Here is a 68,819-nt window from a genome sequence, read left to right as displayed (position 1 = left end):
TTGCCCCCCCCAACAGGAAAACACCCTGGAAAATCTCTCAAAGGCAGACCAGTGGGAACTGCCTCCTTTTTTCTGTCTCGTTTCCATAAAAATCCAGCAGGACGGGGAAATTTCCTGTCCAAAGATAAACTTTTCACACACCCAGACAGAGATTCTAGATAAAAACCCCCAGAATGAGCACTGTGTCCATTACCTATGCCCATTCCAAGAGCTGAGGAGCTCTCTCCCGTGATTTCTTCCCCTGGATATGAGGCATTCCTCCCTTTAAAACACTCAGCTGTACTTTATCTAGGAGCAAACCTCACCTTGAGCTGCGAATAGGACCAAAGCCAGCACCACAAGGAGGGAGAACTTCATCTTCTCCCGGTCGTCTCCGCAGCCCAGGAAAAACACCCTCACCTGGGGACAGGATATAAATCTTCCCTGCCTTTGGACCGAGTGATGAGGAAGCCAACAATTTGGAAAGAGTGGGCAGGGATCACGGATTAGATGAGAGGCCAAGAATGCAGGTGGGTTGTTTTCTCACCTCAGCATTGCCTTCAGGCTGGGCTGGTGATTCCAAGGAGCAGTGAAAGCACTCTGGGAATTCACACCATTTATTTGGATTAATCCTTTAATTCCTCTCTGGTCAGCAGTGCTGCTGGTGTTTGGGTGGGGGTTTTGTTCTGATCATCGCATCTGTGGCCAGGTTATTTCCTTTTCTCCAAGGAAAATGGGAACAAGTGGCATAAATTAATGGAATTGTCTGGGTGGGTTATGACAAGTCCATTTGAAGGGTTAGGAGAACTCCCAACATTTGCAGTCAGGGTAAGCCAAGCTGGATATTCACGGGGACAGGAAATGCATAACTTGGTTACCTACAAAGTCTGAAATCATAAAATCATCGGATGGTTTGGACTGGAATGGACCTTAAAGACAATCTCATTCCCACCCCCTGCCCGGGACAGGGACACCTTGCAGGTGCCTCCATGCCCCATCCAACCTGGCTTTGAACAATTCCAGCAAGGGTTAAAAATATCTTTGTCCCCTTTTCCACGGAGCATCCGCTTTCTAGTCCTGCTCAATACCAGTCAGAGAAAAATGTTCTCAGCCTTTACAATTTCTCTGCATGAAAGGGGTGGAGATGGAGCTGATAACTTCAGCTTCCACCTGACTGCCTGTCCCACTTGTGCTTCCAAGGAAAGAGCTATCAGGATGTTTAGTGCTGGAACATCAGCAGACATCTCCATGAATCACCAAGCCACCAAGGAGCAGAGAGGGTGAAGCAGGAGGAGCCCCTTGGAGTGAAGCCGCTTGGGCAATCAGGTGTCTGCTCATCCCTTCCTTCTCCATCCTGTGGGAAAAGAGAGTGGAGACTGACACAGCCTGGGACCTAGGAGATGGAAAAGCAGAAGGGGCAGAGCCTCCAAAAACATGTGGAAGATGGATGTGGGTTAAAATGATTGAGGGTCAGCATGATTTTCTTGGCAAGAGCCAAGTGAGATGAGCAAAATTCCCTGGAACAGAGGAGATGCTCATCCAAGACATTCAGAGTGTCCAGGGGGATCAATCACTGACCACAGTGAAGGCCCTGTTAACACTTGGAAGTCTGCCAGGATCACTCAGCCAGAGGATGTTCAAAGAAACACCAAAACCCGCCACATCTTCCTTTTCAAGGAAACAAAAGCTGGGAGAAATCTCACAAAGAGCTTTTTTTTCTATAATCCACAGATATTTTGGAGGTTTCTGACACCACAGACTCTGCTGACGTAAAACTGGATCAACAGGATGGGGAAGTCAGCCCTGACAACCCCAGGAGCAGCAGCCATTCCTCTGCCATGGATCTACACCTGGGTGTGGAGAGTATAAACCACATCTCTTGCCCAAGAGATGAAACCGTGCCAGGCTTGGGGACTGCGTGCCCCGGGAATGCTGGAGGAGGTGTGTCAGTGCTGCCAGGTGTCACAAGGCAGTGACCAAAGGGCAGGACCTGTTCCAGGGAATAAGGATTGGCCAGCCTGATTCATCATGGCATCAGGGGTGACTCTTTGGGGGAGTCTGGAAGCCTGGGAAGCCAAGGCTCAGCATCCTGAAGCAGTGGAGCACACTGGAAAAGCTCTGTCCTCCAGTTTTCACTGGTTTTCACTGTTTGTTTGTTTTTTTTAAGATAAAAAAAATGGAAAAATATTTGTGTCACTCTTCACTATGATCGGGATTGTGGACTCCCCACCCCTAGAAATGTTCAAAGCCAGGTGGGATGGGGCTTGGAGCAACCCAGGATAGTGGAAAGTGTCACTGCCCATGGCAGGGGGTTGAAACAAGAGGGTCTTTGAGGTCCCTTTTAACCCAAACCATTCCATGATTAACATCTATTCCCTCAGTTCCAAGGACTGATGACACAAATATCTCCTGCCTGACATAGATCCAGAGAGAAATCACCAAGTCCAAGGATTCAAATCTGCTCCTCGCTGTCAGCCAGAAGATGATCTCCAAGGCCATGGGAAGTGGTCCACCACAGCTCCACTGGCAGGAGCGGTTTGAGGGACAAGTGGGATGATGGACAAAAGTACACGATGGGTCAATTCCCATTTTGGGGCTTGCTGGTGGCCCACTGAGCCAGATTATAGGGAAGTTACCATCCCAGCCTCGGATGATGTGTGAGGTGTGGCACTGCCATGGCTGGAATTTCCTCGGGAGCCTCAGGATGGTGGTGCCACCCTGGCTGGCCAACACATGGGAGCACGGAAGGCTTGGCTGGGTCAGGGCAAAGATCTGGAATAAAGGTGTCCCAGTATCCATGGGCTACAGCTGTGGCAGAAAATTCAGCTTTTCCAGGACCATCTCCAGCACAGAGGCCAAGAGATGGATATCAGCCTCTTGGGAATAATCCTTTGTGCCACCTCTCTGTTTTATTCCAGGTATCCCATGGAGTAATGATGGTTGATCCATCCCAGAACTTTTGCCAGGGAATGTGCCAACAATTAAACCCATTCATTAAATGTTGTGGGTGCTGTTCCAGACCAGGGATGTTCCTAGCAACTGTTTATTTCCCTATCTCAGGTTCATCCTTGGAGATCAGGCCCTTGCAGACATTTGAATCACATCCTTCAGGATGAGAACTCGATCCTGGATTTTACTCTTGGCTCTGGAACACTGCACTGCACGCCTGTGTTGGAGCCACGGGAATGTGGCTTTGTTGGCCTGGCCTCTGGAATGTTCTGTCTGTTGAGTGTTCCTGGATGTAGAACAGAGACCGGAAGTCAAGGAAGAGGGATCTGCTCATTTTTTGGGAGCCTTATACTGGGCTCTTCTCAAAATTGGCCTCGGAAAAGTATCAACACAAACCCAGTGATGGGGAAGGACAGAAACATCCTAGATTGGCCTCATGGGGTCTATCCCTGTTATATGTCCTGAAGTTTTTACCCACTCAGCTTCCCTGTGGTCAGAGGGTGACACACCTGATCCCTTCTCAGGTGGCATCTCAGAAAATTCCCAGATAATTCCATCTATCCCTCTGTTCTGCCATTCCCCACCCAGTCCTAGTGCATCAGAGATTACAAGATGGAATTGGTTCTCAGCTCCAGGGATATTCCAGCCCTAAATAAAACCCACTAAAGCAATTGCAGAGTCTTGCTCCCCACCCTCCATTTTTTGGTAGAGTTTTTGAGGGAGAAAGAGGCAAAATATTCCAAAAATTCCATTTACCAGGAATGACTTTGAAGGACACATGGCCCTGGGAGAAGAGGAACTGTGTGTGTTGAGCACCTCCTGGGTGAGTGACAGCTCCAGCTCTTCCCTTCCTCGACTCAATGACAATGAAAAGTGATTTTCCCTCCCTCCTTTTTCCATCCCTTCTCCACAGGGATTTCTCTGTGCTAATCCTGCAAGGCTCATTCTTTGCACCCTGCCTGGTTGTGACCTGGTAAAAATCAGGACACCAAGGTGAGCTGTCACCACCATGCCCCCGACATAGACCCATCCTCACCTCAGACCCTCACAGGCGCTCAGATTCCAGGGAAAACAAGAGGAGCTTGGAATTCATCCCACACAGGTTTTGCATATCAAATCATGGAAGGACTTGATCCTTGTGGCTGCTCTGACCAATCTCCCACACTTTTCCCCATTCCTGGGTGCTTCCACGGGGAAGAGACACTCAGGATCAGGAACCAAGCATGGGTAACCCAGGGCTGGGATACACCAAGGTGCTGAAATCCTGAGAATTTTCCCTTTGGCTTCCTCTCTTCTAAGCAGGGCAGGGAAATGGTGCCCCAGGGCCATCCCAAATCCCTGGTTATGGATATTACCTGATTTTATGGTGTCTCTGGGGCTCCTGTATTGCCCAAATCCCAGCTGGATCTGGATGAAGTCACAGAAAGGATTACACCTGTAACTGGGGGCATTAATGGGGGGATCCAACAGCCCTTGGAGCTTCCCTGGGGCTGGAATCACTGCAGAAGAGCTGCCATGGAATCTATACCAATAATAGATGGAAAATCCATGCACAATTCCAAGGGCTATGGAACAGCTGTCCACACTTTTTAATTGTTAATGTGTTCCTCAGCCTGGCTGTGACCTGACCAAGTAGGACCATCCCTGAAAATCTCATATCCAAAATCCCAGACCTTCTCCAGAGAGGACACTGGAACAATACCACTGGAGCTGTAAATCCATCATTTTTAAAATACTTTTTTTCCCATAAACCTTCTGAAATTTCCATCTGGCTGAGACACGCAGAGAGCTGGGGCTGTGCTGATACGGATTGGATCTTCCTCCTACTCACTTCCATTTGTTTTATTCCCTGTGTAATTCCATGAACAACCTGTTCCCAACCAACGGCCCTGCTGTGAGTCAGTTGTCTATAAAAAGAGAATAAACAGTAAACATATTGGAATTGCTTTTTTTTTTTTTTAAATGGTAGATGCAGATGGAATGTTTATATGAGCTATTGGGAAAAAAATTCTTCCCTGTGAGGATGGTGAGGCCCTGGAACAGGTTGTCCACATAAGTTAGAATCCCTGGAAGCGTCCATCCAGATTGGATGTAGCTTGGAGAAACTCTGGATAAGTGTGCCCATGCACAGAGGATGAAACAAGATGAGCTTTAAGGTCTTTTCCAACCCCAAACCATTCCATGATTCTGAGGAATCAAGCTGGGACAAGAAGCTTACAAAGGCATTTCAAATACGCAGGCCAGATTTTTTTGGGAGCTGTGATAGCAGGAAGGAGAAGGAAAACCAAACTCCAGCCCAGCTCTCAATAATATATCCTTCTCTACTGACTTCCTAAATACCCCAGGATGAGGATTCCTGGATTTCTGTGGTGCTGCATCCCACCAGGAGAAACCACTCTGTGAAAACTGGGACCCCAATTCCGATTGTCCACATGGGGTAAATCCTGGAGCCTTGGGAAGAGCTTGTTCCCAAAATCCACAGAAATCCATGTGGATTTCTCTCCTGTGACTCCATAGAATATCCTAAAGTGGTAATGTGTTCCGAGGATCATCCGAGTCCTGCCTGCTTCAGGAAAATAAAGACTAATCCTGTGCAGAACAACAGGGGGAAATCTGGATAGAGGCTTTTCTGTGAATCTTAATTCCTGCTTTGAAGACAACTCATAGAATCATAGAATGGTTTATGTTGGACGGGACTTTGAAGATCATCTCAATCCAATCCCCTGCCATGGACAAGGACATTTTCCACTATCCCAGATCATTGTTCAGACTGGCCTTGGACACTTCCAGGGATCCAGGGGCAGCCACAGCTTCTCTGGGCAACCTGTGCCAGGGCCTCACCCCATCCAATCATTCCATACCTGCCCTTCTCTCCCATTCCACATTTCCCCTCCTCAAGACCTCCAAGCCAGAATTTCCCTGTTCTGTGTCCTTGGATCAGAGGCACAAATCCTTCATCCTGTGCTGAATTATGGCTTAGTACCGCTATTTATACAAATCTACAGCTGCTCCGTACAAAGCTAAACAAAAGCAGAGCTAATTAGCCAGAGCCACTTGGTCAATTAGGAAAATTGCTTTTCCCACTCAGACAAGATTAAAAAAAAACCCCAAAAGCCACAGGCAAGACAAGGTTGTGACAGGTCAAGACAAACTCAGTCTGACCAAATCTAAGAAGCCTCAATCATGGAAAAATTTGTGTTGGAGAAGGCCTTAAATCCAGTTTCACCCCTGCCATGGATACATGGGAACACTATGTTCCAAGCCCTGGCCAACCTGGCCTTGGACACTTCAGGGGATCCAGGGGCAGCCACAGCTCCTCTAGGAATTCCATTCCAGGGCCTCATCACCATCACAGACAAGAATTTCTTCCCAATATCCCATCTATCCCTGCCCTCTGGCAGTTGGAAGCCATTCCCTGTGTCCTGTCCCTCCATCCCTTGTCCCAAGTCCCTCTCCAGCTCTCCTGGAGCCCCTTCAGGCACTGGAAGGGGCTCTGAGGTTTCCCTGGATTCTTCCCTTCTCCAGGCTGGACACTCCCAGCTCTCCCAGCCTGGCTCCAGAGCAGAGAGGCTCCAACCCTTGGACCATCTCCATGGCCTCCTTTGGACTTGCTCCACACCCTTCTGATTCCAGATCTGGACACAGTGCTCCAGGTGGGTCTCACCTGAGTGGGTCAGAGGAGTATCCATAGAAAATACCAAATTAAAGGGATAATGAACAAACCTGCCTTGGATTCAAAGAGGAAGACCTGGACTGAACGATTCTCTTGTCTATTTCTGGAATTTTATCTCCTGCTTTTGTCATTTTTTGTGGTATTATTTTATTTTTTCCCCAGCACACAGGAGGGCCCTGTGAGGGTGACCCAGCACAGCCCCTTGGAGGAGCTCTGTCAAATATGAGAACACAGAGGAAACTCAAACAAATAAATAAAAAATAAATATAACTTTTTTTTTATCACAAAATGGAGCCAGGGTTTATGCAGCCTCAGTTCAGCCAGGTTTTTGCTGAAAGGGCCACACTCCAAAGCCTGCCCAAATGGCTGGAGAAAAAAGAAATTAAATTATGGCTATAGCCATCCAGTAGAGGGTCCCACAGGCAAAGGAAGAGAAGCCAAATTTAAAAAAAAAAAAAAGGGATTGTGCCGAGTTCCTGAGCTTGGAAGGGCAGCCAGACCTTCTGGGTCCAGTTTATTTCCCCTCACCATCTTCCACTCCCAGCCCCAGCAGAATTTGGGTTTGAGGACATTTGAGTTCATTCTATGCCTGTTTCTGTCAGAAATCCAGTGTTGGATCCAGGGATGCACAGGAGAGGGGCAGAGGTGGAGATTTAAGCCCTCCAGGTGTTCCCTCCAATTGCAGTGCTGCTTCCTGCACCAGGAATGAGCTCTGGGAAAGTCAGAATCTGTTTCTGCCTGGGGGACAGCCCAGAGTGGAACTGGAGCCCCAGTTAAAGCTGTTGAGTTAATTGCCACCCCATTCTCCTCCACTTTGGGAAATCCAGCCTTCAGGAGCAGAAAATCCCAAAGAACCTGGAGAAAGAGATGGAAGAGATTCCACAGAATGAGCTCATTGAACTCGAAGTGACCCGGGGAGGGGGATTGGAGACTTCCTTGTTGTCCCATCCTGCCAGGAAAATTGTCTGCCCTGTTTCCAAGAGGAGGGGCAGCCTGAACGCCACCCACTCACCTGGAAACGTGGCATTTTTTGGGAAGGAATCAGCTGTCTGCCTCCTGCAACACAGGGCAATCCCAAGGAACCTCTGGAAGTTCCTACAGTCTGGAGAGATGGCACATCACTTGGAAGAGGTATTTTGTTTTGCAACGACAGTGGGGAATGGCTTCCCACTCCCAAAGGGCAGGGGTGGATAGGATATTGGAAAAGAATTCTTCCCCGTGAAGGTGGTGAGGCCCTGGAATGGAATTCCCAGAGAAGCTGTGGCTGCCACATCCCTGGAAGTGTCCAAGGCCAGGTTGGATGGGGCTTGGAACAAGCCCCTCCACAGCAGGGGGATGGAATTCCATGATCTTGAAGGTCCTTTCCAACACAAACCAATCCAGGATTCCATGATCCCTCTTCCTTCCAGGCTCACAGCAGCAGAAGGAATTTAGGAGCCTCCCTGCAGCTGGGAGAGCCTTTATCCCAAGGCTTTATTCCTGAGCCAAGCCAATCAAATCATAATTACAACTTAATCCCAACTTGGATTAAGAACATTAATGAAATAATTTATTGGGATTTCTCCTACCCCAGCCTGCAATGGCTCAGGAAAAAAAAGTCTGGAGAAGCCAATCTCAGAGCTTGGGACAACTCAGCTGAGCTTTTCCTGATTCTTTATTTTGTTCTGAGTAACAGAGGTGTCCACTGGCAAAAAATAGGGATAGGACGAGTCAGGCTGGATGTTACCCACTCATTCCTTGTGGGAGATCCAGGATTTGCAGCCATCCTCACCCCAGAGCCAGCATCAGCTCTCCTTCAACGGGTACAAACCTGAGATCCTGGAGTTTTATCCTTCCTTGGAATCCTTTCCACTGCCCCTTATTAACCAGTTCTTCAGTTTTATCCCAAGGATCCAATTTCTCCCAGGTTGCTTTCCTTAGCATCAACACTTCCAACCACGTGGCTCTGGAGTTCAGGCTGATTTTCCATCCATCTGAGCCTGGCTGAGTGTGAAGGGACAGAAATCCAGGGAGCTCTTCTAGCACATGTTTTATTTATGCCAAACCACAGCCACGCTCTTGTCTCCCACTAAAAAAGGTTGGAAGAGGAAACACCTCCATTCATGGAGTTCAGAGACAGCAGCCACAGCCTCAAATATCCTTCCCCTTTCCTCTCAAGCTAACAAAACATTCCCTTGAAAGTTTCTGTTCTGTATTTCCCTTTTTTTTTCTCCTCATTTTTGCAACATCAGACCTCACAAGGAGAAGGGCAGGGAGGAAAATCCCTCTAGAAATCCTTCACCTTTTTCTTCCTCAAAACTCCACAGGGGTTTTCCACCGCTGCCAGGCCACAGGTGGGTGGTTTTCCCTTCATCCCATCACTCCAGGGACTGGATGCAAGGGAGAAGCAGCAGCAAATGCTCCATCACCTCCCCTTCCCTCTCAGCACCAATTAAGATAAGGAGAGATGGAATTTTGGCTGATTTGAGTTTGAAGCAGATGAGAGAGCAGCCAAGCAGAGCTGATGAGTTCCCTTCCCCAGAGTGGCTGAGTCACCATTCCTGGAGGGATGTAAAAGACATGGAAATGTGGCACTTGGGGACATTGTCTTGTGGTGAATGCAGCAATTAACAGTTGCACTTGATGAACTTAAAGGGCTTTTCCAACATAAAGGATTCCATGATTTAGATCATCTGGTAGGCCAGGAGGGGAGGAGCCCTGCCAACCTGAAACTACAGAATGTGGCTCTGGAAAACAGGAGGCTGATGAGGTTTTTTTTCATCCATGAGGACCAAGAATCTGTTGGACACTGAGAGAGACGTGGGAAGGCTCATGACGTGCACAGCTCTGGCCAATGGATTTTATGTTCCCAGATTTCCAGGATGCTGATACCAAAGCAAAGATGGATCCCACTGGAGCTTCCAGCTGCTCAAACAGCTCCAGGAGGAAGAGGAATAGCTTGTAGAGCCCCCAGCCATCCTCAGACAGAGGCACCAGAGGCACTGAATCTAGCTCTGGGATCATCAGCACAAGGATCTGGAGCTGCTGGAGGAGGCCACAGAGATGATCCAAAGGCTCTGCTGTAGGGCCAGGATGGGAGAGCTGGGAATGTCCAACCTGGAGAAGAAAAGGCTTCAGGGACACCTCAGGGCTCCTTCCAGCACGTGAAGGGGCTCCAGGAGAGCTGAAGAGGGACTTGGGAGAAGGGATGGAGTGACAGGACACAGGGAATGGTTTCCCACTGCCAGAGGGCAGGGATAGATGGGACATGAGGAAGGAATTCTTCCCTGTGAGGGTGGTGAAGCCCTGGCAGAGGTTACCCAGAAGAGCTGTGGCTGCCCCTGGATCCCTGGAATCGTCCAAGGCCAGGTTGGAACAACCTGGGACAGTGGAATGTGTCCCTGCCCATGGCAGGGAATTGAACTCCATGATTTCTAAGATTTTTCCAACTCAAACCATTCCATGGTTCCTTGATTTTAAGTTCCAAGTCCCAGAACTTGGGGCTAAACGAACCCATGGAACAGGACAGGCTGAGGAGAGAGTTGCTGCCTTTAACTGGGACAATTACAGAGCTGTGTCCAAGGATAATGGGGCTCTGCACAAAGGACAAGCAGCCACTTCCAAGACACACCAAGGGAAACTCCAAAAACTCCAACCAGACATAGGGAAGGAAAAGCTTTGCCAGGGCAGTGATTCACTTCCAAAACAATGACCCTGAGAGACGGCAGAGGAATCTCCCTCCACAGAAACATTGAAATTAAAACCCTGAATGACCCAGCCAGAGCCGAGTCTCTTTTGAGAGGGTTGAACTCCAGCCTTCCAGAGACCCCTCCCAACCCTGCATTTCTGGGAAGAGTCTGGGAAAGAGCAGCAGATACCAAAGCAAGACAAGAGGAACTTCTCACCCCTTTCTCCCACCCCTAAATTTATCTTCTCCAACAGCTCCTCCATCAACACTGCCCAGGGCCATCAGTGTAGGACATCCCCAGGCTGCAGAGTGGGAACAAAATTCCCAGCCCTCACATGGGTTTTTTTTGATTTTTCCATTTGTTTGGGAGTTTTTTTGTTTATTAAAGATTATTGTGTACCTAGAACACCCCTAAACTGATCCAGTACCAGCCTGAACAGTCATCTTTGTCCCTAGTAGATGTTTGGGGAGATCTCCTCCCACCCACAGCGATAAAAAAAAAGGCATTTATGAAAAGCAATTTAGGCAACCAAGAAGTCACAGGGGAAGGTGTCATTTCTGGTTTTGTCACAAACCACAAGTTCCCCTTTTTAAATAAAAAGGGGAAGTCATCACAATGGAAAAAAAGCTAAACTTTTGACTTTGAATTTCACCAAATGCTGTCATGATCTTGGGTTACCAAAGGCATCAAACACAGGTTTTGCTCTGCCTGCATCATAATAGAAAGCTGGAAAAGACCTTTAGGATCATCAAGTCCAACCACCACGTTCATCACTAAACCATATCTTCAAATGCCATTTCCAGAAGTTTCTTTAAACACTTCCAGGGATAAAGATTTCAGAAAAAACATTGGAAAAATGGAGCTGAACCCATGCCTGGAAAGGGCCAAAGTGAGGAGGGGTCATCCGAGAACATCAGCATTGCTTGGAGCCACCAAATAGCCCCAAATTATTGGGGTGGGAGAGGGATGCTCCTCTCTGGGACAGGAGTATGATCCTGCTCCACGGGGTTCTGAGCAGTAGGAAAAGCTCCTGGACATTGGGCCATGGGAAATGTCTGTGGAATATTACCAGAAACACTTGGAGTCCTGCAGGAAAAACAGGGTGAGGATGGACATGACCATCTGGGACAGCAACAACCCAGCCTTTCTGGAATTACTCCTTTATTTTAGAGGATCCCAGAGTGGTTTGGATTGAAAGGAACCTTAAAGCTCATCCATGTGCAGGGACATGTCCCGCTATCCCAGGTTGCTCCAAGCGTCCCACCCAACCTGGCCTTGGACACTTCCAGGGATGCAACACCCAGAACCACACACGGAATGAGTTTCAAAAAGCCTCCAGTCATGGATACTCAGAAAAAATAAACCACTCCCAGTTTTAATGAAATGCATTCCAAGACCTCCATTTCCAACCAAAACAGCAACAATTTCAACATGAGAATGAGTGGAAATAAATACATGGGAAGCACCAGGAGCTTTGGAATACAGAGCCCTGGACAGCAGCCCTGAGGTGCCAGAGGGTTTTCCTGCCAATGCAACAGTTTGCTCACACCTGGGATTCTCTGGGATGTGGGAATTCTGCCAGGAATGTGCTGATAACTGCCTTTTTTGGGATGTGGAAAGCAGCCAGTTCAGCAGCAAACACAACCAGTTTATGCTGTTAATCCCTGCCTGCTCCATTCCCAGAGTGGGAAGGATGATGCCAAAGGTGCCATCCCAACACAGGAGCAACTCCAGGAATACTGATCACACACCCCACGGAGCCTGGCCCAGCATTATCCCATTTCCTAGGAGATTCCCCAGTTCCTAAACCTCTGTCTGGACAGTTCAGTTCCTGCTCTGGATACAGGAGCTGAGCCAGAGCCAAGTGAAGAAAATAAGGAAATACACATGGCCTCAAGCGAGATGTCCTCTCCCAGACAAAAATTTAAACCACATGGGGCTTAAAATACACTTTGCTCATGACCAAAATTCAGGTGAATTTTAACCCCCTGCAACATGAAACTGCTTTTAAATCCAACATCTTCTCTTCTGCCTTCTCCTGAAATGACACAAATTCCCTCACACGTTTTTTCCATTTAATATCCCTGCAATTGCACAACTTTCTCCTCTCCTGGAGGTGAAAGGGCACAAAGTCCCCCAAAATGTCAAACCCTGAGATTTTTGACTTTCCCCCCAGTGTATTCCTAACCCAGTCCTGGGTTTTATATTGCAGTTCCCCGTTTTCCTGCTGACTTGTTGATCAGCACAATTAAGGCTCTTATTTAATCTCCTTCCAAGACTCCAGAGGAAGAAAGAAAAAAATCCCAAGTACTTGGCAGCTCTGTAGATGAATTAAGAGCTCCCAAAGTCCAAAATCCCAATCAGAAATACCTGTTTCAACTGCAAATCCAGGTGTTTGGTTTTCCATACAAAATACAAAAGGCACCACATTCAGACAACCCTCAGCCCCCAGCAGCAGCAAATTAAAAAAAAAAAAAAGCTTCCCAGCAGCACCAAATGAGCAGGATTTGGGATTTAATGTGGAAGGCACCAGCTCAGAATTCAAAGTCCTCGCCAGCCATGTCGATGGCCCAGGCAAACTTCTCCCTCTGGGTCTTGTTGTAGATCCTCTCGATAGGAATCCCAAATTTCTTGCACCTGCGCAAACCACAAGACACCAGTGGGGACCAGTTATCCCACAGCCTCCTTCCTACTGCACCCCTGGAAGTGTCCAAGGCCAGGTTGGATGAGGCTTGGAGCAACCTGGAACAGTGGGAGGTGTCCCTGCCCATTGCACACCACAGATTTTAAGGTCCTTTCCAGCCCCATCCCATGATTTCACACCCACGATTTACCAAGCCACGCTAATCCTGGGATCCAGGTAATTCAGCTTGGACGTGCCCAGAGCTATTTGCTTGTTCTCCTCCTTGTCCGTGGCCTGGATGTTCAGCTTGGCCAATTGCTCCTCCAGCCTCTTCAACAGCTTCTTCTTCTTCTCCACATTGCTGAGGGCAGAGAAGGAACAACACAATGTCCCAAAGCCCAGAAATTCCCTGGAACTGCAGAGTCCAAGGGGCCTTTCAGCACTAACCCATTTCTCAAGGGCTTGGATCTGGTGAGGTGCTTTTTTAATATTAAAAATTAACACTAAGAAATGGAATTTCCACCACCAGAGGTGGGCAAACAAAATCCAGCACCCTGGAATGGGTTGCCCAGAGAAGCTGTGGCTGCCCCTGGATCCCTGGAAGTGTCCAAGGCCAGGCTGGACAGAGTTTGGAGCAACCTGGGAGAGTAGGAGGTGTCCCTGAAGGGAACCATCCACAAGATCTTGATCATCTTCCAGACTTTCATGGGACAAGAAGGACCCAATCCCAAACATGGGCATTTCTGTTCTGACAGGATCCATGAGTCCTCTGGATCCTTCTTCAAGAGAGGATTCCAAGGAAAAGCCACTCACTCTTCTGCTTTGGCATCGCTTTTGTCTTTAAACTCCTCTTCAGCTTTTTTCAGTTCTTCCTGGGCTTCCTCCACTTGTTTCTTCTTGGCGTCGATCTATGAAGGTGAAAAAGTCAGACAGCACTCCCAACCTCCCTGAAAGATTCAGTTTCCTCCCTCTCTTCCTTCACACACCATTCCTCAATTTCTTGAGGAACCCTACTTCCCCATTTTCCCCTGCAGAATTTTATGGGCTCAAACGTTTTTTTTTGCATCTTCTAAAATATCATCCCAGCCCAGGTGCCACAAATGCTTGGAGCTCCTAAATCTGTTCATCTTCTGCACCTGCCTGAGACTGAGGGACTTGTGACAGCACCAGAGCCCTCAGAAAAGCCCCAGTCCCTCAATAGGGTGTGAGCAAATCCTGAGGACAATTAAAAGTGGTAATTTATGATATTTTCACCCTGCTCCTCCTACAAGAAAGACAGGAAAACCGATTTCCCTGATCTTGATCCAGCTGGGACAGAGATGCCATCACAAAAGGCCCCCAGCTTGGTTTGACAACAGAGAGCGATGAAAAATGCTCCAAATTCATAAAAATTCACCCAAATTCCGTGCCAAGCCACTTCCTCCAGCATTTGAGGTCACCACATCCCTCCCCACCCCTGGGTTCCAATCCACTATTCCCAGGACATTCCCTGATGTTCTTGATCAAGGTGATTCCTTCAGACATCACCCCAGCCCAAAAATAAAACTCAGAGGCCAGATTAGGTCTGGGATCTCTCAACTGGGTCTGTCTCACCTTTTCCTGGAGGACTTGCATGGACCTGGCAAAGGTCTTTGGTATGGACCTCTGATGGTTGCACAGGATGGCCACGGCTCGGTTGGCCCGGTTGTAGGACAGGAGTTTTCCTGCAACGTTGTCTTCAGCTGGAAAGAAATGAAAACTTCACTCTGACTCCATTCCAGGAGTCGGGAAAAGCAGGGAATACAGCAGAAGGAAAGGCAAAAAATGCCATCGCATTCTCTCTCCAGGGAGGGCAATAATGGCTGTGGGAATTGGGGAAGGATAACTGAGCATCACAATCTGATGCTGTGACTCATCTCTCACATACCCAGGGAGGCAGAAATAGCTCAACCAACCAGCATTACAAGGAAAAGAGGGGAAAATATTCCTATCCTGGCCATCAGTCAGAGCATCCCTGAGTTCACCGTTTCTCACTTACCAACATCCCTGACTTGCTGCTTCACCCCCATTTGTTACTCCAGCCCCGCTGTGTGAAGCATCACCTGCCCAGGTGGGACATGGGCAGTTTTAGGGATCCCAAGGATGGACATTCCTGAGCCCACCATGCTCTTTGGTCCCCACCATGCTCTGCCAACACCACAACTACTGGAACTCACGGTTGGTGAGGGCTTTGAGCTGCTCCTGCAGGGTGATGGAAGCGTTGTAGGTCCTGAAGACTTTGGCCGTCAAACCATCCATGAGGTGCTGAAGGTGTCTGTTCAGGAAGTTTGTCTGGAGGAGGGAAAAGAGGGAAAAGTGAGAGGGAACTCACAGCAGGAGCTCTAGTGACAGAAAAAGGAGCAATGGCTTCAAACTGACAAAGGGTTTGATAAGATATTGGGAAGGAGTTCTTCCCTGCGAGGCTGGTGAGGCCCTGGAATGGAATTCCCACAGAAGCTGTGGCTGCCTCATCCCTGGAATAGCTCAAGGTCAGGTTGGGTGGAGCTTGGAGCAACCTGGGATAGTGGAAGGTGTCCCTGCCCATGGCAAGGATTCAGAATTTGACAGTCTTTGGGGTCCCTTCCTACCCAAACCACTCTATGATTCCACAAAGGAAGAGAACAAGCAGAAACCAGGACAAATCTCTTTTTAGATAATTTTCTGCCTAAGCCACCAAAATTAGGCATTAACAAAAAATTAACTCCTGCAGCTTGTAGAGATACTTGTGGGGTCAGGTCATCATCTACCCAACAGTCGCCTAAAATTCCACCTAAATCCACCAAAAAAAACCTCTCTGGAAGTCAACAATTTCTGCCCATCCATGTCCAAGAGGACATACATAGGCACTTGGTGACATGGTTTAGTCGTGGACCTGGCAGTGCTGGGTTAATGCTTGGATTTGGTGATCTTTGATGTCTTTTCCAAACAATCATTCTTGATCTCACATCCAATATCACATCCCTGTCCTGCAGAGAACGTGGGTCTGCTCATCAAACCCACATCCCATCCCAAGGAAGGCAAAGGAGGCAGTTTTTCCAGGAAAGAAGGCAGCACATCCCTCCAGCAGCCTCTCCCACTTCTGTAGAGCCCTAATGAGGCTATAAGCATCAAAAAGTTGAGGTCTGGTACCTCCAGTAATTCCCCAAAATGTGGGCAGAACTTCCCAGGGTTCAAAAAAAGCCCAAGTGGGTGAGTTGGAGGAGGGGAGGAGCAGGAATCCAGCTGCTCCCCTGTGTGGGAATTGGGGAAGGACACAGGGAAGCAGAGACACTCCAGAGTGCAGAAAGAGGCTGGAAAACCTACAGGGTGTTCAGACAGTGACAATGGTGTCCCCCTGGAGAGCCAAGAGGTCAAATAAGGCAAAGGGATGACCAAAGGTGGCCAAGGGTGTCATGGTTTGGCTTCAGGGCCACCAGTACTGTTTGGAAAGCTTCAAGGTGACCACTCACAGAGAGCTGGTCAAAGAGGTCCTCGGTGGGGTCCTTGTTCTTCATGAACAGCTGCAGGTTCTTGAACACCTGAAGAGGAGGAAAGGACAGCCCTGGTCAGGGCCAAGGAATGAATTGCTCCCAGACATCTCCCTCATCTCTCTCTCCTCCTCCAGATGGACTCTGATTCACCCTTGTGTTGGCACATCCCACCAACCTTCTCAATTTCAAGGTGCCACTGGGTGTTTCCCCCACACACATTTCCCATCTCAAATATTCCAGTTTCTCCACAAACACCATTAAAATCTTCTTTCCCAAGGGCAAAGGAAAATCATTCAATATAAATGGAGACATCTCAAGTCCTGATGCTCACGAGATAATTGAGGATGCTCCAGCAAGAGATGGGACTTCTCCTTCGTGGTTCATAGGGTAGAACAACCTTGGAAGTTCTATCCCAAAATTTTTCCTGTTCTCCAGGGTTAAAGCACACCTTGGTAGCAGGTTTTGGATGGAAATTTGGGACTGGTAAACATTAAGAGAATCCAGATAACCAAGCACTTCCTTTATTCCTGCCCCCCTCACCTGCTTTTCCACGGACACTTTGTTGTAGTAACGGATGGAGTCTTTCCCAAGGAAGTCGAACTCCACCACATGCTCCTGCCCATCCAGCTGGGGGTGCAGCTGGATGTGCTCCACACGCAGGGAGCAGCAGCCAACTGTGTCTGCCGTCTCCCCTTCCTCCTTCTCGTTCCCAGCTCGCAGGGCCAGCTGGAAGGAAATAAGGAGTCATCTATCCCATGCCAGTCCACCTCAATCCCCCTTTTCCAGGTTGTTAAAGTGGATCAGGACTAGAGGAGATTGGACCATCTCCACCTATGGATTCATAGAAGGATTTGGAAGGGACCTTCAAGATCACTTGGTTCCAACCCCCTGCAGTGGGCAGGGACACCTCACTAGAGACAATTTTCATCTTCCACACTTCTGGAAATATTTGAATCCAGGCTGGATAGGGCTTGGAGCCACCCGGTCAAGTGGGAGGTGTCCCTGCCCATGGGAGAGGGTTGGAATGAGATGATCTTGAAGGTCCCATCCAACCAAACCATTCCAGGATTCCATAATCATCCCTAGATTCTGCATATGGAGCCACCCTGGGTGGCAGAACCAGAAAACGCCAGAAGCTGCACAGTGGGGTGGATCAGGGAAGTGAATTCCCAACTTCCACGTGGATGGGGAACTGGGGTGAGGCTGTGGATACCTTATCAATGAAGTAGAGGGCCACTGCTCTTTGCCTCTTCTTTATCTCCTTGGATTTCCAGTCTCTCCTGTACTGAGCCCGGATTGTGTGGACAACATCCTTCAGGCGCCGAGCCACCTCGTATTTCTGCCAGTCCTTCTCCCCCTGGAATGGGAAACCAGGATATTTCCTGTTCCATGCCCCATCTTTATTCCACCCCTACCTGCTCTGGTCAAATCCTGCTCTAGAAACACCTCCGGCATCTAAATCCTGCTCAAACCCCATTGTTTTCTTGGGGAAAATCCATGAAGGGAATAAACTGGAAAAGAAACAGCCCATCCAGGATTTCTGTGCCCTCTGCTGGCCGTGTTGGATCTGGATCCCGGACAAGTCAAGGTGTTCTCCACCAGCCAGAGCATGGTAAAAGACTAAATGGTCAAACCATGGCCAAAGGTGGCTCCTTGAACACCAGTGCAGACTGACAGAGCACTTGCTCACTTGTGTCCACCTGGGCAGCATTCCCACTTTCCTTGAGCCCTTGGAAATAGCCTCAAATCCCCTTTTTCTTCCCACAGAGTTCAATCCCTTCTCTTCCTACCCTCCACTTCCTGGTATAAATTAACCCAGCTCTGGTCCCTGTGGATCTTCTTAGCCCTTGTGGCTCCTTTCAGCCCCCAACTGGCTTTCAGCAGCCTTCCCTGGACACACACAAGCAACGTGGCCCCAGGATGACTCTGCCAGGAGCAACCCATTCCTTGGGATAAGTTGGATGCCTCACAATCATCTGTCCATTCCCTCTCACACCTTCATTTTGTTTATCCACTCTTAAGAGAAACGCCAGAAAAAAGAAAAATAAAATTGTTGCTATTCCACATCCTGTCTTTCCCAGATTTTTTTCACCTCACCAAGGGCACCATTCCAACCTTCAGCTTGGAGCTGGGATTCAGCATGATGTACTTCAAGGTGTTCTGGATGTTCTCTGTCCATGAAGCCAGCCAGGTGACCGTGTTGTCAAAGCGCACCTCCTTCCACCTGTGACCTTCCGGGGGCTCGGGAATCTTGGAATCCCTGTGGAGACAGCAGGATTAGAGCCCTTGGACCATGAAGAACAAAGTTTTCAGTGAGCCAAGGAAGGTCACCACATTGAGAAAACTCTAGAATTTGAGTTTTCACACATTTCACACAATCTCACACATTGAGAAAATTCTAGGTGGAATCCACCTAGAATTACTCCACAACATGGAATTTTTAAAGTTGGAAAAGTCCTCCAAGATCGAGTCCAGTCATGAACCAGCACTGCCACGAGCACCAAACCATGTCCCCAAGTGCCACATCAACACAGCTTTCACATCCCTGCAAGGCTGGTGACTCCACCACTGCCCTGAGCAGCCTCTTCTAGTGCTTGACAATACTTCCTGTGGAAAAATTTTTCCCTAATATCCAACCTAAAGCTCCTCTGGCACAACTTGAGGCCATTTCCTCTTCTACAATTTTTTTTTCCTGGAAGAAGAGACCAAGCCCTATGTGGCTCCACCCTCCTGTCAAGGAATTGTAGAAGGTCCCCCACTCCGAGCCTCCTTTTCTCCAGGCTGAGCCCCTCCAGCTCCCTCAGCTGCTCCTGGTGCTCCAGACCCTTCCCACAATCAGGAATTTATCTCTTGGATGCTGGGAACAGGAGGAAAACTTGCTGGACTGATGTGGGATGTTTTAAATCAAGGTCTTCAAATGGGTGGCTTAAGACCAGTCCTGCTCACAGAACTCAGAGGGAAAAAGACTCTCAGGATATGGAAAACAGGGATTTTAGAAGATGGAAAAACCCCAACTGTGGGCAGAGGAAGCCCCAAGAGCTCAGCGCTTTCAAGGACAGCCCACCTGCTGCAGTTGATGATGACATCTTCAGGCATGATCCTCTTCTTCAGCATCCCCATTTTGGGGTGCTCCCCACGGCCACGGAAGAGCCCTGGAGGTTCCGTTTTGAAGTTGCCAATCTTCTCCCGGTGCCCATCCATGATGCAGTATCCATATTCCTCCTGGATCTTATCCGCCTCCTCCTTCAGCTTCTGAAACCAGGACACCACAAAAAAAAACCCAGAATGGTTTGGACTGGAAAGGATCTTTAACATTCCAGCCAAGAAGTCTAAAGGGCCATCATTCCCTTGGCAAAGTCCACAACCCTCTGGACAGGGAAGGACTCCAAAACATGATCCAAGGATGACTGGCACCCTGCAAAGCCATGGAATGTGCAGGATCTGCTGATAAAATTCAGGAAGAGGGGGGCAATGGCCATGGAGACAAAGCTGGATTAAAGAAGTCCAAGCTCAGGGCACAACACCAGAAAAGACAACAACGAAGAGCCAAAATACCCAAAACTGGACCCAAAACGTGTCACAGGAACCAGCTCCTCACCTGCTTCTCCTCCTTGGGGAGTGCCTTCCGGGCCTCATTTTTGTCCACAAAATATTTGTGGATCTCCCTGAAGTCACATTTGTCCAGGTCCTTGATTATCTCTTGCTCCTCTGAGGTCATTTCCTGGGAAAGAGGAGAGGAGCTGGGAAAAGCCAGGAGGCAAAACTAATTCCACATGGAGCTGCTGCTTGTGCCTGTCCTTGGAGAAGGGAATAGAGACCCAAATTCCAGCTCTTTGAAAAAAGACAGTTCAGGGGTGGAAGAACCTAATACGGGAAAAAAAATCCCCAAACACAACTGCAGGGACAGCACCAAATGTATTTGGTAGGTGTAAACATTCCCTAGAAAGAGTTTTGTGTTGTTCTGGGATCAGAGGTCATTCCTTTGTTGTCCCAAACTGGTTTTGGAGCCGTTTGCAAGATCCGCCACCCGTACACATCACAAACTCAGAGGGAGCGCAGAAAGCAAATCCCAGCCCAAACCCACAAAAAACAAGGAAATAAACCGGCATTTAGAGCCTCATAATTATAAATAAGGAACAAATCCCCCCATTCCCTCCATCCCACACCACAGCCTGGGGCTGATGGGTTTGATGGACATCAAGGAGCCCTCCCAGGGAACGTACCTTCCTCCAGTCATGGAAGAAGTTGTTCTGGAAGACCTCCTTGGTGGTGTACTCATGATCCAACATTTTGGCATAAAATGTGGCAATTTCCTCCGTGGCCAGGCTCAGCTTGAAGGGTTTTCCTGGGAAAAGAGAGGCAGGGACACCTTCCACTATCCCAGGTTGCTCCAAGCCCTGTCCAACCTGGAACACTTCCAGGGGTGGGGCAGCCACAGCTTCTCTGGGCAGAATCTTGGATTATTGCTTAGATTTTTCTAAGGATCTTGGATCACTTCTTGGAGGCAAAGCCACCATCCCCTCCTGAGCTCTGGCTGGAGAAATACAACAAAACCAAGGAATATCTTGACTCATCCTAGGAATTACTTGGAAATAACTTATTTTTTAGGAAAAAGTCCTCTGCAGATGTCCAGGGAATGGTTGATTCCTACTTGAACCACCAGTTTTTGGGATTTCTGGACTGAAGGGAATGAAGCCTTGGAGCAGCCCCATGACAACCCCCACATACCAACTCATCCCTTTTGCTGCTTGGGGTTGTTGCCAAACTCTTTTCCATCCAAGAACGGTGACATTTTTTCAGGGAAAAAGTCAACAAAGATCCCAAAGTCACCAGCCCAGATCCACAACACCTCAAAGATCACAGAGAAGGTCTAAAGTCTGTCAAGGCTTCTCCTCATGGAGCCAAAATCCCTGAGAGCCCCATGGATGTCCCAGCAGTGCCCTCCAGTGCTGCCAGGCACCCCCTTGTCCCAAAGTGGCCTTTTTCCTACAAAAAAAATTATGGAAAATCACAGGGAACTGAGGAACACCGAGGGAATGTGATCTCTTTCCATCTCCAGCATCCCTTGGCTGACCCCCCAATGTCCTTCTTTCCCCCCTCCCTTTGATCCATCAGAAATGAGCTCAAGGATGAACTGAGAGCAGGGAATGGCGGGAAACCCAGTGGGAATGGCAGGAAAACACGGAGGCAAAATTTGGCTATTGGATCTGTCCTGCCAGTGACACCCTGAGCTGCTCTAAGGTGATGTGAGGTGACCCTGGGGACATCAGGATCTTGGAGCAACCCTGCCAAATCCTTGGATGTGTCAGTCACTGAGGCCATGGATCAGTAAAATCCCGTTTTTCCAGCTTGTGGGAAAACATGCATGAGCTGACAAAGCTCAAACCCAAAACTCAGCTTAGTGAGAAAAAACAGCCATTAGGATCAGCTCCCCCAAATCCCCGTAATTCCAGCCACCTGTAAGATCCTCCAGCTTCATCCCATGGCTTTTCCAATGGGATATTCATCTTCCCTAAGGAGAGGGCGCCAGCCCAAGCCCCAGATCCCATCAGAACCGTACCATCATAATAAAACTGCACATCCTCGGGCAGGGGCTCGTAGAGGGGCACAAAGTAGGGCCCTCGGTGCTCCAGCTGCATCCATTTGACTCCACCTTCCTTCTTCTCCTCTTCCCACCTGGAACAGACACACAGGAATCCATAAGAATATCCCAAATCTGGCGTCTCCCCCCAAGGTCACACTGGGGAAATGCTCAGTGCAGTGACAGCTGGCCCCAAATCCATGTGAAATCCTGTTTTTTCTGCTGCTGCCTCAGTTTCCCTGTTCTTTAAAGCAAGGTAAACTGGAATGGAATCCATGAAATCGAGGGGTGGTGACATGGAAGAACTCAGGGGGAGAGTGAAGGGATCCTAAAAGCCACCTCCTTCCAACCTCTTTCCATGGGCAGGGATGCCTTCCACTAATCCAGGTTGCTCCCATCCAATCCAAGGAATATTCCCAGGGATGGGGCAGCCAGGGCTTCTCTGGGAAACCTGGGCCTCATAAATATTTATAACTTTGATTTTAATGCAAATAAGATCTTAAGGAGTCTTCCCCCTGCCGGAGCAAATGGGATTTTAAAGCCACTACAAGTTTTAATTGTGAAGATTTAAAAAAAAAAAACCACCAAAAAAAACCCAAACAACAACAACAAAAAAAAGCAATAAAAATTCCAATAGAATTAAATTTAAAAATTAAAAAAATAATGTCCAAAAAATCCAACCGGAAAAGCAGGACTCTAAAAAGAGGGATAAAACCACAGGTTAGGGTCAGAGGGAAAAGCGCTGGTGACAGCACCAGCCAGGCTGGCACTGGCCCCTTAATCCCAGCATCTCCAGGAAAAATTAAAAAAAAAAATAAAAGAAAAGAAAAGCCATGGATTTCAGGGAAAACACAGCAAGATTCCATACGGAGAAAGCAAAATTCCTGTTTCTCGCTCAGCGGTGCCCCGGAAGTTATTTGATTTTTTTTTTTCCCTCCCCATGGGAAGCAGAGAGGAATAAATCCGTGGAATCCAAAAGTGCGTTTTGCTATAAAAATAGAGGAAATTAAACAGTCGAGGAAAACCTACAAAGTCCAGGAATTTGGGCTGAAAGCATCGGAGAACGGCAGCGCCAGGATCATTTCGTGATCGTCTCTCTTCCCGAAATTCTGGCATCCCAAATCCCTGCAGAGGATCCCCCGCACTCACCTTCCAGAGCCCCCCGAACCCAGCCAGAGGCCAAGGACGGCGACACACGGGAATTTCCTGATGGGAAATGTAGCCGTGGATGTTTTTTGGAATAGAATTCCTACGTACCAGCCTCTCCTCCGTGCCGGGATCCAGCCATTCCAGACATGGCATTGATTAGGGAAAAAAATATAGAAAATCCTACTTTTCACGTCACCCTGGATCCTTCAAGGGCCACCTCAAAGCTTCAGGTATCCATAGAAATCCCTGTCTGGGATAATGGCTCCTCCCAGATCAGGGTTTGCTACAAGGTCCCAAAAAGCATCCCAAAAATCCTCCCGCCCTGTCCCGGACCTTGGGGACATCTGGGAGAGAGTGACACCAAGTGGTTAAAATCGCACTGCCAGAAAATAATCCAGCAGCCACATTATTCCACGTCTTTTCCTATAAAATACCTGCCTGGATCGTCCCAGATCTGCTGGGGAAGGAAGTGGGGAAGGAATTCAGCCCCTGTACAACTCCCTGGTGCAGGTGCTGCTGTCTTGGAATTATTATTATTATTATTGTTATTATTATTACTATTATTATTTTCTTCCAATAATTATGAGCTTCTCCTTTCCCAGGACAGGCACCAGGAAAATCATTGGAGAAGAAATAAATATTAGAAATAAATGTAAAAATAATAATGATACAAATCCTGCTGTGCATTCAGGACCTTCCCTTATCTCTCACCCGTTTCCAAGAGTGCCACGTTCAAGGCTCAAGGAAATACAGGAAAATAGTCAAAAAGCAGGAATTTTTCACCATTTTGCCCCACAAAATATAATTAAAATCCCAGTTCCAGGGTTAGACCTGCCAAAGACATGCTGGAATTTACCATTTCCATTTGTTTTCCACCTCTTTTTCTTCTTTTTTCTGTTTTTTAGTCTTTTTTAGGTTCTTTTGTTCTTTTTTTTCTTCTCCTTCCTTAGATTTCTCTTTCTCAGTTTTCCCGGGGGTTTTATCCTCTTCCCTCTTTGTCTCTTTTGTCTCCCCCTTTGGCTTTTTCTTCTTGTTTTTCCTCTTTTTCTCTTTCCCTGGAACATCTCCCTTCCCTTCATCCTCCTCCTCCTTCACCTCCTGCCCCATCCCTGCGCTCCTAGTTTCTCCCAATCCTTCCTCCCCTTTCCCATCCACCTCTTCCTCCTTTATTCCTTTTCCATCTCCACTTCCCTTTCCCACCTTTCTCTCCTCTTCACCTCCCACTTCTTCCTCTCCCTCCTCATCTTTCTCCATCTTTTGCTCCTCTTCCAGCAGTTGTTCCTTCTTTATTTTCCTCTTTCCCATCCCCTTCACTTTCCTTTTCCTGGGCTTCTTTGCTTTCCCTGTCTCCTGCTTTTTTTCCCCATCATCACATCCCTGGCTGCTGCATCTCTGTCTTTTGGCTCTTCCCTGTCCCCCTTCCCAATTCCTGCCCTCGTCCCCCTCAATGCCATCCATCAAATCCTCAAATTTATCCTGCCTCCCTCTTTTCCTCTTCAATCCCTTTTCCTGCTTGTTTTCCTCCTGTTTCTTCCCTATTTTCCTCTTCAATCCCTTTTCCTGCTTGTTTTCCTCCTGCTTCTTCCCTATTTTCCTCTTCAATCCCTTTTCCTGCTTGTTTTCCTCCTGTTTCTTCCCTGTTTTCCTCTTCAATCCCTTTTCCTGCTTGTTTTCCTCCTGTTTCTTCCCTGTTTTCCTCTTCAATCCCTTTTCCTGCTTGTTTTCCTCCTGTTTCTTCCCTATTTTCCTCTTCAATCCCTTTTCCTGCTTGTTTTCCTCCTGTTTCTTCCCTATTTTCCTCTTCAATCCCTTTTCCTGCTTGTTTTCCTCCTGTTTCTTCCCTGTTTTCCTCTTCAATCCCTTTTCCTGCTTGTTTTCCTCCTGTTTCTTCCTTCTTTTCCTCTTCAATCCCTTTTCCTGCTTGTTTTCTTCCTCTTTCTTCCCTATTTTCCTCTTCAATCCCTTTTCCTGCTTGTTTTCTTCCTCTTTCTTCCCTATTTTCCTCTTCAATCCCTTTTCCTGCTTGTTTTCCTCCTGCTTCTTCCCTCTTTTCCTCTTCAATCCTTTTTCCTGCTTGTTTTCCTCCTGTTTCTTCCCTCCTTTTTGTTTCAGGGCTTGGGAATCCTCTTCCTGCTGTGGGATAGGGGGATCCAGCTCCTTCTCCTCAGTCTCCCTCACAGCTGTGAGCCCCACATCCCTCTCCAAAGGATCTCCAGAGGGGGATGCAACCCCACCAGCAACACTTGGGAGCTGTGGGAAAGCAGGAATAAGGGAAGAGATGTTGGGAGAGGACAGGGGTTACCCCAAATCCCAAGTGAAGGAGGAGGAGATGCAGGATTAGGTCTGGGATTTCCCCCCAGTTTCCCTACCCTGATTCCATTCTGGGTCTCCAAGAGCTGCTCTCCTACTGCAGGTCCTGCTCTCTGGGATTCGTCCTGGGATCTACAACGACATCACAGCCAGTTCTCACCACCAGCATTCCCCTCTTCCATCCCAAATTAGGGACTTGCTCCCTCATTTCCCTCCAACCATGGCAGCAGTGCAGATGGAGACGCCCCGAGGCAGCAGGGAATGAAACCAATGAATCCAAGCTGGATTTTATGGGATGAGAGAGCTCAAAGGAGCAGAACCACAAGGTCTCCACACAAAACAGGGGAGGTCCTAAGGAAATATTCCCAGAGAAACCCAGGAGAAAAGGTTTGGCAGCACCAACAGCACAAAGGAAGGGATCAGGTCAGTCATGGACACACAGGAAAGCAAGGCAGATGGGACACAACTCCTGGGAATGTGGGGATGATTCCAATGGGGAATGGGGAGGGAAAGAACCTCATTAATACAACAGGACAAGGAATGTCCAGATCCATGATCTCCACCATCCATATGGGTGAGGAATCCAGGAGTGTTCCCCTGCTCAGCACAGAGCTCAGGTGAATCTTTGGGAATTCTGTGGGATTTTCAGCCATTATAAAGCACCAGCCTGCCCCTATAATTTCCCCCGAGGCTTCTCCAAGCCAGGCAGGGAGATGTGAGTCTTCAAGTTGTTCATATTCCAGAAATGTCAAGCAAAATAAGAATGAGGAAAGAGCAGCACAGCCTAAACCAAGCTTATGTCTCCTTAGGCTGAGCCTAAAGGGTGGATTTCAGTGGGGTAAGAGGAAAAAAGGCCCCACGGAAAGGGTGGTCAAGCACTGGAAGAAGCTGCCCAGGAATCCCAGGAAGTGTTCCACAAACCTGTGGATGCGGTGCTTTGGGGCCTGGTTTAGAGGTGACATTGGATATTTTTCCGATCTTAAGAATTCCGTGAGTTTAATGTTGAGGTGATGGTGTCACTTTCCCACAGGGAAACCTGGGGCTTTTCCTTCTGGATCTTTGTCACCTCCCAACCAAATCCTCTGGTCTGTCCTAGAGGAAACTAGGATTTTAAACTGAAGCCATGGATCAGATCCATGCCCTGCTTTTCCCAGCTCCTCCAGCAGGAACCCTTTGGAAGCACAGCCAGCTGCCCTGATCCTTCCCCAAAAAACAAAAAAAGAGTTCAAAATCCAGTTTCCTTCTCCCAAGCAGGATAATGATCATTCTTCCTGGACTTCCAAATAGAGAATTCCTGCTTTTAGCCAAAATATGCCGAAATTTCTACAACAGGAAGTGAGAATTTTGGCCCCTCTCTATAAATTCATCTAGGCAGACAATTAATTACCAGGCTGTGGGACATCAAAGCAAGGAAAGCCTTCGAGCTGTGTTGGGATGGAAACAAGTTCCCAAAAAAAAAAAAAAAACAAACCTCAGGAGCCAGATGCTTTTTCCACACCGGAACACACGTTACTCAATCCTCATTAAATTCCTTAGCGAAAATCATCCTGCAAAACACGCTCAGCCCCCCAGTCCCATTGGCAGGGAGCAGATCCATGAGTCAGAAGGCAAAATTTTGGGATCAGCTCCTTCCTTCCAAAGGTTTTATTAGAGGCCTCTCACTGGGAATTTTTAAGAGGCAGAGAGGATTAACCAGCTTTAGGAATTCTGCTTCCTATCACGGCCAGGATCTAGAGGGAAATAACAGCCTTTTCCCAGGATTTGGGAGGGTGGTTGTTCCCACCAGGACTTTCCCAAATTTATGTAGGAATGTGCACCTGAGCAATCACAACCTGCTGACTGGGGAGGGTGGATGGGGCTGGAACTTCCCTTTCCACCCTCAAATCCCAGGATGGAGCGTGAAATTCTACTTGGGATGTTTTTTGGAAAGCTTTGAAGTCATTGAGAACACCAGGATGTGGAGGAGCTGCTCCGGGAAGGCACCAACAACCCAGGAAAAACCAGGATTGTGCAGCTCCAAAGGGAGAAGAAAAAGGACAAAATTCCAGTTCCCTGGAAGATAGTCCAATAAATGACCCAACTAACCTGGAGGAGTCTTCCAGCCCCACTGGTGGCCCTTGAGGGGGGTTTGCTTTGGTGTCCTCCTGGAAAATATCAAGGATTTGGGTAAAATTCCCTGGCACAGGTATCCCAAAGCAGCACCTTCCCCCTCCCTCAGCCCCCTTGGCTGGAATCCAGGAACCCAAAACACCAGGTTTTTCCCAAGTTTTGGAGTTTTATGGGGTTAGGAAATCCCTGATTTCCTAACACAAACACAACAAAGGAATTCTATGGATAAATATAGGAAAACTCCCAGCCTTCCTCAACCACCTGCTCATTGGAAGCGCTGCTGGGAGAGCAATTCAGGGAACAGACGGGATGGGAGGGCTCCAAAATAAAGATGGATCAAATTCCAGGTGCTTGGAAGATGAAATCACCCTTGCAGCAGATGGCAAGAGGGAAAGAGAGGTGCGGAGCAAAGCCATAAGGTGGGAAATACAAGGATGAGAAGGAAGCAGAAAAAAATATGGATCATGGGGATACGAACTAAAAGAAAATGAGCTTGGAGGGGAAACAAACAGATCCTTAAAATCTGACTCTTAGAGGCCACTTAAAATCCTGGAGAAAGAAAAAAAAAAAAATCAAAATATTTGGAAAATGGGGATACAAGCTAAAAGGAAATGAGCTCAGCGGAGATACAAGGAGATCCCTAAAATCTGACCTATGGAGGCCACCAGAAATCCCAGAGAATGCAGAAAAATCCCTCAAAATATAGGGAAAATGGGAACCTAAAAGAAACCAAGCTCAGAGAGGACATGGAGCTCCAAATTCCATCCCTTGGAGGCCACCAGGAATCCCATTCCACTGTTTTTCCACTTGTTTTCCAAGCTGGAACCATCTTCTCCTGCTCCTGACCGCACAAGGCATCCCAAAATTCATCCTAGCCTCATCCAGGGCTTGCCAAGCATGGAGAGTCTCACTCTAAATCCTGACTTCCCCAAGTTTCTCTTCCCAAGGCTTTCAAGGGAAGCCAAAACCACACAGGGATTTTTTTCTGAAAGCTGCTGGGTGAACTCATTAAGGGGAAAATAAAACTCTGAGTTAATTACAGGTTGGTTATGTCCACATAAACTTTCATTCCCTGGGAACACGCCTGCTCTTGGATTCACAATCCTTCAGAAACCCTGAAATTGTGAAGTTGGGGAATTCAGGAAGAGCCATGACCTTCCAAAGTCATTCCTGCTGCCTGCAAATGCCTGATGGTGATACTGGGAATGCCAGGACCACACCCTTGGGGGGTTTCGAGGCTGCTCCTTGAATTTGATCCATCCAGGGAAGTTTGGGGACACTTGGGATCCTGTTTGTGAGAGGGATGGAAAGAGGGGAAAAAGGAAAAGCATCTCTGCTGGATTTACACACCAGGAGGACAAATTAACACAGGAAAAGCAAAATATAGTGGGAATTTGCTGGGATTTGTGCTCTCCAGGACCAGCCAAGGATCATGGAATGGTTTGGGTTGGAAAGGATCTTAAGGATTAGCTCACTTCACCCCCACCTTCCACAATCCCAGGTTGTTCCAAGCCCCATCCAACCTGGCCTTGTACACTTCCAGGGGGACGTGAACAAGGAAAGCAGTGAAAACCAAATTCCTGAGGAAGGAATACCCAAATTCCCAACCCCCTGCTTAGGAAGTGAGAGTCACCCATATCCTGGTGCTCCCCACTGGTGCCAGTTTGAGCCAGCACCAAAATGTGACATATCTAACCCCCAAACCAGGAAATTCATTCCTTAATTTAATTCCAGATGCTCAAAAGCTCCTTCCAGGGGCTGGCAGCAGACCACAGGGCAGCACCCTCCCAGTTCCCTTGGGAACAAACCACAGGAATGCTCCCCAGTCCTTCAGCAGAGCGACCACCACGTACCAACCCGGATGCAGCTCCTTCCTCAGCTTGGATCCCATTCCAGAGGCTTGAGCCAAGGCATTTCCCATCTGCAGCCTCCTGCTTCAGGGAGCTTCGTGGCCAGAAGGGGGACAGAGAAGGGATACACATATTTTAGGGTCATGAAATGGCTTGGGTTGGAAAACCATGTTTTTCCAAGCTGCTTCCATGGGCAGGGACAGCTTCCACTATTCCAAGTTATTCCACACTCCATCCAGCCTGGCCTTGCACATTTCCAGGGGCAGCCACAGCTTCTTTGGGAAGCCCCTGCCAGGGGCTCACCACCCTCCCAGGGAAGAATTCCTTCCCGATATCCAAACCTTCCATCCTTCAGCTTAAGGTGATTCCCCTTTTCCCATCACTCCATATCCTTTATTTTTCCCCTATTAAAAATTCCTTTTGATAACCAAAGCAACACAAGGGAAGCAGAGCATTCCCATGGGACAACCCAGATGGAAAAGCCCAGCCCTGCAGATCCCATCTCCATCCCAATCCAAGGATTGACCTGCTGATGATGTTCTCCTGCAGTGGCTTTTCCGTGACTTTTGATGGTTTCTTCTTCTTCCCTTTGACCGTGGAAGGCTTTGCACCGGGACAGAGCAGGATAAAGGAGAGGGAAGTTCATACCATGGGTTTGAATCCCACGGAATTTTTGGGATAATTACAAGGGTCACCCCAAGGCACAGAGGCAGGGCTGGTACCTTCACTCTACATTCCAGCTCCTTCTTCTTCTTCACCAGGAGTGCCTTTGGCTCGTCCTGCCCCTTTTCCAACTCATACTTTCGCTTCCTGGGATAAGGAAGAATTGATCCCACTGAAACCAACCCCTTAGTGGTGACAATAAACCATGGCACGATGCCATACTTCCTCATCCTTGTATCCAGCAGCACCAAAAATTGCTTCCCAAAAGGAATTCTGGAGGAATTTCTCTGCTTGAGCACTGAAATTCCCAGGAAAACCAAAGGGATAACAAAGCTGGAGCCCCCCAGAATTCCCTGCCATGCTCCATAGTACCCACCTGCTACTTCTCTTCACCCCATTGTCTTTTGACACCCCCATAGCTCCGTCATCCACAATTTCCTGGGAGTGCTGAGGCACAGAACCCAAGGTCGGTCACTGGAATGAGATGGAAACAGCACAGGGTTGGTGCCACCCCAGTTCTGCTCTCCAAGGAAACCCCAACAGCTCAGTCCCAAAGTTTGGAGCCCACAGAGTCAAGCTCATCTTTGATGAGGACCCATGTTGAAAAAAAGAAGGAAAATCCTTTAGCTCAGTCCCTGAAATTCTGTTGGAGGGGGCAAAGTAAAAAAAAATAAAAGGGAAAAAGAGGTAATTCCCTAAAACTGTTCAGGAATTCACCAGAGAGCTTCCACCATGACAATTAATAATAGTTAAGCACAGCAGAAAAGCAAGGTAAATTGAGCTACCTCTCCCCTCTCCTCATGGAACAGCCAGACTCTCCTAAATCCCTGTTTTCCCTAGAAACTCAAGAGGATGCAAGGAATAAAGGTCATATTCCTGGTCTACATCCATGAAAAATCTCCACAATGAGGAAAAAAACCCCTGGGATTTCCTCAAGGAGGTAAATAAAAACCAATATGAAACATCCTGAAAACTTTCCTGGGAGTAGAAAACACTTGGAAAAACTCCCTATTTTACCAGGCTTTGCTGTGCCAAGAGCATTTGCAGTTGGGATGAAGCTCAGTTGGTACAGGAGAACATTCCCAATCCCAGCCAGCCTAGAAAAGACCTCACTCCTCACCCAGCTGCTTCCCTAAGGGAAATCCCCCCTCTCCCAGGAAAATCCTTTAAAGTCCCCCTCAGCCTGATTGGAAGCTCCCAGCTCAGGATGCATCCTGGGAAACGAAGCTTTAGCCCAAAAGCTGAATTTTGGGAATATCCTTCAACCAGCAATTCCTCAGCAAGGAGACCTGGGAAGCAGGGAAATACTTTGGACCAATCAAGTACAGAATGGGGCCAAAAATAGGGATTTAAAAATAATCTGGAAAAACCTACTTGGCAGGAGATGTTTCCTCTTTAATTGCATCATTAAATTAATCCCCAAATCCATCTTTTCCCAGCTGTCTCTCATCCATCAGAGCTCCATGGTTGGATGTGGAGGGATCTGGGCACAAAGCCCAAATCCCACAGGATCCTACTGCCCATAACCCTCAAACTGAAACCCATCCCACTCCTTTCCAGCCCTTTTCATGGGATGAGTCCATTGCTTCCACCTGCCCCTGATGTCATCAAGAACCTCATCCCAGCTGAGCCTCCCGATGTCCTCATCCATCCCAAACCAGGTGTAAGCAGCACACTTGGGAAGGGAGTGGGGAATAGGGATAATGGGAAAAAGCTTTCCCCAATTTAGCGGAGAAAAGAAGGATCCAGGGGGGTCTCAGAGCCCCTTCCAGTGCCTAAAGGGGCTCCAGGAGAGCTGGAGAGGGACTCTGGACAAGGAATGGAATGACAGGACAAGGGGAATAGCTTTAAACCGGAATAGGGCAGATTAGATGGGATATTAGGAAGGAATTCTTGGCTGTAAGGGGCTGGAATGGAATTCCCAGAGAAGCTGTGGCTGCCCCATCCCTGGAAACATCCAAGACCTTGGATCAACCTGTTCTAGTGGAAGGTCTCCCTGCCCTCTGTTCTGGATGACCTTTCAACCCCATTCCAACCCAAACCATGTAATTCCAGGAAAACTCAAGGATTTGGGTGAATAAAGGGCACTGCTCCATGAGGAATCCCCAGCCAGGATGAGTAGCGGGGCCTCGCATTCCCCTGGGAAGGTCCCGCCCGGCTGGCGGCCGGGGGTGGGAGCGGAAACCCCCGGAGGAAGGGCTGGATCTGGGAAAGCCTTTTTGATCCCTGTTGCGCCATCCTGGGAAAAACACATCCAAGCCACCTTTCTGGCTGGATGAGTAGAGGTTGTCCAGGGATGGGAGCCAGCCCCGGGGAAGGGAGCAGGGAAGGACAATTTCAAGCCGGGGCTTGTTTGCTCTTGGCTGCATCCTTCCAAGGACAGCTTGGATTTGGATTTCTCCCATTTTCCCTGAATTCAATAAGATTTACTCAGTTTGGTGGAGGTTTCTCCTAAGTTCTCTATGTCCATGATGGGAAAAGATGGGTTTTGCAGGGATGTGAGCTGGGAAAAACCTGTCCTAGCCTGGAGCAGCTCCAGTTTGCTCCTCAATCCCACGCAAGCACAACCTGGGATAAATCCAGGTCTTTAAATAAAAAAAAAGAGCTGGGATAAATCCACATCTCTTTGCCATAAGGGGAATTAGAATGGGATGGCTCCATCTGGAGCTCTGCTTGGGAAAAGTGGAGCACAAAGGGGGTTTGGCTCATCCTTAGGGAAAACCAGACTGGAATGGGATCCCTGCACGGTTTGGTGACACTGCAGAAGCTGTTGGGGGATGTATCCATGAAATATTCCAGATTAATCAGTAATTCCACTTTTCTAGTACAGCCTTTCCTTTTGGATTGGAAAATCCTGGAGGAAGAGAAGCCCTTCCCTGTGATCACACAGTCATTGAAGCCCTGAGATGAGAAAAAAATAACTGGAAAAGGGTGGAACGGGTTTAATAAATGCAGTTATAAAATAACTCCACACCATATAAAACATTTAATGTATCTTGGGCTAATGTTTTCCACCCAATAAACAGCTGGATTTGCATGGAATTCCCTGTGTCCCACTGGTATGAATGGGATTTATCTCTCATTCATTTCATTGTGGCCCACATAAAGACTCAGGGTGCTTCTTGTGCTTAGTGACAAAGGTTCAGAGCGGGAATATGGGGCAGGATTTTCCTGCAAAAAGGAAAAAAGAGGAATTCATTTTATTTCTTCATTAATTTCTTATTATGTTTCATACTAAACTATGGTTTATACAGGATCAGCTACCATGGGTACAAGAGGGCAAGGGCACAGCAGCCCAGATGTTGAGGAGAGGAGGGGGGGGAGCCCTGGGGAGGGGCAGAATGAGAGAGGGACCACCCAGATGTGGCCGGGGGCGTGAAGAAGTACACCTGGTTAGAAGTTGAGTAGCCCAGATGTGGCTGGGATGGGGACGGGGGCTCCTGGTGGTAGGTGGGGTCATCCAGATGTGGCCGGGCTGGGAACGGTCAAGCAACCAGATGTGAGCCAGGGAGTGGGGACAGGCCCAGATGTGGCTGGAATTGGGAAAGTGGCCTGGCTGGAATCGGGAGTCGTCCAGATGTGACCGGGGTGGGGAAGGAGCCCCTTGTTTTAGCTGGGACCATCCAGATGTGTCCGGACTGGGATCAGAGCCCACCCAGATGTGGACCCGGGAGGGGGGGGACCCCAGTCCAGCCGCGGCGGTGGGCGGGGCTTGTAGCCCCGCCCCTTAGTTACGTCACCCGCGTTCTAATTCCCACCGTTGCCACAGGCAACGGACCCTCCGCTCCTCCCCCGGCCGCCTCTCCCAATCTCGCGCTTCTATTGGGCAGAATTGTTGTCCGTCAACGCTGCAACGCTCTCTTATTGGTTGGTTGCGGCTAAACCCCGCCCCTCCGCCCTGCTTATGCCCCGCGCTCGGCGGAGCCGCCGCGATCGCTCTGGGGCTGGAGGGGCCTGAGGGGGCGCCGGGGGTGAGCGGGGACACGGCCGGAGGGTCCCGGGGCACCTCGGGGTGGGGTTGTCGGTCGGCGGGGTTCGGCTCTGGAAGGCAGCTCGGGGGGGTCCCCTTGGCTGGAGTGTCTCTAGGAGGGGGATTTTGGGGGCGTTTTACGCTGCGAGGGGAGGGGGGGTTTAACCTCCCGCCCCTTCTGGGGCCGCCGTACAAGGTGGGTTTAAACTCCCTGTATTTGGGATAGCACTGAAAAGGGGTTTTGGAAGGGTTTAAACTTCCTTCCTCCCCGTTTTGGGATAGTTCTGCAAAGAGAGTTTGGGGGGGTTCCCCCCCAATTTGGGGTAGCCCTGTAAAGGGGTTTTCAGAGGGTTTGACTCCCTCCCCATCCCGAATCCCTCTGTTTAAACACCCCCATCCCATTTGGAGTAACTCTTGTAAAGAGAGTTTGTAGGGGTTTAAACACCCCCTTATTTGGGGTATCTCTGCCAGGGGAGTTTGGGGGGTTAAACTCCCTTTTCCCTGATCTAGAATAGCTTTTCCAAGCGGGTTTTTGGGGGTTTAAACATCCCCCGTTTATGGTCTGGTGGGATTTAACATCCCCCTACCCGGGGTAGCTTTACAAAGGGGGTCTGTGGGGTTTGTGTCCCCTCTTTCACCTAAATTATTTCTGCTAGGGGGGAAGCTGTGGGCTCACATCTGGCCAGATGTTGAGTGCAGGGGGCTTTGCGACAGAACAGAGAAGGGTTTGAGGAGGGGGGGTTTAAACCCCCACTTAGGACAGGCCTGGGATCTGGACCCCTGTGGGATTAAAGGAGGGGTCACTGAGCCCCCAAACCCCGCTGCGAGCTCAAGCAGGAGCCCCCCAGCTCCAGCCCCCCATTCCCAGCCTGTGGATGTGGCATCCCTGGAGATGATGCCCCCCGAGGAGGAGAGCCCGGATGGGGACAGGGACGGTGGCCTTGTCCTCCTACACGGCCTGAAGAGCGGCAGCACACGGAAGGTGAGGATGGGATGGGATGGGCTGGCCCCGTATCCCTGTCCCATCCATAGGGATGGCTGGCTGTCCCCATGGATGGGGGCACGGGGACATCTAGCCCTGCTAGGGGTGGAAATGTTGTCACTACCCCATAAACAGCCCTAAACAACTCCCAGCTCCCTAAAACTCCACTCCCAAATCCCCTCTCTTCTGTTGGCTCCATCCCCAAGCCTCCCCTGAGCCTGCTTTCCACCTAATTCACCGATATTTTGGCTTTTTTTCCTCCTTCTTGCCGGCGGGAAGCTGATCCAGCCTGGTGTTCCCTGTCTGGCCCCTCGCTCCCACAGGTGCTGGGCAAGGTGGTGCTTCCTGAGGAGTTTTATTTCCTTTGGATCTGCTCCCAAGGAAAGTCGGGATGTGCGGGAGAGACGGGGCTGACTGCTCTGCCGGTATCGTTGTTTAATTAGGAACAAGTAGGATGGAATCAGTGGGAATTGTCCTCAGGCTCCTGATTTCTTGGAGTCAAAGAGGTTTTAGGGAGCAAGAAAACGTGGAAAACATTCATTTTTGGGTCTATTTAAGCATTTTTCCTATATACTTCTGTCCTTTGAGATCTAATGGGCTGAACCAGCAGCGAGTTCACTGCATAATCTGAGCTCTTCTTGCAAAAAGTCCCAAAACGCCCCTAAAATAAATCCCGAATAACCAAGAAAGCCAAGCTCTGGAAGGGATTTTTTTTTCCCCCTGGAACAATCTGATCTGGAGTCACTTGAGCCTGGGCTGCAGCTCAAGAGGTTGCAACCTTAAACCAGGTCGGGGTTTAACTCGGGGCCTTGTCCAAAGAGCAGGTGCTGCTCGTGAGGGAAGATTAACATGAGAGATTTGGGAATTTTTTTTCCCCAATTTTTTCTCTTTCGGTCTGGAGCACAAAGAAAAACATGGAAAATATTGTCATGCTTTGGAGGGACAACTGGGCAGGGCATCAGCAGCCTCTGTCATAATATGATTATTTTTTAATTAAAGCAGCAGAACACCTGATCAGCTCTATTATTTTATTTTTGTTGTTATTTAAAAGAAGTTATCAATACAACCTTTTTCCTGCTGTTTTTATCACCCTGACATCAGGAGTGTGGATCCATATTTTCTCCCTTGCAGGGGATCCTGAATGCTGCTGAAAAAGTTACTTTTAATCCTTTTTTTTGCCAAGTTTTCTGTCCTAGGAGTGAAGACTTAAATCACCTGTTCCCTGCTAGCGCCTTGTCCTGACTGTGCCTTCCCCACCTCCTCAGGGCACTTTCACCCTCCTAAAATTCAATTTTTAGCTGCAGTTTGTGCTGTTTAAAATCCCCAATCCCCCAGATTTTTTATTCCCACCCCTGGGTTTATTTTTTCCTTCCTCTTGCTGACTGTATGAACCACCAGTGAGGCCACTTGGGAAATTTAAAACCTTAATCCTCCCCTCATTTGTTCAAAGGCTCTGTGATGTAACCATATTCTCAATAAAAGGTTTTAGAGGTTTTAACTGCTCCTGTCTCCCACAGAAACCCAGCTTGGAGCCAGGGTGCTCCATGAGATTAATTCCATGATAGGGAATTTCCTATATAAATAGATTTTTCAGGGAGTAAAAACCCACTTCTTGTCACTTCCCGCTTGTCTTATAACAGCCAAAATTAATTTCTGAAATGCTTCTGGCTGGGAAAAAGGAAGGAAATTCTGGATAACCCTGGGAAAAAAAAAGGAGAATTTCCAAGCTTGTTTTTGTGTGTGCAGTGATTCCCTGGCTTTTGTTTTCCTCTCTGTCCCACAGGATAATGTGGATAAAGCAGGGTCACTTGGCCAGTTCTACTGTGCTGGCCTGACTCAAAAACTTGTGGATTCCAAAGAGGAATAAAAATTCCAGCTGACAGCTCTGGCTCTGTGAAAATGCTTTAAAGACCGGTGTGGTTTTGGAATGAAAACAGGTGCTCAGAGTTATCCTGTTGCAGGCTTTCCAGCTGCTGGATCATATGTGCTCTTGGAAACTTCCTGTTAGGAGGGAAAACTCTTGTGTTAGGAAATGCTGGTGCTGCTAAGAGGGCATGGAAATAAATCCCTGATGTTTTGGGTATTTTTATTTTTTTTTTTTGGAGTGGGAGACGTTGTTGGTGTTTGGTGGGAGAAATTTATGGGGTTAAGGTTGGAGCCGCAGACCACAGAGTCCAATGGATGGGGTTGAGATCATGGATTGTGGTCCAGCCCTGAGGTCCAACAGCAGAAGGATCTGGAGCAAGTCCAGAAGCAGCCACAGAGATGTTCCAAGGGCTGGAACCCCTCTGCTCTGGAGCCAGGCTGGGGGAGCTGGGGATGTCCAGCCTGAAGAAGCCAAGGATCCAGGGAGACCTCAGAGCTCCTTCCAGTGCCTGAAGAAGCACCAGGAGAGCTGGAGAGGGGCTTGGGACAAGGTATGGAGGGACAGGACTCAGGGAATGGCTTTAAATAGGGGATAGGGTACGGTTAGATGAGTTATTGGGAAGGAATTCTTGTCTGTGATGGTGGTGAGGCTCTGGAATGAAATTCCCAGAGAAGCTGTGGCTGCCCCTGGATCCCTGGAATTGTCCAAGGCCAGATTGGAGCAACCTGGGATAGAGGAAGCTGTCCCTGCCCATGGCAAGGGATGGAATTCCATGATCTCTAAACTCTGTTCCAACCTAAAGCATTCTGTGACTCTGGGCTCTGGAAGTGCACAATTTATGGAATTGGCAGATTGCCTTGAATCCCAAAACGTGGATTTGGGATGAGACCCTGCCCTTATCTCTCAGCAGGGCTGTGACCCCTTTGCCCAGTGCCTAAAGGGGCTCCAGGAGAGCTGGAGAGGGACTTGGGACAAGGGATGGAGGGACAGGACACAGGGAACGGCTTTAAACTAGAGTAGGGTGAGATTAGATGGGATACTGCAAAGGAATTATTTTCTGGGAGGGCGGTGAGGCCTTGGACTGGAATTCCCAGAGAAGTTTTGACTGCTCCCATCCCTGGACGTGTCTAAGGCCCAACTGGATGGGGCTTGGAGCAACCTGGGATAGTAGAAGGTGTCCCAGCCCATGGCAGGGGGTGGAATTCTGTAGTTTTGAAGGTCTCTTCCAGCACAAACCATTCTACAATTCTGTCATCCCTTCAATATCCCTTTGCCTGGCATGAAAGGGTCTCTGTGTGTTTGCCCACACCCATGGCAGTGATCCTGACTGGCTGGAGTCCTGCTTTCTTTCATTCCATGTCCTTGGGAATGGGAAGGTGTCTCCCTGGAGGTGGGGTTGGCTGTGGAGCTGAGCTCAGCACCAGCTGATGACTCTTCTTCCCACATGTCTCGAGTCTCCATGCAAATTAATCTTCCTCAGTTTCTTTCTGAGCATTCCCTGGCTTCCCTGCTTGGGAGAAATCCTGATGGTGACTCCTTTGTGGCCAAAACTGGTTTTGGGCACGGCCCAGCTTGGTCCAGTCTTGGGCAGCTGAGCTGTGGAGCAGCTTCTGGGATCCAGCCAGGTTCTCCCAGTATCTCCAGGAGCTTTTCCTGCAAATCCTGCTGGGGCTATAACTCCCAGTTACTAGCCCAATCCTCATTTCTCTGGAGAGATCCATGCCTGGATTTTACCAGCACACTCCTGATCTGTGCCAGTTCTTCAGGAACTGGATCTGCATCTCCATTCCTCTCTTCCTTGAAACTTCAACAGCACTTCCAAGGATCCCATTTCCCCTTCCCACGTTTCACTTAATACCGTTCAGTTTTGCTTTTCCTCTGTTGCTTCCAGCCACAAAGGAGCAGAAAGAATCCCTTTGTCATGGAATTACCCTTTGGATTTACAGCCTTCCTCCTCTTCCTCCAGGTGATTCAGTTTCTCCCTGGTGCTGGAAAACAGGGAGGCTGCCGCCTTGTTTTTGTCACTGAGGTCACAAATCACTCTCAGGGTGTGGCTGTCACCCAGGAGTCACCCAAGGCTTCATCTCCTGGGGCTGGGAAGTTCAAAGTCCACCCTGAGCAAACATTCCCTAAGGATTCATAACCCTGGATGGGCCCTCTGGAAGTGGGAGAGGTGGCTGGAAGTGAAAAACGCCCTTGAGTCATTCCAAACATTCCCTGCAAAGATAAGGTTGGAGAATCCTTGATGTCCCTCAAAGGGGAGCTGTTCGTCTTGATTCCCTCTGGAAAGTATCTCAAGGAATCTTTTTATCCTCATGAGGAGAGCCTGGATGAGGATTTTTGCTTCCATTGTCACTTGCATGTGAGGGTGGAACACAGAGGGATTTCCTCTGACTTTTTTGGGCCTAAAGAGCCTTTTTCCAATGAAATCATAGGATATGGGTAGGAATGGACTCATTGGGATCACAGAGTCCAATTCCTGACTCTAATCCTGCTTTGTCACAGGTGATAAACATCAGGACTGGCCACACCTCACTCATTTTCATGCATTTCTGATCCATCATTCCCTGTGTACAAACAAACGCTGCTGTTCCATGGCTCCTCCACACCTTATAGAAGAGTTCTGTGCTTGTTATTACTTTAAAACCTTTAAACCAGGAAGGAATGGTCTGATTATCTCCAGAGCCACTTCTTAAACCCTCAAATTCCCTTTTCCAGGTGTCCCCAGGTGCACCCCAAAGCCCAGATGAAAGAGCCCCTCTTTCTTCTGACCTTACAGGGGTGACCTCAGGAGCTTGAGCAAAGAAGAATTCAGTGAGGAAAATCCCTTTTGGAACCTAACAGTGGGATTTTGGTGGGATTTTTTTCTTCCTCTTTATGTAAGTTACATTTAAATCCCTGGAAACTCATTCCGGGGTTTTTAGTTTTCACTTGGAGCTCTGACAGGAAAAGCTTTGGGATCCTTTGAACTGTTGGAAGGTGGAATGCTCTTCGCTTGACTCCTTATTTTCCTCATTTATATTTGGATTTAATGATTTATATTTAAACATATATATATTATATAATTCATTATTATTTAATTATTTATTAATGTAATTATTATTAATAATACGATATTATATTATTATTTAATATATAACATATAATATATATTATATTTATATAAATATATTTTATATTATATTTGGGTTTATGCTTTCCTGGAGCCAAATTTCCTTCTTGCTCCAAGATTTGTGGGATTACAGCATATCTGTGATGCTCCAGGAACTCCTGCAGATGAGGCTTGGTTGTTCCTCATGGAATGATGTTTCTATTGATCTATGCAAGCCAGGGATGATTTTTTGGGATCAAGGCAGAGCCTCTTGAGGGAAGATGTGCAGCAATCCCATATTCCTGCACTTTGCCAGCCTCATAAATGTTGAGGAAAACACAATGTGTGGAGATCACAGGAAATCCTTGATCCTGAATTCCTGACTTAACCTCACAAGGCTTTGGGTTTATATCAGGCGTTCCTGTTTTCCAGCACCTTTTTGCTGCTGGCTTAGGAGCCTGGATAGGGATTGAGAATTTATCCCATTAAATCTGATGGAGAAGCCAGGGAAAAAAGCTCCACAAACAGCTTTAGCCCTTCCCAGCACGAGAAGTCTAATCAATTTGCTAAATCCTTTCATGGCTCCCACAGGGAAGAGTTTTTAACCCTCTTGGAATATCTTGTGGCGCCATCCCAGTGTCTTTTGCATCCCACTCCTTTCCTTCCTTCGTTACAGGTGCCTTCCCTCCAGACAACGATCTTTATTTTGGGTTTGGATAATCCTTCTACTTGTGCCTTTTCCATCATCCCACCTGCTCTTCCCAGGCCTTTTCCCTGCGTCTCCGGGTGGTTTTCACTCCCTTTCCCCCAAAAAATTCCCTTAAAATCCTCTGGCTGCTTCCAAACAAACCTTTGCCAGGGGTGGAAAGGACTCCAGGCTGTTGGAATTTGAAGGAAGAGCTGAAGTCAGAGAAGAGAAACTTCCCACCTATTGAGCTTTGCATGGATTTCTGTGGCTGTGGAGACACAGAGGGGGAGCCTGGAATGGTCTCATTTGCATATATTTGCATATGGTTGTCTCTGCATCTGTCAAGCTCTCAGACATCTCATCTCTGAGATGAAAATTTGAAATTAAACCTTGAAATTTTAATGAACACCTTCTCTTTACTTCTTGGCTCGATTTCCTTATCCTTTACCCTTTTTTTTTCTGATTCCAAGGTTTTAATTTTTTTTTCTAGGAAGACAACAGGATGGGTGGATTTTCCCCAGAACAAATCCAGAGGTGACAATTCTGGATCCAGCTTTCCTCTGTTTTCTCCTGAGTGTTTCAGACCAAAGATTTGTGCAACTTTTGGGGTGTTTTCCTCAAATCCCACTGCTTTTCCAGAATAACTGGGGTCTTATGCTTCCAGCTTGTTCTTATCATCAAATTCACAGATCACTGTAAAGCATTAATCCCACAGATTTATGGACCAGCTGGAGTCACTCTGATTCCTCAGTCTCCGAGAGACCAATTAGGAGCTCAGATCTTTCCCTTATGTGAAAATCCCAATGTTAATCCCAGACCCTTTCCCAAAGGAAGCAGCGCTCGGTGGACTTCAGATGCGAGGAATTAATTTTAAGGAAGCTGAAGTCCATGGAAATGCAAAATTTTCCGCTTTTGAGAGGTGATCAAGCATTCCATGGAATTATGGAATGCTTTGTGTTGGAAGGGGCATTAAAGATCCTCTCATTCCATGGGCAGGGACACCTCTCACTATCCCAGGTTGCTCCCAACCCCATCCAGCCTGGCCTGGAATACTTCCAGGGGCATCCACAACTTCTCTGGGAAACCTGTGCCAGGGCAGGGGTTGGAATGAGATGATTCTTAGATCCCTTCCAGCCCAAACCATTCCATGATTTTGGAATCTTCCCATGCTTTGCAGGCTCAGAACATTCCATGCTCTTAAACTTCCCAGCTTTGTGCCTTCCCAACCAGGGATATTTTTTTTAATCCAGGGCTCTTCCAGAGGCTCATTCCGTGCCTCTAAATCTTCCGTTGCGCAGTGGGAATCTTCCCCACCTGGGCAGAGCTTTTATGGCCCTGGATTGGGGGACACTCCTTGTGGCAGCCCCATTCCCTGAGGCATCCCATAATAACCCCGTGAGCCAGAGGGAAATTTGGTGGCTGCTATTTCCTGAAGGCGGGAATTCAACGTGTTTTCCTTGTCGGCAGGAATTCCGAGCCGGAGCCGCGGAAAGGATGGAATCAATTTAGTGCCATGTGCCCCTCGTTCCTGCGGCTCCGTGAACTCCTGACTCCCTGTGCTCCATATCCCGGAGATGGCCTTGGGATCACATTTCTTCCCAAGCTTTGGGGTCATACTGACCTCATGTCCAGCCCCCCTGGATCTTGGCTCATGTCCAGAGCCTGGGAAGGGGTTGTGGAATTCCTGTTCAGGGCTGAGTTTGGGAAGAGCTCAGGGAATGGAATCCCTGTTGGCAGCACGTGGGATTGGGGAATAAAATGGTTATTCCTAGGGCAGAGGAAGATCTGAGGGATGAGAAACTCAGCGTGACCTGTTGCTCATATCCCAGAAATTCCCAGTATCCTGGGTTCATCCCAAAGTGTGGGCAGCAGGAAAAGGGGAATTCTGCCCCTCTGCCCCACTCAGGTGAGATCCCACCTGGAATTCTGCATCCAGTTCTGGGCTCCAACTACAGAAGGACGTGGAGCTGCTTGAGTGGATCCCGAGGAGGCCATGGAGATGCTCCAATGGCTGGAGCCCCTCTGCTCTGCAGCCAGGCTGGGAGAGCTGGGAATGTCCAGCCTGGAGAAGAGAAGAATCCAGGAAAACCTCAGAGCTCCTTCCAGTGCTTGAAGGGGATCCAGAAGAGCTGGAGAGGGACTTGGGACAAGGGATGGAGGGACAGGACACAGGGAATGGCTTTAAACTAGAATAGGGTATGGTTAGATGAGTTATTGGGAAGGAATTCTTGTCTGGGAGGGTGGTGAGGCTCTGGAATGAAATTCCCAGAGAAGCTGTGGCTGCCCCTGTATCCCTGGAATTGTCCAAGGCCAGATTGGAGCAACCTGGGATAGAGGAAGCTGTCCCTGCCCATGGCAAGGGATGGAATTCCATGATCTTTAAACTCTGTTCCAACCTAAAGCATTCTGTGACTCTGGGCTCTGGAAGTGCACAATTTATGGAATTGATGGATTCCTTGAATCCCAAAACGTGGATATGGGATGAGACCCTGCCCTTATCTCTCAGCAGGGCTGTGACCCCTTTGCCCAGACCCAGCGGAGCAAACTCCAGCACCGCCGGGCCCGGATCAACCAACAGATCAACAAGGAAATGAGGATGAGAGCAGGAGCAGAAAACCTCTTCCGGTGAGTCCTGATGCCCTGAGCATCCCCCTGGCTCTGGAATTTGGTTGGAGACAGGAACAGAGTCTTGATATCCAAGATTCAGCTGGTGGTAGGTTGTTAGAAAGTAGGATGGGAGCAGATGGGGTAATGGGAATGAATTCCTGGCTGAGGTTGGGCTTGGAATGCAGAGCTCCAGCCTGAAAACCCAGGAAGTGGATCCAATGGATGTGTAGCTGTTGGAGTGAGTCCAGATGTTCCAAGGGCTGGAGCCCCTCTGCTCTGGAACCAGGATGGGAGCTGGGAATGTTCAGCCTGGAGAAGGGAAGGGTCTGGGGAGACTTGGAGCCCCTTCCTGTCCCCAAAGGGGCTCAGGAGAGCTGGAAAGGGACTTGGAACAAGGGATGGAGGGACAGGACACAGGGAATGGCTTCCCACTGCCAGAGGGCAGGGATAGATGGGATATTGGGAAGGAATTCTCCCCTGGGAGGGTTGTGAGGCCCTGGCACAGGTTTCCCAGAGAAGCTGTGGCTGCCTCTGGATCCCTGGAAATGTCCAAGTCCAGTCTGAATGAGGCTTGGAGCAACCTGGGGTAAGGAAAAGTCCCTGCCCAAGGCAGGGGGTGGAACTGGAGGTTTCTGAGGCTCCACCTCAAACTGTTCCATGAAATCCAGCTTTAGAATCATGAATAGGTTCAAAAATCCCTTCAGGATTGAATCCAGCCATTCCTCCAGCACTGCCAGGGCCACCACTTGTCATCAAGTGCCAGATCCACAGGGGTTTTATCCCAAGGACAATTTTTTTTTAGCGTCTTTTGTGTTTATTTCATTTTTCCTTAATATTTTGGAGCACATTCCAGGCTAGGCAGGTCATGAATATAAAAAAAATCCGTAAATCTGCCTTAAAATACAATTTTTTTGGCAATATTTTACCTACTTTTTTATTGTTTCTATCCCAGATAAAATAAAATTATTCTTTGGAATAATCCAAATGCTTTGGAACTAGAATGATTTAACAGTAGAGTGCTCCTGTTGCGCCTGGAAAAATGGGATAATGGTTGATCCATAAAAAAAAATGGTGTTTTCTGGGGGAATGAGATCCCTCTGCTCCATCCACGCTGCTGTGTCTGATTTAATTAAGGGGAAAAAAAAAAGCCAAGGAATCCCAACTTCTGCCTCTCCTATGTTATATTTTAAAAAAGAAAAAAAAAAGAAAAAAAAAGAGGGAAATGTGCTGGCTCAGCAGAAACCAGCCTGGTCCTGGTTGGAATTGGAGCTGTGGGAAGGGGGAGTGAGGAAAAACAGGATGCAAAACACATCTTAATTATCAGTGAAACGCACTGAGGGGGCTCTTTTTCAGCTGGCTCAGCACTCTGGGCGTCCTTTGGAGCAGCCACTCTTCCCTCCCTCCTTCCCTCCCTCCCACAAATCCAGCTGACTAATAAAGTTGATTTCTTGGCATTCCGGTGCTCCAGGCTTATGAAACTTGGGAAATCTGGGGGGGTAGAAAAAGGAATAATCAAGCTTGAAATTAAAGGATGGAGGAGGAGGGGGGGGGATTATGTTGCAAGTCTAAAGGTTATTGCTTCAAAATTAAAGATTTGTGGTGCATGGATAAAATTCCTTTGGATCTTTAGCCTGGTGCTGATGGGAAAAAGCTGTGGATTGTCCAGCCTGGGGCAGTTTGGAGCTGAATTTGCTGGGATTTTTGCCTTTAAATTTAAAAACAAACTAACCCAATGCTTGGAAAAAAAAATAATCCCGTTCAGCCTTTCCATGTCTTTTCCTGGAAAAGCTGTCAGGAATGGGGTGTTGGAAAAAGACAAATCCATGTGGTGTTTGCTCTGTGTATTTGTTTGCTGCGTAAATAAATGGGAAGAGCAAATTTTTCTTTTCCTTCCTTGTCCAAACACTGGGAGTGAGTGGAGGAATGGGGGAGATAAAAATGTCCAGGTTTTTGGAAAGACAGAAAAATAAAGCACAAAATAAATCACAGAATAAATCCCAGAAGTTCCCTGTGTCCTGGGGATAGTGTGGCAGCAGGAATTCTGCCCCTCTTCCCTGCTCAGGTGAGATCCCACCTGGAATTCTGCATCCAGCTCTGGGCTCCAACTGCAGAAGGACGTGGAGCTGATCCAGAGGAGGCCACAGAGATGCTCCAAGGGCTGGAGCCAGGCTGGGAGAGCTGGGAATGTCCAGCTTGGAGAAGGGAAGGATCCAGGAAAACCTCAGAGCCTCTTCCAGTGCCTGAAGGGGCTCCAGGAGAGCTGGAGAGGGACTTGGGACAAGGGATGGAGGGACGGGACACAGGGAATGACTTTAAACTGGAATAGGGCAGGGATAGATGGGATATTGGGAAGGAATTCTTCCCTGGGAGGGTGGTGAGGCTCTGGAATGGAATTCCCAGAGAAGCTGTGGCTGCCCCTGGATCCCTGGAATTGTCCAAGCCCAGGTTGAACAGGGCTTGGAGTGCCCTGGGATAATGGAAAGTGTCCCTGGCTGTGGCAGAATGGTGGAATTCCATGATTTTGAAGGTCCTTTCCAACCCAACCCATTCCAGGATTATTTGCTGCATGTGGCACTTGCAAGTATCCCAGGAAAACCTTTACTTGGTAACACATTCCTGGTAAAAGCACGGAGCAGATCCTCCTGGAAACTGTGCTAAGACACCTGGAAAATAATCAGGGGCCTGCTGAGAGCCAAAGAAATTGTTGGAGGCTGGGAACAAGGAAGGAAAACTGTCCTTAATCCATATGGGATGAAAATCAGACTGACAGTGTCCTGGAGGTGTTGGGATGTGTGGGGGATAAATAGGAATTAAATACTGGTTTATAGGGAAACACAGGATGATGCTGCCTGGGGAATTGCAGGAATGCTGAAGGATTTTTCAGTGGAAGCAGCCATGGGGATCTTTGGATGTGCTGCGGTTTGGCTTGGTTTGTTCAGAATCAAAAAATTCCTTGCTCTTGGAAAATCCTGGCAAAGGGGAGGCAGGAGGAGACTCTGAACCACCAGAATTTCAAAGGAAAACCCTGGAGCTCCTTCTGCTGCCCCGAACCAGGGCATGGCAGGACTCAAAAGGATTCAATCCATAAAAAAATCCATGTCAAAGTCAATACTCTGGAAAAGCTGGAGGGGAGCAGTTTCCTGGTGGAGCAGAGCTTTTCCATGTGCTGTTTTCCCTGGATCCCAGCGTGGTTCAGCAGCCAGAGCCCCTTTCAGCCCTGGGTTATCTCTCCCTGCTTTCCTTTGCAGGAGATAAGCAGGGAATAATCAGCCTGGGAGCTTGTCCTGCTGGGAACAGCTGGAATCAATCCCTGGTGTTTACAGCTCCTGCTGGGAGCAGGGAAGGGAGGGCAGGAGCTCACAAATCCTTTATTTTTCCACAAGGATTCTTTGCACCCCAAAATGAGGCTTTTCCTCCTCAAATCCCACTGTTTATTTGGGATGGGGGAGAGCCTGGATTGGTCACAGCCAAGCTGAAGCTGCACTGGAGGTGGAGTGGGAATGGGCAAGGGAAAGGTGGCTCTGGATGAGGAATTCCTGGATGCAGCACTGCAGTTTTGCCTGGGCTCAGCCTCTCTCTGGGTGTTCAGACTTCTCTAATCCTGAAAGGCTGGGAGAGCTGGGAATGTCCAGCCTGGAAAAGAGAAGGCTCCAGGGAGACCTCAGAGCTCCTTCCAGTGCCTCTCCAGTCTCTCCAGGAGAGCTGGAGAGGGACTTGGGATAAGGGATGGAGGGACAGGACATAGGGAATGGCTTCCCACTGCCAGAGGGCAGGGATAGATGGGATATTGGGAAGAAATTAATCCCTGTGAGGGTTGTGATGCCCTGGAACAGAATTCCCAGAGAAGCTGTTGCTCTCCCATTCCTGGAAGTGTCCAGGTCCAGTTTGGATGAGGCTTGGAGCAATCCTGTGGGAAGGGTGGGCTCGATGCCCGTGGATTGCACCGCTGGATAACTGAGTCTGGAGTGGAAGAAATAAATTCGTGGATAAAAAGCGGGAAAATTGATCCATTGGTTTCTTTCAGGGCCACCAGCAACCACAAGGTGAAGGAAACGGTGGCTCTGGAGCTGAGCTATGTGAACTCCAACCTTCAGCTCCTGAAGGAAGAGCTGGAGGAGCTCAACAGCAGCATGGACGTGTATCAGAACGACAGGTGGGTCTGGGGAGAGCAGCCTGTTCCCTTGGGATTTCATTTTTCCCGCTGTGGTGGAATTTTTCTGGGAGCAAGGCTGCCCTCGCCTTGTCTGCCCTGCCCTGTCCCATGGCTGGTTTGACCCTCAGAGGTTCCCTTCCAACCCAGACCTTTCCATGGTCAGGGACCAGGCGGTGGTGGCTGGAGGATAGAGGAGAATTTTGGGCATGGGCCAGAATTCCTGGAAAAATTTCATCCCAGGAATGTCAGTAGTTCCCTTCTAGAGCTGCAAGGAGAGAAAAAACAGCTTTTCCTCGGGGATACTGGGATGTTCTGGGATAGATGGAGCATCCTTTGGACACTGATGTCCCAAAGCAGCAGAAATAGGGAAGAAAGAACCATCTTCCCTTGGACCTTCCCCCTTTCCCGACAATCCCACCAGAGCTCTTCCCAACAGCATGTTTTGGTGATGGGAATCACCATGTCTGGAAGTGTCCCTGGAATGCCTGGATGTGGCACTCGGTGCTCTGGGCTGGGTGGGATCAGTCACAGCTTGAACTCAACGATCTTGGAGGGCTTTTCCAGCCTAAACTATTCTGGGATACTGGGAATTTTTTTCCCCTCCTTTTCCTTTCTGGAGGTGAATGGTGTTGGATGGCAACATGAGGTGTTGTGTGGGTAACATGGCTGAGGGATGGGATGGGATCCAGAGGGATCTGGATAAATTCCAGATGAAGTCACTCAGTTCAGCAAAGCCAAGTGCAACATCCTGCAACCTGGGCCGGGGCAATTCCAAGCACAAATCCAGGCTGGGGGTGAAGGGATGGAGAGCAGCCCTGAGGAGAAAGGATTTGGGAGCGTTGGTGGATGAAAAGCTGGAAATGCCTCATCCATGTGCAGTCACATCCCAGAAATCCCCCCTGTCCCAGGCTCATTGCACAGCATAGGCAGCAGGAAAATGGGAATTCTGCCCCTCTGCCCTGCTCAGGTGAGATCCCAGCTGGAATTCTGCGTCCAGCTCTGAGCTCTGACATCAGGAGGATGTGGAACTGCTGGAGTGGATCCAGAGGAGGCCATGGAGATGCTCCAAGGGCTGGAGCTCCTCTGCTCTGGAACCAGGCTGGGAGAGCTGGGAATGTCCAGCCTGGAGAAGGGAAGAATCCAGAGAAACCTCAGAGCCCTTTCCAGTGCCTGAAGGGGCTCCAGGAGAGCTGGAGAGGGACTTGGGACAAGGGATGGAGGGACAGGACACAGGGAATGGCTTCCCACTGCCAGAGGGCAGGGACAGATGGGATATTGGGAAGGAATTCTTGGCTGTGAGGGTGTTGAGGCCCTGGAATTCCCAGAGAAGCTGTGGCTGCCCCTGGATCCCTGGAAGTGTCCAAGGCCAGGTTGGATGGGGTTTGGAGCAGCCTGGTCCCTGGATAAGGTGTCCCAGCCCATGTCAGTGGATGAAAATGGATGATCTTTAAAGCCCCTTCCAACCCAAACCATTCCACGATTCCACATATCTGTGTCCATCCATGTGCTTTCCCAGGCACAATTCCCTATCAGGGATGCTCAGTTTTCCCAATCTGCCACTTGCTTGCCCTGGTTTGAAAAGAAATCAGGAGCAGCAACAACAACCCAAAACCATGCCCAGGCCAAACAAAAGCCTCTTTGTTTATTCCAGGCGTTGGATTCCAGTGGAATTCTCATTAGGGAATGAGCAGTAATGGCTTTCTGCACTAATTATAGCTCCTGGAGCTGTTTGTTCCAAGGAAAATGTGGGTGTAAATTCCCTGCCTTGCTGTCCTTGTTTTCATAACTTCCTTTGCCTGTTTTCCTTCCCAATTAATGATTAATTAACAAGTTATCAGCAGTTTGGGGGGATAATGAGAGGGGGCTGTTGTGTTGGTGAGGGCTTGATCCTGCCTTGCCCACCCAACATCCAGGATTCCTCTGAAAAGCAGGAGCTGGAAAAATAAGATGATTTGGGTTTTTTGGGGTTTTTTTGTACCTCCCCTCTTATGTTGCCATTCCCAAATCTTTCTGGGAAGAGCATTTTTCCACGTGGAGTCTCTTGATGGCACAAGCCCAGGGCAAGGAGCTGCTTCCTTTTAATCTCCGACCCGCAGGATCCATCCAAGATTTTTAATCCAACCACCAAACAGGTTCTTGTCTTCTTCCAGTGAATCCATCAGTGTTCCCATGATCCCTCTGGGACTGAAGGAGACCAAGGAGCTGGATTTGCTGGTACCGCTCAAGGTGAGCTTTGGGGTTTCACTGATGGGTGCTGAAGCAGCTGAAATTCATTTTCGGGTTTGGAAAAGTTGCCAAAAAATAAATTCATGGAGAGAAACTGAACTTAAAACATGGGAAAGTGGGAGATGAAGGTCTGGAGATGCTGGAGAGCAGGAAAGGGAGAAGATCATCGCTTAGTGGAGTCTTCCTTGTGGGCAGAAGTGGAAAATTCTTGCACAGAATTGCCAGAAACATCCCTTTAAATCATAAAAATGGGGATTTTCTCCTTTTTCTCAATCCAGGATTTCATCAGTGAACACTATGGAGAGGAGGGAGTCCTGTTTGAAAAGGAAATCAAGGAGTTCATGGAGCTGCGACAGGTTTGGTGTCCCTTGGCTTCCAAAGTTTGGCTTGTCCAGGATCACTCCTTGAAGATGCCACATTTCCTTTGTGGGGGTTCCCTCATCCTTTCTCCAAATTCCATATTTATCCTTGTATTTCAGGGTGCAGCATTCCCATGTCAGAGCACCTTGGACTTGGTTTTTAGGTTCCAAAATATTACAGATTATTCAGGAATTGTTCGTTTTCCCTGTCCTCAATGTCCTGCTGACCTACAAAAGAGCAGCAATAAAGTTTATACTGCAATCATTTTTTATGAATATTAATTCACCCCTAGCAAGGCTGAACAACTTCTCTCTCTCCAGGCAGGCCTTGGAGAAGAGGGAATTTAAAGTAGTCTGGGAAAGGAGGGGGAAAAAAATCCTGTTTATTCCCTAGGATTTATAAAATCAGAATTTCCATGACTTTTCCCAGCACAATTCCCAGGCTGCTGCTTCTACATTTGGGTGTCCCAGCACCCAAACTTTCCCCATGGATGAACCTCAGAATCGTGGAATGGTTTGGGTTGGAAAGGCTCTTAAAGATCATCCATCCCCTTCCATGGGCTGGGACACCTTCCACTATCCCAGGTTGCTCCAAGTCCCATCCAACCTGTCCTTGGACACTTCCAGGGATCCAGGGGCAGCCACAGCTTCTCTGAGAATTCCATTCCAGGCCCTCACCACCCTCACAGGGAAGAATTCCTTCCCAATATCCCATCTATCCCTGCCCTCTGGCAGTGGGAAGCCATTCCCTGTGTCCTGTCCCTCCATCCCTTGTCCCAAGTCCCTCTCCAGCTCTCCTGGAGACCCTTTAGGGACAGAAAGGGGTTCTGAGGTTTCCCTGGATCCTTCCCTTCTCCAGGTGAACATTCCCAGCTCTCAGTCATTCTCTGAGGGCTCTCAGCCTGTCCCAGGGAGCTTCCTCCTCTTTTCCCATCCTTGTCTCCTCTCCCATTCCGGCAGGCCATGCGCACCCCGAGCCGCAACGAGGCCGGATTGGAGCTCCTGATGGAATATTACAACCAGCTCTACTTCCTCGACAGCCGGTTCTTCCCTCCCACCAAAACCTTGGGAATCTTCTTCCACTGGTGGGTGCAGCTTTCCCTATCCCACCTGGGTGGGGAGGGAGTCAGGATCCAAATTTCCACGGTGGAATCTCTGCGGGGGCCGGTGGGACACCAGGACCTGGATTTGCCGTTGCCTCGGGTGGGTTTGTTTGGGGAGGGAGAGGGAAACACAAATCCCATGGGATGTACCATGATGGGAATGCTGCCTGTGACCCTACCTGAGCACCGAAAACCCATCAGGCTCCTCCTGCATCCATGGAGAGGTTTAGGTTGGAAAGGACCTTCAGGATCATCCCGTTCCAACCCCCTTCCCATGAGTGAGGACAATTTTTGTGGCCCATGACAGGGACACTTTGGGGGTCCGTGACCAGGGGATGGGCAGCTGTCGGCTCTTCCCTTCTCCAGGTATGACTCCCTGACGGGGGTCCCATCCCACCAGAGGGCTCTGGCCTTCGAGAAGGGAAGTGTCCTCTTCAACCTGGGAGCGCTGCACACCCAGATCGGAGCGCGGCAGGACCGCGCCTCCCTGCCCGGCCTCAACCAGGCCATCGATGCCTTCCAGAAGGCAGCTGGTAAGTGGCTTCCCCTCTTCCTCCTCTTCCCAGGAAGCTTTTCCCAGAGGTGGAAATGGTCCACAGAAGTGCAGGAAGGGGTGGGAGCAGCCGTAGGATCACAAATAGAGCACGAGTTGGCTCCACATTGGGTGTATGGGTTGGGGAGTTGGGATGATCCAGCAGCCACCCAAAAGGATGTCCCAGCTGTGGAGAGGAGAGATGCTGATCCATCTCCCCATGGGAAAAACAGAACCTGGAACTGGGAGCAGTCAGGGCTTTGGAGAAAAAATTGGGCACAAGGATGGTTTAGATGGCAGGGGTTGGACCTCAGATCTTCTTAGCCACCACTGATGGTGAGATGTTTGATGTTCTTGGAGGGAAACCTGCCTGATTCTCTTCCTCACAAGCCTGGTAACTTCCAGCTTTTCCCTCTTCCAGGTGCCTTTAACTACTTGAAGGAAAACTTCTCCAATGCTCCCAGCCTGGACATGAGCGCAGCCTCCCTGACCATGCTGGTGAGGCTGATGGTGGCCCAGGTCCAGGAGTGTGTCTTTGAGAAGATGACCTTGCTGCGTGCCCAGAATGACTTCCTGGCCCGCCTGCAGCTGGCTCAGGAGGCAGCAAAGGTGAGGACTTTGGGAAGGGGAGGATTTGGTGGGATTTTCTGGTCGGCAAAACCTACCAGGAAAGCACAGCCTGCTGTCACCGTATCCTGAGGGACATCCCATCTCTTCCCAGGTGGAAGATGCTTATTCCCTGGTGCACCAGACCATGAGCCAGCCACACGTCAAGGATTACGTTCCCTTCTCCTGGACCACCATGGTCCATGTCAAGTCAGAGCATTTCAAAGCCCTCTCCCATTATTTCGCTGCCATCGCCCTCTGCGACTGCCCCGGTGAGTGTGCAGAGCTTCTGCTCATCCAAGTACTAATTCCACATTATTCCTGGGTTTTGGGGACAGATTCCCATAAAAAGAGGTTATGGATACAACACCCGAAGTTTCTGGGATGATCTGAGCTGTGGATCTTCTTTATGGACTCGGCAGTTCATCCCCAAAGCAGATTTTCCCATATTTCTGGTTTCCACAGGGAAAAATCCAAAGAAGGGGCGGAAAAAGCTGCTGGAGGGATGTCACCTGCTGTCCCCTTTGGGGCTGGGTGGGGAGATAAGGGTCACCTGCCTGCTGACCTCAGCCCAACATCCTTTGGGTCACTTTTTCTGTTGGGCCAGCCAAGGGCTTCAAAAATAAACCCAAAAATTGGATTTAACTTTCCAGCCTCGTGGATGGATGTCCCAGGAATCTCAGGGTGGTGGCAGCAAGGTACACATGGTTCCATGGAGTCACTTGGAGCGTGACTTCAAGATGTGACCCTTGATCTCCATCTGTGCCACCAGCGACACCCTGGGAGCAATTTTGGGATGGAGCAGAGGAGCCGGGGGTAGGCAGCAGATGCCCCTGGTGACCTTTGGTGTCACCTGGTGGGTGGCTGAGAAGCTTTTTGAGGGCTGGCTTCCAAAACCGGTGCTGAGACAGTGACACCAGTGGCTGCCAGACTGTCCTCACACCCTCCCCTGCTCCAGAGCCTGCCCAAAATCTTCCTTGCGCCATGTGGGCGTTGCAGAAGCTGGATTGAGCAAGGAGATGGGAGAGAGTGGGATAATGTGGAGCTGGAAGGGCTTAAAGGTCCACACAGGAGAGGATGATGATGGAGATGGGATTCCATGGGGTTCCAAGGGGCAGGGCAAACCTCCCTAAAATTTTTGGTGTCCTCAGGCACTGAGGGAAGCAGAAAACTGCAGGAAATGCCCACTTAGGGAATTTTTTTCCCCGCTGTTGGGATCTCCTGTTCCTGCTCCCACCTCTCCCCTGTTGGAATAACAAATATTTTGCTTCCATAACCAGCTGGGAATAAATTCCTTACGCTGCAGTTCGATCCCTCAGGGATGCTGACATGGCAGGAGCTGGCACGGGGGGAGCCAGCCCTGGAGCTGCCAGTTCCCAACCCTCTGGATCCCTGTGCTCACCAGGCTTTGGGATCCTCTGTTTGGAGCAGCAAAACTCCCTGGAATATTCTGGGGCTTTTCTTATCCCACTCTGTGTCCAGGGAAAGAGGGTGCTGTGCAACCCTGAGTGAGCCAAAGAGAATTAGGAACAATTTGGGCTGAAAAAGAGCATTTAAAGAGCCTAGTGTGGGGTTTGGAGAGCATGGAAGATCTGGATCCATCTCTGTTTTTCCATGGAATGCTCTGTTTTGCCTTGGTTGCGCTGTGGGCTGGAGAAAAGGCTCCAGGGAGACCTCAAAGCCTCTTCCAGTGCCTAAAGGAGCTCCTGGAGAACTGGAGAGGGATTTTTGGATAAGGGATGGAGGGACAGGACACAGGGAATGGCTTTCCACTGCCAGAGGTCAGGGATAGATGGGATATTGGGAAGAAATTTTTCCCTGTGAAGGTGGTGAGGGCCTGGAATGGAATTCCCAGAGAAGCTGTGGCTGCCCCATCCCTGGAAGTGTCCTGGACCAGGATGGATGGCACAGCCACATGGAAGTGTCCCTGTCCATGGAAAGGGGCTGGAATTGGATGGTGTTGAAGGTGCCATCCAACCTAACCCATTCCATGATTGCCAGATTTTGTTGTCTCATTTGTCTTCGTGTCCTCCAGGTGGGGAAATCCCAGGGCTCTCTGTTCCCAATCCTGCTTCCTCATTGGAGCAGAGGAAGGCAGGAAAGAGGAAAAAAAGGGATGTGTTCAGGACAAATCCTGCCCTTAACTTCAGATCCTGGTGCATCCCTGTCTGGGATCATCCCTGTGCCCATCCATGATTCCTTGCAGGCTGTGGTTGGATGACAGGAAGGTGCTGCCAGGGTCACCTGAATGTGGATGTGGCATCCTGGTCCCCATGTCCCCACTGCCACGGGGGGCTGGGTGGCCCTGCCCTCTCCCTAATCCCATCCCCATCCATTTCCTTCCCGCAGCTCCCTCGGATGCCGAGCTGCTGGAGCAGGAGAAGGCTTTCCTGCAATTCCACGTCACCATGCCAGAGGGGCCATCACTTCGTGTCCTGCTGCATGATCCCGAGGAGCGGAGGAAGCTGGGTGAGCACAAATTTCTGGATCCCTTCACGATTCCCACAAACAATGAGATTTTAGGGGGGGGTCTCTCCACGCAAAGAGGAATTTCTCAGGAAATTTCTCCTGAGAAGCAGGAAGGCATCACAGTCCCCTTGAGGGTGTGAGGACCAACTCGTGGTGCTTGTCCCAACCTGTCCAGCTCTGACAGGAAAAATTCCAGGTGTTCTGAGCCAGGTAGCATCACCCAATGCTACAGAGAAATCCATAGGGACATGGAGCTCTTGGAAGCTCCTTGGTTTGGGCTGACTTGGCTGGAAAACAAGACGCAGCAGATGCTCAGGGGGTGGCTTTTTCAGCTGCAGTGAATTCTTGGGAGACAAGAACTTCTTCCCATGCGGAATTTCAGCTCCAGGGAAAGAACAGGGAGTGCTTATTCAGCTCAAGTCCTGTTTTGGCAGCCCGTCCTCAAAGGGGCTGCATCAAGAGCAAACTCAGCACTCGGAATTTGGGGTGTTGCCTCCCCCAGGAGCTCTTTTCCCTCCTTGTGCACGTGTGGAAGGAGGCAGATCCCACCAGGAAGGAGTTTGGCCTCAGCAAGGTCCTTCAGGATGCTCAGCCGGATTTCACTTGAAACCTCCAAATAAACCCCAAAATCCGAGTGTTTTATGGTGACACCACCCCAACACCCTCAGTTGTGGTTCGCATCAGCTTTTCCAGCTCTGCCTGATTTTCCTGGGGGAAACAGGCTCTGTTCAACATTCCTGGTGAAAAATAGATGTGCAGAAACCAAGCTCAGCTTGGATTTGGTTTACAGGAATGGAAAAACTCGGAGATGTTGTGGATCTCCATTCCTGGAGGTGTCCAAAATGAGGTTGGACAGGGCTTGGAGCAACCTGAGATAGTGGAAGGTGTTCCCCTTTGGAATGGGGTTGTAATGAGATTAGTTTTAAGGTCCTTTCCAACCCAAACCATTCTATGGTTCTATTATTATTAATTATTATTCTAATTAATATTCCCCACCATTCCACATTTTATAGATTTGATAAAAATCCTCAGAGGGGGGAGTCTCCTCTCTGCTTTCCATCCAACCCCAAAGCATTCCTCTGGCTGTGGATTCCGGGAGTGTGGAGCAGACATCATCTCCCTGGATTCTGTTGCCACCGTGTGTCCTGAGCATGAAATGCCACAGGCACACGTGTTTCCATGAGACACGCGGAGAGAGCTTTTCTGGGAGTTTAGCCTTGGATACGGCTGCCTTGGTTGCGGTTTCCCACGGAGGAGATGCTTTGGCGTTGATATCCGTGGGTCACTGGAATTTCAGCTCCCCTTTCCCGACCACTTCCATTTCCCGGGGGTGGGAACACGTTGGAGAGGGAGCAGAGAGCGGAGGATGGAGAGCAGGACCTGCAGGACAAGGAAAAGCTTAGCCTAGAAAACAGGGTTGTGTTGCACCTTCCCAAGGAGGACAGGGGCTGGGTTGTTCTCCGTGTTCCCATTCCCAAGGGATCCGAGGCGATGGAGAGAAGTTAATTTGCTCAGGAGATTGAGGTTAAGCGTGAGGAGGGACGTCGGGGGTGGTTTTTCAGGAACATCTGCCAGCTCCGGCGTCAGGGGAACGAAGTAGGTCACCCTTCAAGGTCCCTTCCCAGCCCTCCATCGGCTGGGACCGACCCCATTTAGGGCTGGGAACGTGACTGGGCTGTCCCTGAGTCACAGCGGGGTGGTGGCACCGCTCCTGAAATCCGTGGGCAGCCGAGCGGGAACGTCGCCGGAGCTGCTGCTCCGTCGGGCTCAGCTCCCTCTGCTCCCTCACAGGCAAAGCTCACCTCAAAAAAGCCATCATGAAGCACGAGGAAGCCATGAGGATCCATGGATTGTGCAAGATCCTAAGGAAGATGGATATCCTGCAGGAGGTCCTGTCTTTTGCCCATAAACGCTCCCTGAGCAAATATTCCGAGATCGACCACGAGGAGGATTTCTTTGAGACGGGAGAGGCTCCAGACATCCATCGTGAGTGGGGCTTTTTTTTGGGATTGTGGGGTGGGGAGGGGGTTTGTGGGTGGGAAGACTCCACAGGGAGTTCTGCTGTGGAGGGGGGTTGGACTGGATGATCTCTGAGTTCCAATCCAAACTATTCCAGGATTTTAGGTCCTGGCTCTTAAGGGGTCACACTGTTCATCTTTGGGATGGCAACAGCTGCCCCAGCTGCCTGAGGTCACCCCCTGTCTGTGCTTCTCTCTCTCTCCCATCAGCCAAAACGCACCAGAAACCCGAAATCAAATCCCCCAACTTCTCCCAGGTGAAGGTGACCGACCTCTTCCACAGGCTGGTACGTACGGCTCCAGGAATGGGAATATCCCGAGGGAGCAGCCGTCTCCTCCTCCTCCCCTGCATGCTCTGCTTGCCTGGATTCCTTCCTCCCGCAGCCTCCTCTCCCTCTCTCCAGCGGTTTTCCAAGGAGGAGCAGCAGGAGGAGGGCTGGGATCTGCCTCTGACACCTAAATGGGTCACAAAGCTCCTCCGGTGACAGGGGAGAAGGCACAGGGATTTTGGGTGGGCTTTTCCCACGGGACCCTTGGGAAGAAAGGTTTTGGTGTCAGGAGGCACCAGAAAAATCCCACTAGTGCTTTATCCCTGCCCTCTTTAAGTTTTTGGGTTCCTGGGGAGCCCAGACTGGGATTCAGGACGGTGGTGGGATCTGAGGTGGGGTCAGCCCCTGAGTACCCCAGGGAGAGCTTGTGCATCTCAGCCCCAGGGCAGGCAGGAACATCCTGCTCCTGTGGGGATGGAAAAGTGGGAAAAAGAGGAAAGAACTGGGGAAAAGGGACCCTGAAGTGGTGACCTGTCCCACCACCCTGCTCTTGGACCAACCCCTGGTGGCACCCCCCAGATCCGGACAGCCTCAACCCCCATCATTTCTTCTTGGATGCTGGGATTGTTTATCCTGCAAAAGACAGGATTTCTTCCTCTGCCCCCTCCCCATCCCTGGAACTGGGCTTTTTACAAGGCTGCACAATTCCAGGGAGTTGAAAAGGTGCTTTCCATGTTTCTGCCTCATCCCAGGGCCCCCTCTCCGTGTTCTCAGCCAAGAACAAGTGGTATCCGGCTCGGAGAGTCCACCTGATGAGAGGAGAGAACGGCTTTGGATTCACCCTGCGAGGAGACTCCCCCGTCCTCATTGCCGGGGTGATCCCGGGGGGCTGTGCTGCTGTGAGTATCCCAATTTCTTTCTGTTCCCATGGGAATGCCAGAAGGGAGCTGCCTGGCGGGATTCCAGGTGTCTTTAGGTCTTAAAACAGTTCAGGAGGAGACTCATCCCTGCTGGAGCTCAGGCTGGGGTTTGCAGGTGGGCGTCATGAAATGATTAATTTTTAGGAAATAGCTAAGGAGAAAAACATGGAATTTTGCTCAGCTTTTAACTGCTGGAAGCCCATCCAGCTCCCTTGTCCCTCATATTGGGATGTGACAATGGCTGGAACAAGATGTCACATCCAAAAAGCAGAGGCAGCTTTGTTTTCCATCAGAAGATGCTGGAGATCCCTGGTGGGATGTCCTCAGTACCAACCCATGTAGGAGACGGGTTTGGGAATCAAGGGACCACTCAATATGAGTTAGCTGCTTGTTCCATTTTATTACAGTCTCAGCTACATTTTTATAGTATTTTGGAAAGGTAACATGCAATCTGTATTTTATTATGATTGGATAATTGCTGTTTTTCACGCGTTAACTTCTACATTTCTATTGGTCCAGCTCATAACACCCGAGCTCTATAAAGATACTTTTTAGTGGAACTTATAAAATACATGAAGCGGTTATATAAGATACATTCTGCAGAATTCACATCCTGACAAACTTCACAAGATACATTTTGCAGATTTCTCATCCTAAATTCTCATCTATTCTTCATTTTCTTATTAACACTTAGTTTTCTTGACATCTTTGGTACAATATTGTGCCAAGGACTCACGCTAACTCAAAGTCAGGGTTGTGCAGGCCTTCCAAGGAGCTGTGGCCATTCTTCACCAAACCCATCCATCCAGATCCTAGCATCTCTGGAACAGCTCTCTCCTTAGCAGCAGGATCACATCCCTCTTTGGGATCTCCCCCAGAGATTGGGATGTGGACCAGATACCTGGAGCAGAGTTGTGTCTTCTCCTCAGCCCGGAGAAGAGAAGGCTCCAGGGAGAGCTCAGAGCCCCATCCAGTGCCTAAAGGGGTCCAGGAGAGCTGGAGAGGGACTTGTGGCAAGGGATGGAGTGCCAGGATGAGGGAGAATGGCTTCCTAATGCCAGAGGGCAGGGTTAGATGGGTCTTGGGAAGAAATTCTTCCCTCTGAGGGTGGTGAGGCCCTGGCAGAGGTTGCCCAGAGAAGCTGTGGCTGCCCCATCCCTGGAATTGTCCAAGAAGCAACATGGGATAGTGGAAGATGTCCCTGGTGAGATTGGATGATCATGAAGGTCCCTTCCAAACCATTCCAAGATTCTCTGATGATCCATGCACATTTTCCCTCATTCCCTGCAGGAAGCCGGGCTGAAGGAGGGGGACTACATCATCTCCGTGAATGGCAAGGACTGCAAGTGGTCCAAGCACGCTGAGGTCGTCCAGCTGCTGAAGAGCACCGGGAAGGAGGGGGTGGACATTGGAGTCATCACCCTGCAGGGCTCAGAATGTCCCAAAGCCGTAAGTCCCATCCCACAGGAAACCACAGAACTCCTTGGAGCTCTGGGTGCTGCCCTGGCTTCATTCCCCTCTCCACCTTTCCCAAGCAGGTGGACAGGAAGGCAGCAGTGATGTCCTCGGGATCCGGGGTGCTGAAGAGCAACAAGGAGAACAGCAGGAAGAGCCTGATGAACAGCAAGAGCGCCAGCACGCTCCTGGTGTGGAGCAAGAAGAGCAAGAGGAGCAAGAAGAGCACCTACAGCGGCGTCCCCTTCACCAGCGTGGGGGACAACGAGGCCATGTACTGACCATGCTCCGTGGTGTTCCCTGAGCTCCAGGACTGGCTGCCCGGGAAGCTTCCCAAGCCTGGCTGGGCTGTGAGGACTCCCAGCCCTGGGAATGCGCCACAGGTCGGATCCGTGCCGAGAGGTGAGCGAGGCTCCTCCACCTCCCAGCTCCTGCGTCCAAGGATCCCCTCAGTGTGGGGGGAAACTTGGGTTTATTGTTATTTTCGGGATTATTTTTTTTTTTGCTCTCAAGGGGGTCGGGGGGAGCTGTGCTAAAGCAGGGCCTGGTTTGTGTCTTCTGCTTGGCCAAAGGCAGCCCCAGCCATTAAAGCAAAAGTGTCACCTTCTGTAGCATCTCCTGGGCTTTCTCTGTGAGGTACAAGATGGAACTGCTCTCCAACAGCTGTTGGAGGAACTGAATCCTTCAGCTGAATCCTTCCAGACTCCCCTTTTTTTGGGAGAGGGGACAGCACCGGGCATCGATGACTTGTGGTGATCCCATCACAGGGTCCAACCCAGGCAGCATCTCCCAGCTGGGACTATCCCAACAAAATAGGATGGTTTGACCTTTTTTTAGTGCTTTTGGGGTGGTTTTTTTTTTGGGAATGAACCCCCAGCTCAGCTCAGAAAATCCAGCCAAGCTGCCCAGCCGGATTCTTTGGAAGAAAAGGGAAGGACTTAACGTGCAGTTGTTGTCTGGCTTTTATAATCAGGAGATGTGGATTGCCCTCAATATTCTGTGAGGAGATTAATAGCTAAGAGCCTGGGGGGGGGGGGGGGTTTATTTTTCCTGGGAGGAGATTAAAATTCCAGGAAGATATCTCCTCCAGATTATTAAACTCCTAAATTTGTGCTACCGTTGGATCTTGCACATGTTGCTAATTCCCTAACACTGCTGTCAGCATTCCTGGGCTGGCCTGATGGATCCAGGCATCTTGGTAATTGTCCTGGAAACGCTGGGAGACTCCGGATCCACAAAACAGATTGGCAAAATTTCCTCCCTCCTGTTTCTGCCTGGTGCGTTATTTTTCCTGAAGGCTGAGGAGCTGTCTGGTCTTCGGGGCTTGGATGATCCTGGGAGGGAGAAAATTCCCTTGGGAGGGAATGGATTGTATTTTTGTACTTTATATGGAAATTTTTATGGGTGGTTTAAAGGAGCAATGGGATCTTGTGGCCAGAGTGTCCCCTGGGATTGTGACTTCTTCTAGTGGCTCCTTGTCCATTTTCCAAGCTCTTAACCCTGATTTTATTTAAGGAAAACATCCAGGAAAAAAGCCAGGTTGGAGAGGGGTGGAGCAACCTGTGATAGTGGAACTTGTCCCATGGCAGGGGGTGGAAGAGGATGTATTTTTGTACTTTTTAAGGAAATTTTTAAGGGTGGTTTAAAGGAGCAGTGGGATCTTATGGCCAGAGTGTCCCCTGGGATTGTCACTTCTTCTAGTGGCTCCTTGTCCATTTTCCAAGCTCTTAACCCTGATTTTATTTATGGAAAACTTCCAGAAAAAAAGGCAGGTTGGACAGGGGTGGAGCAACCTGGGATAGTGGAACTTGTCCCATGGCAGGGGGTGGAAGAGGATGGGCTTTCAGAATCCCATCCAAGCCAACCCATCCTGGGGTTTTGTGAGCTCAGGGAGAGGTTTTTAGCTCTGCTGTTGGCCAAGAGGCCTCTCCAAAGCCTGAGGCATCACCACACCGGATTCCGGATCCGCCTTCCAGCACGGGGCCATCTGTAGCAGCCAGGCTTCCCACGTCATCTTCCCAGCTGCTTGGCGTGGGAGCGGGAAGGAAAGGAGGGGGTGGGGTCACCGAAAAGGCCACCTTGCCCTTAAAACATCCTGGCAGTGTCTTCCCACCAGCCTAAAAATGTGGGATGCCACCGTGGACGTCTCCGAGCTGGAGAGGGATTTATCTGGGAGAAGCCGTCGCGTTCCGCCCACATCGCCCAACCCCAGCGTTGGCCAAGGGGTTGTGTTTTGTGGGATTGGGATGATTTTCCTAATTCCAGGGTTTTATGTTGGGTTTGTTTTGTTTTTGTTTTTTTAATTTGTACATGGATTCTCACCTTTTATGGATTAAAAAGCACTGATTCAAATCCAGTTTGTAGCACTTTTGTTGGGAATTAGGGGTGCACCACCCACGATGGGAAACAAGCCCTGGCCGATCCTCCTAAAGTGTCAATTTTGGGTAATTTTTACTCAAATCTGGAGCTGTTGAGGTTGGGAGAGACCCTTTGGATCCAGGATAGGCTGCTCCAAGGAAAACCAAGCATCCAAATTGAATTTGGTGAGCCGTGGTCTCCATCTCCAGGGGGATGCAATGGGAGATGGTGGCTTTGTCACTTCATGGAAGTCACACGGGAAGGGAAGGGTGGGGCTCAGCTTGGATCCCCTGAGGGCTTTTCCCCTGGGAAAAAAAAAAAGGGATTGGTCAAGAAAGTAATTTTTGCTTCCCACACAGCAGGTTTTAAACTGCTTTTTTTGTTCCATAACGGGTTTCTGATCCTTTTTCTATGGAAAATTCCTCAGTGGGAATTTTAGGCTGGAAAGCAGCAAATCCTTGGCGTGGGAGCCCCTATTTTGCCTTGGGACCTGGACACCACCTCCCCACCATCCTGGGAGGATGACCAAATCCATGGGTTTGAGGCTGGATTATGGGAACACACATCCCACAGGAGAAAGGTGGGTTTAAACCCCTGTAAATGGGAAAGAAAAAAAAAACAAGCCCAGGACTTTCAAAATAGGATTTATTTATGGAAGGTGGTGGGAGCATTTTTTTATCCCGTCTACCAAGTCAGGGTTAAAACAGCATCCAGCTTTTTTTGGGGGGGCATAATTTTGGAATTTAAGGAGTTTCCTCTTCCACCAGCCCTCCTGTGCCAGGTTTTGGAAGCCACCCACAGTGAAATCATTCTGCTGCAGAAGATCTTTTTCCCACCCACGTTCAGTGGATGTGGGGAAACTCGTGACTCCGGAGCCGGGATCGCCTCCCCCTCTGGTGACGTGTGCTGAGATGGGATCTGTGCTCCATCAGCAAGAGCCTGGTGCTCCTTCCTTCTTTCCTGAAATCCACGGAGCTGGATCTTTCCATGCTCGTCTTCTCCACCTTGACCAGGAGGCAGAGAGGTCCTGTAAGATAAAACATGGTCAAAACTACAAAAAAATAGGGCCAAAATAACATTTACCAAGAAATTGAAGTCTCTCCATGCAGAGAGGAGGTCCAGGAGAATCAGCAAACATGGAATTTTGGATATCCTGGACTGGGATCAGCTCATGCAGCTCTTATGACCAGAGAGGAGATGGAAAAAGGAATTGGGGGATTTTTAAAATCACTCTTGATTTCCAGGGCCTTTGGTTCAGAAAACAGCCTGGAAACCCCATCCTGGAAATCCCATCCTGGAGAGCTCAGAAAAACCACACGGATTCACCCAAATTTCCAAATTTTCCTGCTCTTGGAGCTTCACCCTCCATAATAAAAATCTTCTAGCCCGTGGGGTTGATGTGGATTGGTGGTGGGACACTGGAGGCAGGCCAGGTGCTCTTACTGCTAATAAATCTAATAAATTTGGAATTTTTTAGAGGGATCAGGGGCTGGAGCTGCCTCCAAACTGCTGGTCCAGGAGCAGTGAGATCATGTCAGGAGCGGGATGGGGCAGAGTAGGATTTCTCCTGCTCCAGGATTTCTCTGTGGGATCCCTAGTCCAGCGCCTGCTCCATCCCATGGGAAGGGACATCCTCAGCCCCACCTCCTCCTTCCCAAGAATCCGTGTGGAATTCCAGCTTCCTCTCCAGCCTGAGCCCACTGGAGGGCAGCAGCACCCTGTGCAATGCAAGAAAACCACAACAAACCCCCCAAATCTGCCCAGCCGGGCACCCCGACCCACGCTGGCACCCAAGGGTGGCCACGGGTGTCCCTAGGCCGCTTTGGAGTCCAGTGCATCACAAAAAAATAAAGGTCTTAAATAGCGGTTTTAGTCCCTATATCCTGAAAAATCCTGCTTGGGAAAGTGTGCAAGGAGCGAAGCCAAACATTGCAGTGCAGCTATGCCCTGAGCTCACAGCAAACCCCATCCCATAAAGGGCTGGAAAGGAAAATAGGGGGTCCCATTCCAAGGATTTACTGCTTTCCAACCTAAATTCCCATTGATGAACTTTTCGAAAGTAAAAGGATCAGAAACCCGTTATGGAATACAAAAAAAAGCAGTTTAAAACCTGCTGTGTGTGAAGCAAAAATTACTTTCTTGACCAATCCCTTTTTTTTTTTCCCAGGGGAAAAGCCCTCAGGGGATCCAAGCTGAGCCCCACCCTTCCCTTCCCGTGTGACTTCCATGAAGTGACAAAGCCACCATCTCCCATTGCATCCCCCTGGAGATGGAGACCACGGCTCACCAAATTCAATTTGGATGCTTGGTTTTCCTCGGAGCAGCCTATCCTGGATCCAGAGGAAGCCGTGGGAGCACCACCCCGCTCCTAAAAACTGGAGCATTCATCCCTCATCCCCCTGTGGGGCTGCAGAGAGGGAATTGCTCCCCTGGGCTGATCCTAAAAGCTTTTCCAAGGTGCTCTCTGAGATTTCCAAGGTCAACTCTTGGCCTGAGGTCCCCTCCTGGCCCTGTCCCTCCAGCACCCTGGAGGTACAAAATCCCTTCTGTGTCACCTCAGGTGGCAGCAAACACCAAGAAGTTCATCAGGCCACCAAGAGGGGCCTTTACCAGGGTGGGTGTGAAGCCACCAGAGCCACCAGGGCTGGGGACCTCAGCTGGAGGACTGGGACCTGCAGGGGTGACACTGGCAGGCTCAGGAGTGGCGATGGCACCTGGTGGAGCTGCGCTAGAGGGCACAGCTGGGACACGCTGGATCCTGTTCTCCACATCCCTTCATCGCCCTGAGCCACCCCGGTCCCAAATTGTCACGTGTGGGACACGGGTGTAGCTCCACGTCCTCTGGCCACCCTTGGGTGTCACGGGGGTGGAGGTTCAGGTGCACCCAAGGGTGCTCAGCTCCAGAAATTGCCCAGCTGGGATGAAGGAGGGACGGCAGGGACCTGCCTGTCCCCAAGGCCCCTCATCCTCAGCTGCTTCCTATAGGGCACAAAAGCTGGGATGGGGATAATCCCTTATCCCATCCCATGTGTGATCCACGATGAGGGCTTGATCATCTTCTCATGCACAGGATCTTTGGGATAATCTGGGAATAACCTCTTATCCCATCCCAACCCATCCCATGGGAGCACTTGATCATATTCCCGTGGATGGGAAGTGTCTCCCATATGGAAGCAGGTTAGACCTGACCCAGGTGGAGCTGGCCTGGCAGCAATACCAGGATGGAGAAGGGAATCTCCTTGGATCCCTGTTTCCTGTAGGATGTTGGTGGTTTTGAAGGTCCAAAAGAGGAGGGAGGATGGTGATGGAATGGGGAAATGGGGGATTGTGGTGGGAAGAAGGGAATTTCAGGGTCCTGGAAGTCAGTGGAGACCCTGGCTCAGAAAAAGCCCAGATGGTGTCACCTCGCTCTGCAAGGCCGGATCACAGAATCATGGAATGGTTGGGGTTGATGGATCCATCCCATTCCAACCCCTTCCATGGACAGCGGCACCTTTCCCTATTCCAGAGCTTCATCCAACCCAGCCTTGAGCACTTCCAGGGATGGAGATTCCACAATTTCTCTGGCCAACCTGTGTGGCTGGGCCAGGCAAGGATTTGCCTTTGGATCCTGCTCAGCTCCTGCAAATCAGGGAAAACCAAACCCTGCAGCAGCTGGAAAAGCTTCATCGCAACTCCCGGCAGCGCTTTGGGATGAAACTCCTGTCTCTCCTCTTCCCTTTAGCTCCTGCCAGGCCCTCAGACTCTCCCAGCAACCCCATCCTATCTTTTTTCCCATCTCAGGAGCAATCCCCTTTTTCCCTGCAGTCACCCTTTTGCCAGGGTCCAGCCTATAATGGGAAGGACAGAGCGGAGGCGTTCGGAAATGGCTCCTGAATCTTTAATAAAGCAAACATTGCCTGGGCCATAAACATGGGATGACAGCTCCAGAGGCTCCCAGGATTCCTTACTTAACTCTGCCATAATGGCTTTAATGGCCCAGCAGGGAGCTGAGGTGAAAGTCCTATTAAAAAATGGATTCCTGAATTTAATTGAGGCTCCATCTGTGGGAGAAGATGGAGGAGAGGTCACTCCACAAGAGAGATGGGAAAGAAAACCCCACTCCTGTAGCAATTCCCAGCCCAAGTGATGGCTCTGGGAATGTGGAACATTCAGTGGTGGATCCCTGGGATTGTGCTTTGTCTGAAGGGATATTCCAGTTTGGATGCTCCCCTTGCAGGGAATGAGGATCCACAAAGCCCAGCTGGAAGTGCTGGAAGCACTTCCATCCATACTGGGAAGCACTGGCCTCACAGGAGGGATGAGGGACTGTCATCCCACCTGTCTGACCTGAATGGCCTTCCAGTGACCCTTCAGTGTCAGGATATTCCCACTGGATTTCTCATCCCATCCTCATCAGCATCATGAATCCAATTGCTCCAATTCCATCAATATCCATTCATCCATCAATCCATTAATTCACCTCTATGAGTTAGCTATCCACCAAACCAGCTCCCTGTTCATCCTTCCATCCATCCATCCATCCGTCCATCCATCCATCCATCCATCATCCATCCACGCATCCATCCATCCATCCATCCATCCATCCACGCATCCATCCATCCATCCACCCATCCATCCATCCATCATCCATCCACACATCCTTCCTTCCTTCCTTCCTTCCTTCCTTCCTTCCTTCCTTCCTTCCTTCCTTCCTTCCTTCCTTCCTTCCTTCCTTCCTTCCTTCCTTCCTTCCTTCCTTCCTTCCTTCCTTCCTTCCTTCCTTCCTTCCTTCCTTCCTTCCTTCCTTCCTTCCTTCCTTCCTTCCTTCCTTCCTTCCTTCCTTCCTTCCTTCCTTCCTTCCTTCCTTCCTTCCTTCCTTCCTCATCCGTCCATCCATCATCCATCCGTCCATCCATCATCCGTCCATCTGTCCGTCTATCTCTTTTCCCATCAATCCATATATCCATAGATCCTATCCATAGATCCACCCACCTCCACCCTCCCACCAATCCACTACTCCATCCATTTCTCCATCTATCCCAAGCTTTTCCCCACTCAGGGAAGATTTGCACACTGAGACCTTTGCGGGTCACCAGGGATGAGCACAACATTCCAGCTGGGAATTCCAGGGTCCTGGATCATCATGATCCATGGTTTAACACCCGGACATGGGGTTACCTTCCCCCCCCAAAAAACGTTTGGAAGATGGATGGATAAAGGGACAAACCGACAAGAAGCAGATGGATGGACAGGAGGAATGAAAGAGGAAATACTTGGGATCAGGCTGGGAGATCAGTGGGAATCAGCCACTAATTAGTGAGGAAGAGGAGTTGGGAAAGGAGGGATTCACTCCTTCCTCCCCTCACCCTGCTCCTGGCGAGCCCCACCCTGAGTCAGCAGCTCTGCTGAGGTCATGCCACCCGCGCTATTAATTGGATTAATAAAGATGTTCGTCATGGAGGTAATTAGCTGCTAATTGGGGATGACAAGGTTGTCAGGCTTTGTCCCTCCAAGGGACAATTTCCCGTTCCAGGCCCTCCCCTTTCCCAACATGCTCTGAGTCAAAGGCATTAATTAAAAATCACGGAGTCTGTAACCTTGTGCTGCTGATCCCTGGGGAAATTCCCGCCTCTGGAGCCCGGGGGGACAGCGCAGGGTGGTGGCATTGTCACCTCCAGCCACCAGCTCAGCTGAGTATCCCAGCTTTTTGAAGGAAAACCAAGCTGCAACCCCCATAACACACAGGTATCCCTTTCTTCCAGACAAGGAAAAGCTCTTCCGAAAATGTTTTGTTAAAAGAAAATTCCCTGAGGAAAGATCTCAGCCTGATGATATCTCAGGGATGAGACATTCCCATTCTCCCCAAGATTTCCCTGCCCTTTCCCTGGAGAGATTCCCTGTCAGTCACCAGCTGTGGATTGTCTCTGCCTCTCCCAGGAGTCCTTTTTTAGTGGGAATGTCCAACTTACATCCAAAATAATTCCAAGCCTGTTGCCTCATACCCAGCCAGAATGTTCCCGGACAATCCTGCACAGCTGGATGCGGAATCCTGCTGGGCCTGGATGCTCTGCACAGCTGGATGCTGAGCTGGGCATGGATCCTGCGCAGGGATGGGGAGCCTGGCACAGCTGGACATGGCTCTGGCACAGCTGGACATGGCTCTGGCACAGCTGGATGCTGAGCTCTGCACATCTGGATGATGGGGGGCGCTGATCCAGAACTGGGCTGGTGCTGAGTCTCACATGGGATTGAGGAGCCTGGCACAGCTGGAAAGTGAATCCAGAACATCTGGATGTTGAGCTCCACGCTGGAATCTGGAGCCTACCACAGCTGGATACTGAATCCAGCCCAGCCCTCCACATCTGGATGCTGCCCAGCCCTGCAGGAAATCAGGTGCAGCCTCAACATCTCTGCAGCCTGGAAGTGCTGGATTTTCAGGATCAAAAAACAAATCCAGGCTTAACTGGGAGAACAGAGCTATTCCCACGGTGTGGGATGTGAGGAAGACCAAGGAGTCACTGCCTGGAAAAGCCCCAAAATTGCCATTAGGTGGGACTGGGAGAGTTGGGAACTCAGTTTCTGTTCCCACAGTGGGAACTGGTTGGGATGGGAGGTGACTCAAAGCTTGGAAAAAACAGAGGGAGTTCTGTGGCATGTGAGGATTTGGGAGGGTTTTCCTTGGATTCAGCCATGCCAGAAAATTTGGTTTTTCCCATGCCTGGTTGGCTTGGAGACCCCAAATCCATCGGATTTGCTCCATAGGGAAGGGAAACTGAGGCACATGGGGACAGTTTTGCTGCTGCCCTTTATCTTTTATCTTCCCTAATCACCAGGCTGAGGGATGGGAGCTGTTCCCTCAGCTTTTTACGGGATACAATCCCATCATTTAATCCTTGCTGAGCCCAAATCTGCCTCCCTGCCCTGGCTCTGTGTGCCGGAAAACACGGATATATTAAAATGGATATTAAATTGCTGGAACAGCCATTAAAAATTGCCATCCACATGGAATGCTGCTCGGATAATGATCCTACAGAGACTTGGATTTCTTAATTACCCAATTTGGGATGTGTTGATTCTATCCTGATTTTTTAAATTTTTTGGTTTTGTTTTTGTTTTTTTCTT

At 49.5% G+C, this 68,819-nt stretch overlaps 3 protein-coding genes across 25 annotated transcripts in view; 1 reads left to right on the top strand and 2 right to left on the bottom strand.

The window, feature by feature from the left end:
- Positions 1-3,214, bottom strand: part of LOC111925203 (lymphocyte antigen 6E-like) — a 6,262-nt gene extending 3,048 nt beyond the window's left edge. Inside the window, exon 1 of the mRNA XM_023921618.2 lies at positions 306-3,214. Coding sequence (XP_023777386.1) covers positions 306-357 — 52 coding nt within the window. The 5' untranslated portion in view covers positions 358-3,214. The remainder of the gene's footprint in view (positions 1-305) is intronic.
- Positions 3,215-11,615: 8,401 nt separating this feature from the next.
- TOP1MT (DNA topoisomerase I mitochondrial) lies at positions 11,616-33,213 on the bottom strand. 8 transcript variants are annotated; one of them, XM_086876743.1, is made up of 21 exons: positions 31,417-33,213; positions 30,419-30,516; positions 30,102-30,189; positions 29,906-29,982; positions 29,383-29,473; positions 27,506-27,564; positions 25,480-25,552; positions 23,967-25,360; positions 21,941-22,056; positions 20,604-20,725; positions 19,979-20,101; positions 19,445-19,632; positions 18,496-18,640; positions 17,594-17,737; positions 16,921-17,106; positions 16,360-16,428; positions 15,088-15,202; positions 14,486-14,613; positions 13,706-13,800; positions 13,104-13,253; positions 11,616-12,906 (listed from the first exon to the last, which is right to left on the bottom strand). In XM_086876743.1, exons 2-21 carry the CDS (start codon positions 30,457-30,459, stop codon positions 12,804-12,806), a joined length of 3,507 nt encoding a protein of 1,168 aa, XP_086732869.1. In that variant the 5' UTR covers positions 30,460-30,516; positions 31,417-33,213; the 3' UTR covers positions 11,616-12,803. The 8 variants fall into 8 exon arrangements, with proteins under 8 accessions (XP_086732869.1, XP_086732879.1, XP_086732890.1 ...); XM_086876753.1 differs by lacking the exon at positions 31,417-33,213 and adding an exon at positions 31,060-31,368; XM_086876764.1 differs by lacking the exon at positions 31,417-33,213 and adding an exon at positions 30,828-30,886.
- A 597-nt stretch (positions 33,214-33,810) lies between these two features.
- Positions 33,811-61,709, top strand: RHPN1 (rhophilin Rho GTPase binding protein 1). Of its 16 annotated transcripts, none has more exons than XM_086876673.1 (16): positions 33,811-33,909; positions 34,861-34,994; positions 43,150-43,265; positions 47,272-47,400; positions 49,533-49,626; positions 49,905-49,982; positions 50,946-51,070; positions 51,455-51,621; positions 52,042-52,229; positions 52,342-52,498; positions 54,576-54,695; positions 56,487-56,681; positions 56,924-57,000; positions 57,735-57,881; positions 59,193-59,351; positions 59,441-61,709. In XM_086876673.1, the coding sequence occupies exons 2-16, from the start codon at positions 34,905-34,907 to the stop codon at positions 59,636-59,638; spliced, it is 2,040 nt and encodes a 679-aa protein (XP_086732799.1). In that variant the 5' UTR covers positions 33,811-33,909; positions 34,861-34,904; the 3' UTR covers positions 59,639-61,709. The 16 variants fall into 16 exon arrangements, with proteins under 16 accessions (XP_086732799.1, XP_086732845.1, XP_086732861.1 ...); XM_086876719.1 differs by having other exon boundaries at positions 43,147-43,265; positions 49,551-49,626; XM_086876735.1 differs by having other exon boundaries at positions 33,906-34,013; positions 49,551-49,626.
- The last annotated feature ends 7,110 nt before the right edge of the window (positions 61,710-68,819 follow it).

The sequence above is a fragment of the Cyanistes caeruleus genome, chromosome 1, assembly GCF_971803275.1.
Source record: "Cyanistes caeruleus chromosome 1, bCyaCae1.hap1.1, whole genome shotgun sequence".
In the NCBI taxonomy this organism is placed as follows: Eukaryota; Metazoa; Chordata; class Aves; order Passeriformes; family Paridae; genus Cyanistes; species Cyanistes caeruleus.
The sequence above is the reverse complement of the archived record's forward strand: the minus strand, read 5'-3'. Positions and strand labels throughout refer to the sequence as shown.

What these genes read in the sequence shown, in the direction of transcription:
- TOP1MT (XM_086876743.1), bottom strand. Translation starts at nt 30,459, where the DNA reads ATGGGGGTGTCAAAAGACAATGGGGTGAAGAGAAGTAGCAG. An exon ending in ATCCCAGCTCCAAGCTGAAG is followed by an intron (nt 17,738 to 18,495) that starts GTTGGAATGGTG and finishes TTCCCATTCCAG; the next exon opens with GGGGAGAAGGACTGGCAGAA. An exon ending in GCTCAAAGCCCTCACCAACC is followed by an intron (nt 14,614 to 15,087) that starts GTGAGTTCCAGT and finishes ATTTCTTTCCAG; the next exon opens with CTGAAGACAACGTTGCAGGA.
- RHPN1 (XM_086876628.1), top strand. Translation starts at nt 34,905, where the DNA reads ATGATGCCCCCCGAGGAGGAGAGCCCGGATGGGGACAGGGACGGTGGC. An exon ending in AGAGCGGCAGCACACGGAAG is followed by an intron (nt 34,995 to 43,146) that starts GTGAGGATGGGA and finishes CTTATCTCTCAG; the next exon opens with CAGGGCTGTGACCCCTTTGC. An exon ending in TGGCTCAGGAGGCAGCAAAG is followed by an intron (nt 52,230 to 52,341) that starts GTGAGGACTTTG and finishes ATCTCTTCCCAG; the next exon opens with GTGGAAGATGCTTATTCCCT.